Raw genomic sequence first — 71,313 nt, 5'->3', positions numbered from 1 at the left:
CAAAACTCAAACTCGTCATCGTCTCCAAACATTTCTATTGTCATCCCTTCTAAATAGTCAATTTCCTCCTCATCCTTCAATGGTGTGGTTGGAGGATTAACATAATCTTTATCCTTGTCCAAGATATAGTGGTGACATCTGGATGCAAGCTCTAACTATTTGGAACCTACTTCCTCTCTTGATAACAGGGAGAGTCTGCCTGGGGTCTCCACCCAGTAGAATAGTTTTGCCACCCCAAGGCTGTTCTGACTGCATCAGGTCTCTGAGTGTTCTTTCCGCACACTCAACATTAAAGCGGTTAACGTTGAAGATTTCGTCCCAGATGATTAAGTTGCTCTCTCTGTTTGATTAGTTTAGCCAGAGAGGACTCGGCTTTGATATCACAGACAGAGTCTTCAAAGATGGGGATTGGGCTCTTAAATCTTGAATGTGCTGTCCTACCACCCTTAAGGTTTTGAGCAGCCAAGCCTGTGCTGCCGACACATATAGTAGGGGGTGCTAACCACAAAAAATGGCCAAATCGTTACGCGGCGGATAAAAGCATGAAATTTGATACAGATGTCCCTTGGGTCATCCTAAAACATCCTAGAAGGGGTGCCCAAAAAAATCTTAAACAGGAAGTGAGTTATGGACAAAATTCAAAATGGCCACCTAAACTGTTGACCGTTGACTCAAAAGACACCAAAAGAATCTCCAAAAAGCATAACATTTGGCACATATGTCCCTTGGGTCATCCTAAGACATCCTAGAAGGGGTGCCCAAAGGAATCTGAAACAGGAAGTGAGTTATTGACGAAATTGAAAATGGCCGCCTAGTGTTGTCGATTGACTCAAAAGACAACTTAAGAATCTCATAAAAGCATACAATTTGGCACACATGTCCCTTTGGTCATCCTAAGACATCCTAGAAGGGGTGCCCAAAGAAATCTTAAACAGGAAGTGAGTTATTGACAAAATTGAAAATGACCGCCTACAGTGTTGTCGATTGATTCAACAGACAACTAAAGAATCTCATAAAAGCATACAATTTGGCATACATGTCCCTTGGGTCATCCTAAGACATCCTAGAAGGGGTGCCTGAAATGATCTGAAACAGGATGTGAGTTATTGACTAAATTGAAAATGGCCGTGTTGACAGATGATGCAAAAGACACTCATAAAAAATAATCTCATAAAAGCATGAAATTTGGTACAAATGTCGCTTGGGTGATCTGAATGCATCTTAGGGCGGTTTCAGACTGGATCCGTTTGAATCGAAGCGTTCCCGAGTACGCTTGGCTTCTCCCAGCTGGTCAGCATTCACACTGCATGGCCAAAATCCTTTCGTACTCGACCATTTAATTTAGCAGTAATGGTAAATATGTGCCTCATGGGGGCGCTGTTGACTATGGGGCTTTGGAAGAGAGAATGTCATTCTCAGAAGAAAAGTCACTCTAGAGTGAATAATAAAGTTTGACTGTGTTCCTGACGATGTCTTGAGTTATAATAACAACAGATCAACAATACACAACCAAAGCAGTGTGTGCACTGGTCTTTGAAACCTCGAAATGTAACGTCGTCTGTTAATATGATATTGGCGTCACGGACGCATCCTTGGTATGACGTCACGGACTAACCCTTGGTGTATTTATCCTTATAAATACGTTCGCCACACATGTGTTTTTTGTTTATTATTTTTCACGGCTCGTGCTACTCAAACACTAGCGGGATTATTATTTCTTGTCAACATTCAAGTAGAACAATGAGAAGGTATAACCCAGCTAAAATAATGCGTCATTATAACAAATATAAAAATGATATATGATTAGCAGTCCAGTCTGTCCACTTCCTTCTCTTGGTACGGATGGATTCACACTGCCGCGTTCCGTTCCCGACTCCGCAGCAATCGGACCCGAGAGAGAGTACGGTACGGTGATGCGTTACGGGGAACGGTTCGCTACGTTCACACTACCACAACATCTGCCATGTGGTCTGGAGTGCGCACCCGGGACCCGAGTGTGAAACGGCTCTTAAGGGGTGCCAAAAAAAAGTTTTAATAGTCTCTCAATGGAAAACACTCCTCCCCCACGGGCTGCACTGCTACAACATTCAAATCGAGCAGTTTGCCAATCTGGCATTTGGTCCAGAAGCCTGAAAGCTATGCAATCTCTACCATCTCCTGACAAATATGGATGGATTAAAGTCGCTGATTCGTGGACACCTTTATGGACACTCTTGCCAGAGGCTGCCAAAGTTTGTAGAGAACTCAAGTGTGGCTGCAAAGCTGAGCCCTTCTGTTCGAGAAAGTGTAGATGTCGGGATGCTGGGTTACCTTGCAGAGCATTATGCCAATGTGCTGGTAATTGCGAAATGGCACACATGAATACATGTAGTTACTAAACATAATCACAAAAAAACAGTAATGATCAAGAAGAAAATACATGAGAAGATAGAGTGTAAAACCAGCAAGAAGATGTAGAGTGCAAAATAAGAATATGCAGAGTAAGATAAGATGCAGAGTAAAATAAATAAGAATATGCAGAGAGTTAGATAAATAAAGAAGATTCAAAGAGTAAAATAAAAAAAATAATGCAGAAAGTAAAATAAATAAGATGATGTAGAAATGAAAACAGAAGGTAGACTACAAAATACGGCAGGTTATGCACTGCATAACCTGTCGTATTGAGTCTGCATAATATGCAGACTGCCGTGGTCAACTGTTTAAACAGCCATTTAGAATTTCTTCAACATGGTCCCTTCCTAAAAAGTTTAATAAACAAGCAAACAAACAAATAAATAACCCCTTCTAGGATATATTAAGAAGCACTCAATGTACGTACCAAATGGTACACTTTTATGACGTCCCTTTATGTTTTCTTTTGTGTCAACTGCTTTAGGCGGTCACTTCCTGTTTAAAACCTCTTTGGGCACCCCTTGTAGGATGCGTTCAGATCACCCAAGGGACATTTGTACCACATTTCATGCTTTTATGAGATTCTTTAGGTATCTTGCATCATCTTTCACACTGTAGGCGGCCATTTTCAATTTAGTCAATAACTCAGTTCCTGTTTCAGATTATTTTGAGCACCCCTTCTAGGATGTGTTAGGATGACCCAAGGGACATATGTGCCAAATTGTATGCTTTTTGGAGATTCTATAGGCTTTTTGAGCCAATCGCCAACACTGTAGGCGGCCATTTTCAATTTTGTCAATAACTCACTTCCTGTTGAAGACTTTTTTGGGCACCCCTTCTAGGATGTCTTAGGATGACCCAAGGGACATGTGTGCCAAATGTTATGCTTTTTGGAGATTCTTTAGTTGTCTTTTGCGTCAATCGACAACACTAGGCGGCCATTTTAAATTTGGTCAATAACTCACTTCCTGTTTCAGATTTTTTTGGGCACCCCTTCTAGGATGTCTTAGGATGACCCAAGGGACATGTGTGCCACATTTTATGCTTTTTGGAGATTCTTTTGGTGTCTTTTGAGTCAACGGTCAACAGTTTAGGTGGCCATTTTGGATTTTGTCCATAACTCACTTCCTGTTTAAAATTTTTTTGGGCACCCCTTCTAGGATATTTTAGGATGACCCAAGGGACATCTGTATCAAATTTCATGCTTTTATCCGCCGCGTAACGATTTTTCACTTAGCACCCCCTACTAATAGCACAATGCCATTCTTTGCTCTAATCGTAGCTGCAATTACCTTAAAAGTAAAGGTTTTTCCATATCCTGCAGGTGAATTCAGAATGAACTGTCTCGTAATGGGGTCCTCCTTTGGTGCATGGATTGCCCGATAGACAGCTTCACAGAGTTCCATCTGTTCCACATTTAGCTGAGGACTAAGCAACTGTACAATTTGTTCCTGCTCTGTTTTGTTGAATTGTTCAGATCTGAAAACTTGTGCCAGCTTTTCTTGCCCAGTTAGCGGTCTTGGCTGTGGCATGTCCTTGTAGTTGGCTAGACTATACTTCCCATTTGTGACAGCTCATCATCAATGGCAAGTACAGTAGCACCTGATTGTGTATAAATGCTTTGTCTACTGCATCTGTAGAGCACTGCTGTGCAGTGGCTTCCTCATGGATAAAGTCATCACTGAGCTGCTCCAAGAATGTTTCAAACAGATTGTTGGGCTCTGATGGCTGACAGTAGTGGAGGATAATGGAGGATAATGGCAATAATTAGGCGACCTTGCTGGCCTAATAATAGCTCTGCACACACGTCATGCGAAGTCCGGCCTCTCTGGCCTCTCCTCTCCTCTCGGCTCCTCTCCTCTCCTCCCACCCCGCTTTGCTTTGCGGCCATAACCTCTAGTCCCAACCTCCCAACCTCCCAACCTCGGTCATGTGATAAAGAGGTCCAACTTCCTGTATCTGGTTGCTATGTCAATCTGCCAGATCAGGCTGAGGGTCTGATAGGCGAATTAGAGAATCAATCAAACCGAGAGTCTGATCACTGATCGAGGTGGGGTAAGATGCCTAAATAATAGCCATAGCTCTGATCAACAGTCTGTGGCAGGTCTTGGAGGCATGTGGAGTGATCTTGTGCTTGCGAATCCCGGACGAACTTCTGAGCTTTTGTCAATTATATAGTAATAATAATAATAATAATATAGCTGCAAGCAGCGATAAGCGGGGCCAGGGAATAGAGAGAGAGAGAGAGAGAGAGAGAGAGAGAGAGAGAGAGAGAGAGAGAGAGAGAGAGAGAGAGAGAGAGAGAGAGAGAGAGAGAGAGAGAGAATAGATTGAAGAGAGAGAGAGAGACGGAATAGATTGAAGAGAGAGAGAGATAAACGGAATAGATTGAAGAGAAAGAGAGAGAGAAACGGAATAGATTGAAGAGAAAGAGAGAGAGAGAAACGGAATAGATTGAAGAGAAAGAGAGAGAGAGAGAGAGAGAGAGAAACGGAATAGATTGAAGAGAAAGAGAGAGAGAGAGAGAGAGAGAGAGAGAATCGGAATAGATTGAAGAGAGAGAGAGAGAGAGAGAGAGAGAGAGAGAGAAACGGAATAGATTGAAGAGAAAGAGAGAGAGAGAGAAACTGAATAGATTGAAGAGAAAGAGACAGAGAGACTTGGAAAAGGAATAGATTGAAGAGAGAGAGAGAGACATGGAAACGGAATAGATTGAAGAGAGAGAGAGCGAGAGAGACATGGAAACGGAATAGATTGAAGAGAGAGAGAGAGACATGGAAACATAATAGACTGAAGAGAGAGAGAGATGGACGCAGAACGGATTGAATGGACATCTCAACCTATTGCCATTAACAGGAATCGAACCCTCAACCTTTGGATTAACAGGCTGCAACACTACCTATAGTGCTATAGCTTTGTACAGATTGAGGTTGTCTGTTGAAGATAAAAGTGCACCAGTGAAAGCAGCCGACCTACAAGCTCAGAAACACGTTGCTATCTGAAAAGTTGTGAGATTGTAGATCGGAGAGAGAGAGAGAGAGAGACATGGAAACGGAATAGATAAGGATAATTCCTTTAACAGGTCCGTTCATGAAAGTCCTTGCGGTCTTGTTTCCAATGAGGGCCTGTGAGCAATTAGGGGTTAAGAGTCTTGCTCAGGGAAAAATTTCATTTGGTGGCCTGGCCTGGAATCGTACCTGGGGCAACTAGGGCCTCTGGCTCCCTAGGCTGGCTCACTAACCACTCAGCTATGGCCACCCCTCAAAAGAGAGAGAGAGAGAGAGAGAGACATGGAAACGGAATAGATTGAAGAGGGAGACATGGAAACGGAATAGATTGAAGAGAGAGAGAGAGAGAGAGAGAGAGAGAGAGAGACATGGAGACAGAATAGATTGAAGAGAGAGAGAGACATGGAAACATAATAGATTGAAGAGAGAGATGGAAGCAGAATGGATTGATTGGACATCTCAACCTATTGCCATTAACAGGAATCGAACCCTCAACCTTCGGATTGACAGGCTGCAACACTACCTATAGTGCTATAGCTTTGACCAGGCTGAGGTTGTCTGTTGAAGATAAAACTGAACCAGTGAAAGCAGCCGATCTACAAGCTCAGAAACACCTTGCTATCTGAAAAGTTTTGAGATTGTAGATCGGCTATTTTCAGAATGAAGTATGTCATACATTGCAAAAACAGACCTTCTCAGATAAGCATTTCATGTTATCTTTATCAAATGCATATGTATTCATTAATACAGTCTTGTAGTTTGCAATGCACTTTAAATGAAGTCTCCACCAAGTGAGGCTTGAACCGGCAACCTTGATGTTGTGAAACATTCACTTAAGCGGGAAGCCATTGGACCAACAGACCTGATACAGTGAAAACGGAGGTCAGACAGATTATACCATTTCACGCAAATAACTGAAAAATCCTGGGTTTAAGTGTTTTTCAAACTGCTCAAAATTGCGAACAATCTAAGGGCGGAGAGAGAGACATGGAAACGGAATAGATTGAAGAGAGAGAGACATGGAAACAATAGATTGAAGAGAGAGAAGGATGGAAGCAGAATGGATTGATTGGACGTGTCAACCTATTGCCATTAACAGGAATCGAACCCTCAACCTTCGGATTGACGGGCTGCAACATTACCTATAGTGCTATAGCTTTGACCAGGCTGAGGTTGTCAGTTGAAGATAAAAGTGAACGAGTGAAAGCAGCCGATCTACAAACTCAGAAACACGTTGCTATCTGAAAAGTTTTGAGATTGTAGATCGGCTATTTTCAGAATGAAGTATGTCATACATTGCAAAAACATACCCTCTCAAATAAGTATTTCAGGTTATGTTTAACAATTGCACATGTATTCATTGACACAATCATGTTGTGTGCAACTTTAACGAAGTCCGCATCAAGTGAGGCTTGAACTGGCAACCTTCAGGTTGTGAGGCACACGTTTAAGGGAGAAGCCATTGGACCAACAGACAAGAACCTGTGAAAAAGGAGATCACACAGATGATACAGTTTCACGCAAATAGCTGAAAAATCCTGGGTTTAAGTGTTTTTCAAACTGCTCAAAATTGCGGACAATCTAAGGGGGGAGCTTACTGGTCAACGTGATACATGTGTTCCTCATGAGTCAAGGCACATGTGTAAGCAGGTTTAATGGCTGTCGGCCAAACGAGGCATGACTTTTGCCTGTTTAAAGTTTGCACTTTCAAAAAATCGCTATAGCGCCCCCCTTTGACCAATTGGAGTAAGATTGGTTTCAGTAATATTTGGAATGACCCTCAACATTAACGCAAAGTTTCAAAGAAATGTGAGTCTGCATGTATGTGTTAGGGGCAGATGAATAATTGTCATAAAACTGCAATATTCATTGGCTCATTAAAGCTTCATTTTTTCACTTATGGAAAATCTTTTGCATCAGTTTGTCGGCATAGGTCCAAAGTTCATGTGTAAAACGTTTCGTGCAGATTACTCAAAAATCCCAGGAGGAGATAGGTTTGAACTGTTTTTCATATAATTCAAAATGGTGGGAGATCTAAAGGTCAGAGGTCAAAAGTCAGAGGGTTAAAGTTGTTCATCATGAGTAGACGCATGTGTGTATTGAAGTTTTATGGCTGTAGGTCAAACAGGGCATGAGTTGTACCTGTTCAAAGTTGGCATTTTCAATTGAGTGCTATAGCGCCACCTTTTGACGAAAGATTGTGAGATTTATTTCTTGATAGTTTTTCATGACCATCTACCATATGGCCGAGTTTCGTAAAAAGCGACAGCACGGTTCAGCCAGAACTGCGAAAAGTGGCAGAAACAGAATACGTACAATAATAAGACAGGTCCAGAGCTGAGCTCTGGCCCCGTAATAATAATATATAGTAAGATAAGATAGTAAGATATATAGTAGTAAGATAGTATGATTATATAGTAGTAAGATAGTAAGATAAGATAGTAAGACAAGATAAGATAGTAAGATATCACTTATATGCTGATATCTCATTTGGCTGACCAGTTGAATCACTTTTAAACCCATTTTTCAGTGAATATTTTTTTCATAGTTACTGCACTTATATAACAATACGGCAGTATTGTTTGTCATCATGGGACCCCGCTGGGCCTGGCTTTGGAGAGAGAGGTATGGCCTGGGAGTTCCCGTCTACAGCTGGGCGGCGACCAGTGTTGTATTGTTCTTATTGTTATCATCATGTAGATCTGTGATTCTCCTTATGGACTATAAGTGGATCTTAAGAGAAGCTTGGAGTGACTTGGTTTTCTACACAGTTACACCTCCCTCCCTCCCTAGGAGGTGAAATGTAGTCCGACAATATTTAAACTTGAAAATTTTATATATTTGAATATTATTTCACATGGATTACAAAACACACAATTCAATTTTCAATTCAAAGGAGCTTTATTGGCATGAGCAAACGTTTACATTGCCAAAGCAAGTGTCCAAATATAATAAAGAGTTGAAAATGGGGAAAGTATATACAGTTGGAGGGGGTACATTGTGTAAACATTAAACAGAGCTATGTCACATTGCGTCGGTATATACGACGTACATGTTATATGTACAGGGTATAAAGCTTTTTGAGACAAATCAGCAATCGTTTGCAGTCACTGTGGGACAAATAGCAGTATTTTTTCTCAAAACTATTTAAATAATATACCAAAAAAGCCTCAGATTTAAAACGTGTTTAAAGGTAGCAGCTCTGTTTATATGTGCAAAGCTTAGGAAGAACATTACTGGTTTCTGAGGCCAAACTAATCAACAGAACAATTTACTTGTTGAATTCTGAGAATGTTGATCTTGAGTAAAAAGAAAAAAAAATCAAATCATGAATAAATTATTGTCATGAGAGACAAACTCAAAGTCTGTTCTACATGAGGTCACACAACTCAGCAGAGTCTCCATCAAGATAAAAAGTAAATCCAGCATAGAGGTTTTTCTGGGCGAATGTGGTCTGGATGCTGTGGAGGAGAGTCATGGTGTCAGAGACATTGTAGAAAGACAGAATACCTGCACTGTGATCCAGGTACACTCCTACTCTGGATGACACAGGTCCTGCGTAAACCTTAGTTAGGGTTACGTTTTTGAAAACACATACTTATGCTTACACCTTAAAGACCAGGCTTGATATTCAGGTTGACATTTACTGTCATAAATTACATCGTCATCTTTATATGAGAATACTATACCAACACTGTATCCACTCCACTCTACCTCCCAGTAACAGCGTCCAGTCAGACTCTCTCTACTCAGAACCTCAATGGTTCTCTCTGGATTAAAAGGATATGATTCTGGTTCAGTCAATGTTGCTTTTCGGTTCCCTTCAGACAGAGACAGGTGTTGATGTGCTGTGTTTGGATCCAGTGTGATTGGACATGAATATTGTAAGAACTCAGCTCTGGGTTTAAGCCAACCAGGATTCGTGCTGAGGTGTCCCTGAACCCCTAACTGATCCCTGTGTGTCCCCTGGGGCTGGACACTGCTCTTAATAGGATGTGTCAGAGTAATTACAAAGAAAAGGATCATTACAAATGCCCTCTTAATTTTTTTAATTTTAAAAACGTCCTCTAATGTGTTTGTTTGTAAGAACTCAGCACTGGTCTGGGGTTCTAGTGATGTTGACAGTAAAGTATCCACTCTGTTCACTGTCTCTGAGATATTTGTCCCTTCCTCTTTAAAAATGTCCTCTAGTTTGTCCCTGACCTTTGTCACATCTTCAAAGGATCTCTGAGGATGCACATTCCTGCTGACTGGGTGTGTAGATTCACTGATCCTTGAGAGGGAGGTGTAACTGTTAAGAAAATGGATGGGATCTTCTGTGCGTGAGATCACGCACTTCTTCTGTCTCAAAAGCTAAGCATAGTTAATTTGTCTCCGTGCATGATGCCTGAATGCAGAGAATGCTATAAATCACTGTAATGACAAAGATGTGGACTGAATATGAATATATTTCAGAAATACCTCAACTCTGTTATATCAATTGGCAAAGCTGAAAGCAGCAGTCAGTGGTGGAAGAAGTAGGCTACTCGCATGTTTCACTTAAGTAAAAGTATCAATACTGCAATGTATAGCCTACTCTGTTACAAGTAGAAGTCTCGTATTCAAAATGTAGCCTACTTAAAGTAGGCCTACAAGAGTATAGGCATCAAAATATACTTTAAGTACCAAAAGTAAAAAGTAGGCTACTCATTGTGCAGAATGTCCCATTTCACGATGGAGTTAAAAAAAATCTTTTGAAAGTAGCCGATACAAGCTCACAATGTGAGCTTGTAGATTTGCTATTTTCAAATGGCCGAAGTATGGCTGAAGTGGTTTTGTAGCCTAATAATAATAAAAATCTCCAAGTTATCATAATTGTAGCCTAGTGGAGTAAAAGTATAATATTTGCCTCTGAGATGTAGGCTAGTGGTGTAGAAGTAAAAGTACTGAAAATTGGAAATACTCCAGTAAAGTAAGAAATACCTCAAGATTGTACTTAAGTACAGTACTTGAATAAATGTACTTAGTTACTTTACGCCACTGCCATTCATTAATGTAAGTTTGAGCATCCAGGCGCTTAAAGGTAGGGTAAGTGATTTGCAATTATTCAAATAATTGCAAAATGGGTCTATGTTCTGATAGTGCTCGTTACTATAGAGTGTCCTGTCCATATAAGGAGTCTCCATGTCTCTCCAGCTCTTTATAAAACAGAAAATGCATTTTCGTTTCAGTTTCAGTTTCATTTCCAATTTTATCCAATCAGGATAGAGAACTCAATCAGGATATAGATTAAACAAGTGAAATTGGAAGTGATGACACTAAGAAATGAGCAGGCAAAATTTTAACTGGAACACTATAAAAATGAAGCTGGGTACTTTCTCCTGATTGGCTGAGATTTTGACACCTACCAGAAAATGTATTTTCTGTTTATTAAAGAGCTGGAGAGACGGGGAGACTCCTGTTACTGAACAAACACTCTATAGCAATGATTACTATCAGAATATAGTGCTTTAACCTTTTAAAAAAATACTTTTTGTTTTAACCCAAAAATATCACTTACCCTACCTTTAATTCACTATTTCAGGAATACATTTATTTTTTGGAAAACAACAAAATGTTGGAGCTTGCACGAAAACAAATTGAGACCACTGAGCTACCACTAACCTATGATGTGACAAATCTGATTCTGATTGTGACATCATTTAGCATTGGTGTGTTGGTGGTGGTAGGAAGGAAGCAAGCAGCTGGTATGGTGGGTGCAATTAAGTGAATCCATGCCTCTGCTACTGATGTCCCACATGATGTGGTCATTAATTTTTTATCTAATTGGATGAAATTGTTGTCACACCTGAAAAACACATGTTCTGTTTACAGAACTGGAGAAGCTGTTATTGAACAAACAACCTTAAAAAAGAAATAAAGAAAATAAAGAAAATAAAATATCTTGTTTTCACAAAACAAAAGATATCACCTACTCTAGAACGTCGTTATTTTAGGCGCAAGGCCACTTGGTCTGTGGCGTTCCTAAAAATTAGAAAGGACTAGACCATACCCGTCAGGGGATATGAGCACCCACGTGCACGTCATGGTCCGCTTGTTTCACGGATGTGGCAACACCGGCGCGTGTTGCCCGCACATGATTTGGCAACCCGGGAGCCAGCAAACCCAAAAACGCTAATAAACAGCTGACATTTGGGGAAAGCGAAAAACAGGCTTCGGTGTTCGGTGCACATGGTAATGGTCAATGGCTGTGTGCAAATGCAGATCAATTGCTCCAGCCACTGAGAAGAACCGGGCAGAAGAGATTTTGGGCACAGACAGACAGAGCTTTGTAGAATTTAGGATGATGATGGAGCTTATACTGTGATGGAGCTGTGATTACTTTTAATGAATGTTAAGTTGTTTTATCTTGTGTTATGGTTTTATTGTATTGGAGCTTCCGAGCGTAAGTTTTTGACATGTATGTACCTAAACAATGCATCTAAGTGAATCTGTACAAAAATAATTTCACCCACTTCTTTACACCTGTAAACACCTGTGATTTGAAAGATGAATCTGATACACCCTATATGCAGTGGTTCTCAACCTGTGGGTCGGGACCCACTGCCCACATGATTGATGTTATTTGTTGTTGTTGTTGTCGTTTTGTTTTTTGTTTTTTAGTTTTTTTTTGGGGGGGGGGGTGCCCACTCATCCAGATGACAGTAAAGTGACAATTTAAGGTTGAGAACCACTGCTCTATAGCAATGATTACTAGTGATCATCATGACTATTTAACACTTATAGCCTATATTAACAGACTAGGCTAACTTTTACTCCAAGAGTGTACAAATTTAACCAAGTGGACCAGTAAGGGTTCCATTTGCACACTCTTGGAGTCACAAATAAAAAATTAACAATATAGCTGCAAGCAGCAATAAGCGGTTTCGAGGGATAAGGCAGAGACAGGAAGAGGCAGGCAGACAGGCAGACAGTGAGAGAGAGACAGACAGGCAGAAAGGCAGACAGTGAGAGAGAGAGAGACAGGCAGACAGACAGACAGGCAGACAGTGAGAGAGAGACATACAGGCAGACAGACAGACAGGCAGACAGTGAGAGAGAGACAGACAGACAGACAGACAGACAGACAGACAGACAGACAGACAGACAGACAGACAGACAGACAGACAGACAGACAGACAGACAGACAGACAGACAGACAGACAATGAGAGAGAGACAGACAGACAGACAGACAGGCAGACAGACAGACAGACAGACAGACAGACAGTGAGAGAGAGACAGACAGACAGACAGACAGACAGACAGACAGACAGACAGACAGACAGACAGACAGACAGACAGACAGACAGACAGACAGACAGGCAGACAGACAGACAGACAGTGAGAGAGAGGCAGACAGGTAGACAGACAGACAGACAGACAGACAGACAGGCAGGCAGACAGTGACAGAGTGAGAGAGAGGCAGACAGACAGACAGACAGACAGACAGTGAGAGGCAGACAGGCAGACAGACAGACAGACAGACAGACAGACAGACAGACAGACAGACAGACAGACAGACAGACAGACAGACAGACAGACAGACAGACAAACAGTGACAGAGTGAGAGAGAAATTTATAGCCTTTTTTTTAATATTGCTGTCCTCACAAGCATATAGAAATACCAACGTCTGTGTGTGTGTGTGTGTGTGTGTGTGTGTGTGTGTGTGTGTGTGTGTGTGTGTGTGTGTGTGTGTGTGTGTGTGTGTGTGTGTGTGTGTGTGCGCGCGTGCGCGTGCGTGTGTGCTCGCGCGTGTGTGCGTGTGTGCATTAGTGTGTGTATACACATGTACCGTAGGTGTGACTCAGTACAATTTTCAAAGTTATCAGTGCTACTTTAAGCCCACAATCCTTCTGTCAACAATCTTGTATTCATATCAAGTCGGTACGCCGGCGGAATTACAATACCTTGTGCACTTTGATCTGAAAACGAGGAAACTGTTAATATGCAGAGGTGGAAGAAGTACTCAAATGTTTTAAGTAAAAGTTTCGATTTCACAATGTAGAAATATTCTGCACAAGTGAAAGTCCTGTATTAAAAATGTAATTGAGAAAAAGGACAAAAGTATCGTCATCAAAATATACTTAAAGTACCGAAGTAAAAAGTAATTATGCAGAAAAAAAGATAAAAATATATATACCTCAACATTGTACTTAAGTACAGTACTTGAGTATGTGTACTTCTACTGCTTTCCACCTCTGGAAAGCAGTATACCGCCACCGAATTAATATATTTATTATTTATTATATTATATGCATTCTATGCTATATTGGTCATTATTTGACCTTTTTGACGACATCGGTATCGGCAGTTACGCAGCAGTGTTGATTTCGTCGACTGAAACTATTTTTTTTTTAAATCGTCGACTACCTTTTTTCACTAAAACTAAATTAAAACTAAATTAAAACTAAGCTACAATGACTAAAACTAAGACTAAATATATTGACAATTTTGTCAACAAATAAAAACTAGACTAAAATGTTAGGGAGGGACTAGTGGAGAAGAGATCCAGTAGAACTAAAAGACAAGTATGTTTGGTTGCGCTCAGGTGTTGCGCTCTGAAAATAGCAGATCTACAAGCGCTGCAACGCGTTGTGAGCTTGTAAATCGGCTATTTTCAGTATGCAACCAAGTGTAAAATCAGCCACTACGACGCCATCATGGCACCGCCAAAATACATTTTAGTTTACTAAATCAACTTTATATATTTATCCCACGTGCGGCGCTCTAACGAAACTTTGGGATCATCCAAGGAGTCTCTAAGAAGGAGAGGCCGGGTGTCGATCCATGTCAAAAATGCTTCCGTTCGTCCGCTCCAATGTTAACTCCTTGACTAAAAGCTTAATATCTCCTATTTCTTTTTAACGTGGTGGAAGTGAGCCGTTTTCGATCGGCGATCACTCTGCAATGGAGGATCGCGTTAGAAATATTATTGTTCCAGGCGTTAGTCGGGACCCTCCGCCGTCTCGCACGCGGCTTTGTTTACATGCACGTCCGCGTCGGGGCTTTTACAGCACGAAACATATCAGCGTAAGTGGATGGAAGATATGCTGGTACTGGATGTAGGCCTACCCTATTTTAATAAACCTCTGGCACACGATGTGTTAACTAATTTCACCATATATGACCACTGTGCAATTCTAGTGATTGAATTAATATCACTCAACCTCAAATAGGATTTAGTTGTACCGGGCAACGGCAAGCTTTTTGTGACGTCACGATTTCACATATCAAAGTGTCGAAGTAATAACACATTTATTCAAGACACAAACAATCAGCGTAGCCGTGAAGACACTTAGCAAGTAAAACAGATTACAGCCCAAACAGGCCTGTGACTGAAGGTCAAGGCGGGGTGGCTGTAACAAAGACTTTCACTCCCTTCACGTAATATGGGTATTTGATAGATTGACATGGTGAATACTGGTGCTCCCTATGTGGAGTTCTCCGACCTATCCAAAGTATTGTAAACTCCATATATGGAGATAGCTTATCGTGACATCAGTGAGATGTCACGAGCATCCAGCCAAGCACTATATAAATGGTGAACACACTATGAATGAACCGTGACCGAGAAGCAGAATTATTCAAGTAAGTAATTAATTTAGTAAGTAATTCACTCTCCGACTATCTCTAAGGACTTCTAAAGACTATTCGCCCTCAAGCTTTGACTACAGATCTGGTCATGGCTCGCCCTCTAACCAGGTTGTTCAGGCCACCAGACAAAAGATGGGTCTTTTGTCTAATAATCGTCACTGTGGGAATGTTGGCTATCCTAATCCACCGGTCTTTGAATTGTAAGAATGAGGACCCGCCTCCGGCAGCCCTGTTGGCCCGGCCGTGTCCGAGAGGAGCGATTGCACCGGAACACATGCGCTACGACAAACCCAGGTCCCTGACCGCACCGAATGGACGCACCGACGTTGTCGCTCTGACGCCTTGGTTGGCTCCCATAGTATGGAATTCCACATTTGAACCCGCGCTGTTGGATGCCATCTACAAACCCTGCGACCTCACCATAGGGCTGACAGTTTTTGCCGTTGGTGAATATATGCAATTCCTCAAGGATTTCCTGGAAACCGCAGAGATCCACTTCTTCGTGGGATTTAAAGTCCATTATTACGTCTTCACGGATAGGCCAGAGCAAGTCCCCTCCGTTAAGATGGCTGCAGGACGGGAGTTGTTGGTCAGGCCGGTGCCAAACTCAAAACGCTGGCAGGACATCGGAGCCGGCAGGTTCAAAATCATTGCCAATTTTATCGAAATGGAGCTGAGCGATGGCGCCGACTACATCTTCTGTTTCGACGTCGATTCGAAGTTCCATGACCGCTGGGGAACTGAAGCTCTAGGTAAGCTGGTCGCCGTGTTGCACTTTATGCAACAAGACTTCGCCTTTAATGAGCGCAGCCCGTTCCCCTACGAACGCAGGCCGGAGTCTTCTGCGTTCATGTCCGCCGACGAGGGCGACTTCTACTATCCCGCGGGCGCGTTCGGAGGGGAGCCGGAGGCCGTCCGTCACATGCTGTCAACGTGCAGCGACAACTTTGAGCTGGACGCCCAGCGGGGCATCGAGGCAGCGTGGCAGGAAGAGAGTCATCTGAACCGATTCCTATGGCTGAACAAACCCACCAAGATTCTGTCTCCAGAGTATCAATGGCACGGTCTCTGGCCCATAAGGCCAGAGATCAAAATAATCAGATTCTCTACAGTCGATAAGGACTACCGTAAGGTACGGCCAGGATGGACTGGCGGCGCGTATTGGTAGGAAGAGTCATCAGCAGGGCCGGCGCGTCCATACAGGCGACCTAGAGGCTAGAGCGGCAGTTTGGAGAGGCGGAAAAAAGTGTTGGCAAAAGACAACAACATAGTTACCAGAGAATTCGACCCAGGACAATTCAACCCGGTCAGGTCGACCCGCTTTCGACCCGCTTGGACCGGACAATTCGACCCGGACCGCGAGAGAGAGAGAGAGAGAGAGAGAGAGAGAGAGAGAGAGAGAGAGAGAGAGAGAGAGAGAGAGCGCAGTGTTCTACCGTCAGATGCTGTGTACGTCGTACACCTTGAGATTTTTTTTCGTCGCCACCGTACACCTTCAAAAACTGTTCAAAACAGCGTATCTGAGACGCTGATACGCTCTGATACGCTAACTGACGGCGCTGACTGACTGGCGTTGACGGCCGTGTCCGAGAGGAGCGATTGCACCGGAACACATGCGCTACGACAAACCCAGGTCCCTGACCGCACCGAATGGACGCACCGACGTTGTCGCTCTGACGCCTTGGTTGGCTCCCATAGTATGGAATTCCACATTTGAACCCGCGCTGTTGGATGCCATCTACAAACCCTACGACCTCACCATAGGGCTGACAGTTTTTGCCGTTGGTGAATATATGCAATTCCTCAAGGATTTCCTGGAAACCGCAGAGATCCACTTCTTCGTGGGATTTAAAGTCCATTATTACGTCTTCACGGATAGGCCAGAGCAAGTCCCCTCCGTTAAGATGGCTGCAGGACGGGAGTTGTTGGTCAGGCCGGCGCCAAACTCAAAACGCTGGCAGGACATCGGAGCCGGCAGGTTCAAAATCATTGCCAATTTTATCGAAACGGAGCTGAGCGATGGCGCCGACTACATCTTCTGTTTCGACGTCGATTCGAAGTTCCATGACCGCTGGGGAACTGAAGCTCTAGGTAAGCTGGTCGCCGTGTTGCACTTTATGCAACAAGACTTCGCCTTTAATGAGCGCAGCCCGTTCCCCTACGAACGCAGGCCGGAGTCTTCTGCGTTCATGTCCGCCGACGAGGGCGACTTCTACTATCCCGCGGGCGCGTTCGGAGGGGAGCCGGAGGCCGTCCGTCACATGCTGTCAACGTGCAGCGACAACTTTGAGCTGGACGCCCAGCGGGGCATCGAGGCAGCGTGGCAGGAAGAGAGTCATCTGAACCGATTCCTATGGCTGAACAAACCCACCAAGATTCTGTCTCCAGAGTATCAATTCAATTCAATTCACTTGCAAGACACAAGGCCAGAGATCAAAATAATCAGATTCTCTACAGTCAATAAGGACAGGCACGGACTGGCACAGAAAATCGGCCCTGGCATTTGTGATCTCCACCGGCCCACAGCGGGGGTCGGCCGCGCACGGAGCGCCCGGGCGCCGAAAAATTGCGGTTAATTGGCAAAAAATTGCTTGAAAGTTTTGTTTTTGGTGACTTTATTTCGGTTTTAATGTTGGCCGCGGCCCCAGACTGCCCAGCCCTTCTGGCATCTGCCAGAAGTGCCAGACCGTCCAATCCGGGCCTGAATAAGGACTACCGTAAGGTACGGCCAGGATGGACTGGCGGCGCACACAGCCATTGAGATAAAGTATAGTTTAGGACCATGACGGAGGCGCGCCGAATCAGCAGACCTTGAGGCCAAGGAGTCGCGCCCGAGCGCCTCCAGGCGCGAGTGCCCGCGACGACCGGCCGATGGTCTGCTATTCGACTAAGCGCCGTCCGAGTTATGTACCGATAGGCACAGAATCGTAAATAATATTGGTGGGGACTGCGTAACACAAACGCAGCACACTCCCAAAGCTGGCGCCGCCGGCAGCTCCGCGGAGCTGTAAGGCATACATTATTATTTCATTTAGAAAAGAAGGTTTACAAAAAAACTTCTTTAAAAAAAAGTATGCAACTGGGGGAGCATGCTTACAATATTTACTCTTAAATATACTCAGGACCTCACCGTCACCTTGTACCTTCAGGACCTCACCACCGTCACCTTGTACTCTACTACCCTCTAGGGGTTACACAGATAATTCGACCCGGTAAATTTGGGTCGAGCTGACTCAAATTCGCGGCTGGGCGAATTGTCCTGGGTCGAAATCTCTGGTGACCAGTGAAACTATGGGATGCCTATGCAATGAAGGAGTTGGACATCACCCAGCTGCTGGCAGCTGTTGCTGAGGTGAACACGATGCCACACGGGGTCGGACTGGCAAGAGCGGACAGCGAGGTCTAGCCTGGTCTCCTTTCTCTTTTTTATTCCCCCATTTTTTTTGTAAATAACTATTTTTGAAAACTTGTTTTTCTATGACTGAAATAGTGCACATTCGATCAGACTCAGCCTTTTTGTAATATACATTTTATTTCACATTTTTTTGTACTATTTTTGACTTTTTTTTTCAATCATTGAAATTGTTTTACACTGCCCTGTTTTGTCAAATAAAATAACAGTTACGTTAATTCATTTCACCTCTTGTGTTGTGTTTAATGATGGCGACTACTGTAGATCTGCTACTTTCAAATGATTTTAGAGGAGAGGAGGACAAAACAGACAACATTACAATAAGGCATACATTATTATTTCATTTAGAAAAGAAGGTTTACAAAAAACTTTCTTAAAAAAAGTATGCAACTGGGGGAGCATGCTTACAATATTTACTCTTAAATATACTCAGGACCTCACCGTCACCTTGTACCTTCAGGACCTCACCACCGTCACCTTGTACTCTACTCATAGAGGTATAGACTCTACTACTCTCTAGGGGTTACACAGATAATTCGACCCGGTCGATTTGGGTCGAGCTGACTCAAATTCGCGGCTGGGCGAATTGTCCTGGGTTGAATTCTCTGGTGACCGTTTGTTGAACAGTTAATGCAAGTAAAATCAGTCAGTACCAAATAAACCACCATCAGTGCTGCAGTTTTGAGGAAAGAAGGTGAAAAATGCGTGCTATCTTTTGCTATATGCAGCTGTTGATATTTTTTTCCGGTCGCACGGACAGACACAGACACACAGACATCCTGAAGTCCACAGCGCACGTCCTTGATCAAGATTTCATTCAAATAGGACAAGCGGCCAAAACTTTCTTCCTTTTTTTGCTGCTGACACTTGTGTGTTAAGTGTTTATAACACTTAACACACAAAGATTGCTATTTTTTTAAGTGGTTGACTTGTATTCTTTGTTTTGAAAAAAAAATCCAGCATTACACAATTACACAACTACTGTAAGTCACTTATCAGTTCAATCAATTCAATAAGGGACGCTTATTTCCAAATAAGGAACGATTCCGTATTTCAAGGGACGATTCGCAACCCTTGTGACGTTGGACAATTCTGGGTTCTAGTCTAGTGATTTCCCCATAGAAAGGGTTCTTCACATCTACTGATTTCCCTGTAGAGACCAAGTTAGCTTTAGTAACAGTTAATTCTCTGAAAATGATGTGGTGCAGCAGACGCGTCTGATGTGCGTATACGCCATACAGTAAGCCCACACGCGTGTGTTCATGCTTTTATAATAGGATTTATAAGCTGAAGGTTTAGGCTTTGAAACACCTTAATATGATTTTTCACTCTCAATCTAAAATCGAAAAAGAGGTTGGTATTGCATTCTTACGTGAGTTTTCCATGTTGATATGAATTAATAATATACTACATAAAATGAAGAATACCTTGTGATGTCAGTGACACTTTATTACAAATAAAAATAAAAATAAGAAACAGTGCAGTAACAATACGTTTTCGTATAGCAGCAATTTTGTATGTAGCCTACAAGATAAATATAAATATATTGTCTGTCGGGCGGGAACCTCATTATGGCCAAAACTGTTACTTTTCAGCATAAACATTCTAAAATAGCAAAAACAGCAGATGAACAAAAAAAACAAGACTCGTGCAACATAATTTGGCAAGACACACCTTGTGTGTCTTGCCGATTTTTGCTGCGCGAGTCTTGTTTTTTTTTCAAAGAAAAGTACCAAGTACCAAAGTAGAAATGATTTAATAACCCCAGGGGTCCTTGGGGGGGTTCCAGGGGGTCCCCAGCAGAATGTATATACATTATGTAGATAAATTACTGATAGCATTCTTTCTATGTTGGTGGGGAAATGTAAGGTTTGTGCGTGATGAATCTAAAACTTGCCTTACATTTATAGGAAGGGGGGAAACAATAATTGGCAATTATGAATTATGAATTCCACTTAATAAACTTACAATATCACTGGTATTCAACGTTCACTTAGGCTACAGGGTTGGGAAAAGCCATCTAAAACTTAAAATGCAATACAAAATCCATAATTCAAGTTGCACAAAGACATGTCTTTTCAACAGTCTCTACCCACTGGGCACACAATACAACAACGCCCAAACGCCGTGCATACGCCGTCCATACGACGTCCGAGTCAGACGTGTGTCGACGTCGTTTCAACGTTTTTTTTGCAAAACAGCTGCTGACTGAGGTCTGACTCGGACGTCGTATGGACGGCGTATGCACGGCGTATGGGCGTTGTATTGTGTGTGCCCAGTGGGTAAAGACATATCTGTTGAAAAGACACGTCTTTTACAACTAATGTGTTTTTTATACTTATTATGTTATATTATATTATATTATATTATATTATTATAAATGATATGACCTCATACAAATTTAAATGTATTAATTAACGGGAGCAGCTAGGGGTTGGGTGTCTTGCTCAGGGACACCTTTAAATTACAATAACCCTGTGTGTCTGCTTTAATTAGCTGATAAAGCTAATACTAATGAATTAGTAAAACCTTAGCTGGGAAGAGTTCTTTCAGATATAACCCCCCACCTTTAACTATCAGCAAACAGGGGAGGGACGCAGTCCCCCCGATGATCCTCTGTGTACGTTGATGGCATGGGACTTATAGCATTTATAGCACTGACGATATAGCACTGACGAAGGTCCCAGGAGGACCGAAAACGTTTTGCTTTTTTAATTCACTGAGCACCGAGCACATGATGGGCATCAGAAAATAAAGAAAAAATGTTTCTTTAAGTCTCGTCTAAGGAGTTTTCCCTATAATTACATGCAGTGAGCGAGTCTCCTTGTCAGCCTATCTATATATTTCTTGAGACCACCGCACCTGCAGTTATACTTTATCAAAAGGACAAAGTAAGGCGCAACAGTTCTCCTGTTCTTTTGGCATGGGACTTGAACATGCAAACTGTCTGTAGTAAAGGCGACTGGTCAAGCGCGCTATACCACTGCGCCAACATACCTTTGGCCCTCAGTAGGTGTCTTCTAGTGGTTTAGACTTGCTTTTTTGTATTTTGGCCTTGAAAATTTGAAAGTGCTACAACATTGAAATATGGGATGACTGGGATTTGAACATGGAACCTCTGTGCTGAGAGTCTGATCACTATCCCATTACACAATCTCTCACTGTCTCTCATGCAGATTGCGGTCACACTCTATTTCAGCAATATAATTAAATTGATTATATCTTATTGTATTTATTTCATTTTATTTGAATGCAGGGTCATTAAAATGAGTCCACATACAAACACATGTGTTGAATTAACTGTGGAAAAACTTGAAGAACAAGGCACTGGATCAAGTAAGCTTGGCTGTTAGCCTGGTCCTACTATTTCCATGGTAACTAAAGTAGGATTGCGAACATTTTCTTTCGTGAAATCGAGTCATGGATAAACTTATCCAGGGTGCTCTGGCTAAACTAATCTGGCAAGATAATTCAGCTTTCATGAAACTGATTCATCGCTAATCCTGGCTAAATTAAGCCAGGATAGGTGTTAAATCCAGGTTTAACCCCTAATTCTGCTTTCGTGAAATAGGCCCCAGGTGTAAGTAGTATAATCAAACTTAGCTAAGTCTATCCATTTACAGCAGAAATACAATGGACATTTCAACCAAGATTTCACATTCTTTATTTCATTTTCGAATAATGCGAGAACAATAGCTTCTATTATAGCATGTTAACTTTCAGGGAAGAGAAAGCCTTTTTTGTTTTATTTAAGCCTGCAGTTTCTATTAGCTTGGATTCCCCATCGATGATGTCACTGGTAGGCAGGTTTCTGAACTGTCCACAGCTCTCCTGAGACACAGACAGAGTAGACACAAATTATGACCATAAGCTCTTTTAACTCCCATTTTTTATCTGATGTATTATCCCGTTTGATCCAGGAGAACCTTTTACTATTTAAACTCTTTTGACTTTTACGTCTCTGGTGAGCACCTGGTTGCTTCGTTCTCTCTACTCATATCAGAGGTTGTCCCATAACCCGGACCTTAAGTCTCAAGTCATTCATGTACGATGTACCTTTGGTGGACAATGTTTGTAAATCAAAAATGTAGATAGTAAAGTGAGACATTTCAATTCATATGCAGTTGTTTGTTGCTATTTATAAGAGTATTCTGTGGAGAAGGGGAGGGGGGGCACTTCAGACTCCGGAACAGGCCTCCAAATGGCAAAGGTGAAAGGTTCACTGAAGGTGAATTCCCGTTTCTGAGTACATGATACATTTCCACTGAGCATTTACTGATCAAGTAAAATGCTATAACGGCATGTGCAGAATTTATTCCATTGTTGAGGCTTGTTCTGGTGGCCTCATTTAACAGTATGCACCATTAACCAAGTAAATAATTCTCAAGACTATTAAACATGTCCCCCATTATCTTAATTTAAAATAACTGTTTGAGTCAGCGGTGAGATCATGCAATGTTGGTCGTTTCGTGACAACTCAGTGCCAGTACCAATAGACTTCTTGATCAGTTTTGTTGCTATTTGGAACTTGGAACTTGATAAATATTGTAGATCTGGATCAGAGCAATCAAGTAGCATCTCATTCTTATTTTGTTTACATGTGAATGATAACACTGCTGGGACAAAAGCACACCTGTTAGATTAGAAGATTAAAAACACACCTTTGTTTCTGTCATAGTGAGATACTTTCTAAGTTAGAGCGTTCTACATTAGGAACAAGCGTCGCAGCTTAAACTCTGTTTATATTGAACCTCAGAAGGTAAGACAACATCTGATTCACCTATGGAAGAAATAAAAATGGCCATTTGGAAGTAATTCTTAACAAGCCACCAGCAAAGTAGTGCGCAAGCAGTTTATGGAGTCACATCAAGCTTTTCTCTGTCTGCAAGGTATACAAGCTCTATCTACCGGTATGTGTTGTGATTGAGGTGCCAGTATACAAAGTAAACTATTCTCCTTTAACGTGCACAGGCACACCATCTCAGCCATGTCATAAAGCGCATGACATAGTCCATAACCTGAGTATGAAAGGGCAAGCCCTACTCAATGCGCCAGAGTTTGAATTGCTGACTGGGTTCGCAGACCTCAAAGGCAGTACGGCTCTGAAAATTGGCCAAACTCAGACACCATGGGGATGGAACACCTCCTTAAGAAATGTCAGATCACAAACCAACTGGTCAGGGAGTGCCTGGCTGAATGCCTTGGTGTCTACATCTTAATTGTGAGTACTTGTCTGATATCATTGATTTAACTTTACTAAAGGAGCGGTGATAATGTGGCTGGTAGATGTCTTTGATCATACTATGACGAGTCAGCAGTTTCATCACACATGTGTGTGCGTGCGTGTGTGTGTGTATCGTGATACGCATACGTTATCTTATCAGATTGTCAAAGTACAATGAAGGAATCAGTGGAAGAGATGTATAGTGTTCTGCGATTATCATTTGATTTCAGAGTGAACTTCAATGTTATGCATCCTAAGCTAATTTCTATGTAGTCAATTCATAGTTTAGCATTGTTCTTCATGCAGTGAAATATTTGGTGTTCTGTGATTCTTTCTGAATTGAACTTATACAAATATAGTATACAGCGCCTCACTGTCTTGTTTTGGTGCAATTAGTGGACATTCACAATGGCTAACCAAGGACTTTGATCCCAAACAGCAAGAAATGTGGAGACACACAATGTGAAGTGAAGAGGTTCCAAAAGAGATAATGATCATAATTGAGATTGTCACATTTCTGTCTTTTCTTTTTGCAGTTGTTTTGTCTTCATTGACTTCAATGGATTCATTGCTTCCAGGGGCCATTACATTACATTACATTTCAGAATAACCTTTAAGATGATAGATACAGTATCTTATTTTCTACTGATGCATCTATTGTCATTGTTCTTTACAATTGTAGCTGTTTGGATGTGGTGCCGTTGCTCAGGTGACAACAAGTCAGGAGAAGAATGGGCAGTACCTGTCAATCAATCTAGGCTTCGCTCTGGGAGTAACATTTGGGATCTTTGTGTCACGGGGGGTGTCAGGTAAGAAGTGATGTGTTGTAAACAGATCTATTACGTCAGTACTGTGATGTCAGGCATCTCCATATTTGGGAAAAGTTTCAGCCCACACTACCTTTCCCTTGACTTTCAGTTTAAAATTAATGTTTTAAAAAAAGTTAGATATTAAGGTATAAAACATTTCGTGCCTGTGACCTTCCCCGGATCATAACACATAGCTATGGAAAGTTTCAGCCCAATCCAACTTGGGGTGTGGGCGTGATTAAACGACCGACAAATTGACAGACAGAAATTAGATTTTTGAAAAGTTAAATATTAAAGTATTGTCCATTTCATAAAGGTGCCCATGACCTTCCTCAGATAGATTATAACACACAACTATGAAAAGTTTCAGCCCATTTCGACCCGGGGTGTTGGCTGGACGTTGGCTGGACGTGATAAAAAGAAAGATAGACAGATTTCAACCAGATTATAGAAGATACTAAAATCTGTCCAGGCTGCTCCTCCCTGAGCTGTACTCAAAACCGCCTCATTAGAGTACAGGACATTTAATTAGGAATTTAGCAGCATACAATATAATGGTATGAGAATGTACAGAATATGATCGAAGAATAATTTAGCAACCATGATATACAGTACACACTATGTACAATGTTACTGTATTATTCAAAATGTTGTGCATGTGCTACTTTTTTCCATTTTCCTGTCTAGGATAGTTGATTCAGTTTGTTCTTTGTTAGTTGATTTGTTAGTTGTTTCTTTATTCTCAAAATAACAATCTTGTGAGATTGTACACCTAAAAAGGTTGGTCTCTCTGCATGATTGTATATGGGAAACTAATTTACAGAAACTGTTATTGTGGGCTGTTAATTACTTAGTGAAACCAGGTGTCACCATCGTTTTGGGACAAAAGTCTTCTTTTTATCCTCTCCAAGGCGCTCATCTGAACCCTGCCGTATCTCTGAGCCTCTGCTTTTTGGGCAGACATCCATGGATAAAGCTGCCCTTCTACGTCTTTTCCCAAATCCTTGGAGCTTTCCTGGCTGCAGCCACCATTGGCCTGCAATACTATGGTGAGCTATCATGAATGAATAGTTTACTATCTAATAGTATCTATACACAGGAATACACCTCGAGGAATGAGACACCAAGTATATTGTAGAAATGCCTCTCTACCTGTAAAATAATTGGAACCTTGAACCAAGATCAAGTAAAACCATATCAGAACCCCCTCCAACAACAGCAGCAGGAGCATAAATGTAGAATTCAAAGTCTGGTCTGTATTGTGGACCATAGAGTTATTGTGTCTGTATACTGTATGTGTGCATGTGTCTGCATTGCATATCGTCTCTGTCGGGTGGAAACCTTATACTTTATGTCCAAAACAGTTACTTTTTAGGATTTAAGTTCAGAAACAGCAAAAGTAGCAGATCGACAAGCTCAAAACGCACCGCTTGGCGCCCGCTTTGCAGATCTGCTGCTTTTTATACTTTTGTGTGGCGCTGTCGTATGATCAAGTACAGCATTAATTTGGGGGGGGGGGGGAAGTTACAATATGGAGATAAAAGGTTTCTGCTCGACAACAACGATATATGCATGCACATGTGGTTATGTCTGTGGTGGGGTATGTGTATTTGCTTTAACAGATGCCATCCAGTCATACAGTGGCGGTGAGCTGACTGTGAGCGGTCCCACGTCAACAGCTGGCATTTTCTCCACCTATCCTGCTGACTACCTCAGTGCATGGGGAGGCATCATGGACCAGGTCCGAGCGCCATAATGTTATTTTCCCCTCGTCCATTCCCCTTTTTTTTCTTTAGTGGAAAAAGTCAATACTGGAACACTGGGAGGGAGGTAAACCAAGAGAAACACAGGACGTACAACTTTCAATTCCAGGCCAGCAGGGGGCACATGTGGGCTCAGAAGACTTAGCATCCCAGCCTCCATGCCATCTACAGGCAGTGTCTCCTTTCTGCATGGATGGTTTATCTCTTTTATATGTAAATAAATACCAGAGGTAGGTTGCTCTTAGGGGTAAATTTTTGCACTCGGGTTAAATTAACACAGGATTTTATTGAGTATGTTCTGTGGGTTGGCAGTACGGATGGCTCAGTTTGGGGAATTATTCAGGAGAAATAACACAATATAGATTCTATTCTACTTTCAGATATTGATTCAGAATTGTCTATATTCCTAAAACAAAAACAGATTTTATACAGTCCTATACACTATATTGGGTAAGTGACAAAATGCGGTTGGCGAATGTGAAAATTATAGTCTCCTCAGTGGTAGGTAGGAACTTCACCCATGTGCCACCCAGGACTGATTATTATATTGCTAATTAGTATGAGATGTGAACTGTTGTATGATGTAATTTCATGCAGGTCATAGGTACCGCTGTTCTGCTGGTGTGTGTCCTGGCTCTGGGGGACCACAACAACTCCCCGTGTCCTCCTGGTCTAGAACCGGTACTGGTGGGAGCAGTGGTTTTGGCCATCGGTGTCTCTATGGGATCCAACAGTGGCTACGCCATCAACCCTGCCAGGGACCTCGGGCCTCGTGTGTTCACATATATCGCTGGCTGGGGAGTTGACGTGTTTAGGTTAGTGATTATTCTCTGCAATAGTAACCCCTTTTTGCTTTGGCCATGGTGTTGACTTGGATTATAGAATAAACATGGTGGATTATGGTTATTACGAACTAGAAAGGTATTTTCAAATTTCAACGTCACAAGACTTGAATTTTGATTGTCTCTTTAGCCAATGATTGTATCATGTATAATAGACTATTCTCTTGCTTTACATTCAAGAGATTGACCCTTTCAGTTAAATGTCACCGTTACAAAGTGCCCAAAGTATTTAGACATTAACACGATAAATCATTCGCATTGTATCTTTTATGTTCTCTAATGATAGTAATTAATTACTCTAAAGAATGCAATTTAATTTCTGACCTCATCCAACACTATTTCCAGGGCTGGAGATGGGTGGTGGTGGGTGCCCATTGTGGCCACCTGTATCGGAGCCCTGCTGGGAACACTGGTCTATGAGCTACTGATTGAAGTCCACCATCCACTGAGTTGCTCTGAGCTCCAACCCCAAGTTCAGGAGGCTACTGAGCGCAAGGAGGTGGAGCTTGAAGGTGTACACAAATTTTGAGAAACCCAGGGAGACGCAAAAGGGCACAATGCAAAAACAGTATTTAGAATCTTCTGTATTACTGTATTCCCTAGGGAAATTGTGTTGATTGATCGTGAGCACTGGGGCAGTAGAATAACATTGTTTTTGATTGCTGTGGACTCGCCACCCCCTCACATTTTATATAAACACATTGAGACTGACAAAATAGAACCGGTTTCCTTCCAATGCCCCATTACTTTCACACCTGTAAACAGGAATAATCAAAATATTTCTTCCATAGTTAATATAAATCAAATCTAATCACAGAATTTCACAGCTATTTTCCCTCTATGCAAACTGGAAAAGGTTGACTCAAGCACGAGTCTGTCTTCTTTCACACATTTATTTTGAAACGGCACAAAAGTGTATGGCATTTCAGCAAGCAGACCACAACCATGGAGAAAGAAAATGACATGATCTTCCACTATTTTGCTATATAAATATGATATTGTGACATATAAAAAGATACAAACGGGGAAAAAAAAGAAATTCCATCCACAGATCTCCTTCACGTGTGGTTATGAAGGTTGTTTGGAATCATACAAAAGAAAAGTGAGTACGGCGAGCGTGATTGTGTTTCTGTAGATAAAAAAAGAACAAATTTATAGAGATAATCGTTCGTATTATTACACATTATTAAAGACGACATAACCCCTCCCCCTCACACACATACACTCTCCTATCTGCTTTTTAATTACAATGTATAGCTACCTCTGGGGGGGGTGGGATTTAGTTTTTTTTAGCTTCAAATCATTTTGAGAAAAAAAAGGGGGGAAACGGTACAAGTACAAATACTATACGTATTCACATTTTCATAGCAAGTAACTAAAACAGTTTTTTTTCTCCATATTTTTTTAGTGTAATTATATGTATTTACATTCTGACACTCAGCACATTACTACCAGAAGGGAAGCCTTGCCTCTCTCGTTCTAGCTTAAACGTTTAACATCGCACGCCATTTACGCAAACACAGGTTACAGTAATGGGAGTAACCTTGTCGTTTCCAGCTGAAATGCCTTCACGTCACGTGTCATCTCTCGTTGTTGCTTCTACGACCATGTCTGTGGGGGTTATGGGTGACTTATAACTAGTTGTGCGCTGGTGTCGTGATGGGACACTCGCACGCAACTACGCATAACTCAGGCTTGAGGAAGCCGACGCAAAACCGACTTGCATGAATACAGACAGCAGTAATGTGGGTTTGTATAAATAAATATTACAATATCATTGTCATTTAGAAATCAAAACGTCTGAAAATTCTTTCAAGACTCCCTTCTTTCTCTCTATACCTACATGTCAGCTTTCTCTTGGGGGTGGAGGCGGAGTAGTACATAGATGCTGGCTTTAAAACGGTAGCGATCAGCCTTCATACAGAGACACAGGACCAGGTTGATGATACTGAGCCAGCCATGGGAGTGCTTCTTCATACAATGGGGGCGGTAGAGGGAGCCATGACAGTTCAGGACGAGGACTCGGGACTGAGCGGTGAGGTACAAATATAGCGGCACGGCGGGCATTAAGAGTACAGTAGGAAATGCATTGAAGGAAGTAACATGTTACGTGGGAGCGACAGGCGGGCAGCTACGGTTGATGGGAAGTGAGAATAGTCATGTTGATGATGGGGGAGGGTCTATGACAATATGGTCAACATTAATCGGTTTGCTCCGGGGGCGTGGGTGTTGTTCGCCTTACCGCCAGTGTGTCCGGTGAGGCGTGCAGTGATCGAACATGCAAACACAAGAGAAGTGCTATAGAGTAAGACCAAGCTTATGGTGGCGTTAAAAAACAAAAAAAAAACTAACTAAACTGCAGAAAAGAGCAGCTCTGTCGACATTCATCATTCTGAGTGACTTCAGCCTCTTCAGGGATGGTGAAGTGTAGAAGAACCCTGCCTGTCCCATCGGTCCCCCATAACCCCCCACTGCTTCCCCTTCACTCTACTGTGGTTTGTCCGTCTTGTGGGCTGTGATGAAGGCCATGCCGTGGGTCCTGAAGTGGGTGTTAAGGTCCGAGGCCTTGTCGAAGCGCCGGCCACACACCTTGCAGTTCAGGTTGCCCTCCCCGTCCTCGCCCCCCTGCCTGGTGGCAGGGGAGGCAGGCGAGCTACCGGGGGAGGTAGGGACCCCTCCGCCGCCGCGGTCAGCACCGTCGCCCTGGGTGTCGCGCACGCGGTGCGCGATGAAACGGTGGCGGCCGAGCGAGCCGGCCGACGCGAAGCACACGCCGCACTGCAGGCACTGGAAGGAGGCGGTGTCGGCGCGGTGCTGCGGGATGTGCCGCTGGAACTCTGCGCCGTCCTCGGTGGCGAAACCGCATGGCACGCAGCGGAACGCGTTGTCCTCCTCGTCCGGCTCCGTGGGAGCCGGTGGCGCCAGGGCACCTCGGGTTCTCTTGGCAGGACCACCACCACCACCACCCCCCTCCTCCACGCCGTCCTCCCCGCCGTGCTCCTCTTCCTCTCCACCCGCCCGGCTTCCGGGCGGGCCAGCCTCCCCGTCGTGCTCTGACGAGCTGCCAGGACCGTCGCCTCCCGGGGCCGAACGCTTTCTAGTCTGGGGAGCACCCTGAGGGAGGTCAAGAGACAGGGAAAATAAGAGGCACACAAAGTCAAAAGGTTTGAAATTAGAAACTGGTATTTTAACCCATTAAGACCTGAGACGATTCTTTAAAAAAAAATCTAAATCCTAACAGTTTTTGAAAAAAAAAATCTAAAACATTTTTTTGCAAAAATAGCAGATCTACAAGTTCATAGCGCGGCACTCGGTGCCGCGCTATGAACTTGTATATCTGCTATTTTTGAATAGCCAAAGAAATCGAAAGTGACACAGATGCGTTCCAGGTATTAATGGGTTAAGTGTGATGAAAACCAGAATGAGCCTAGTTTTTGCTCTGGTTCATAATTCTGGTACTGAGGGCACAAAGTACTAGTGCTTTTCAATCTAGAGGTCAACAGACAGATTATCTCAGCCTGGGACATTAGCAGGGTTCCCACTCCTTTTCAAGAGATGCATTTTCCAGTACTTTATGCAACCCGCACCTACAACATGCCGATATCAAGTAATTATCATGTGTTTATAGTTGATAATACTACATTGTAACATACTGTAGGCCTATACTACAATGAGGTAAAATTACCGATCAATAATCGATACAAATATTTGGAATAGTAATTGCTATATTATAATATATTACAATATATATGGTTGTATATTATATTTATGTGCCATTAATAATTGATTAATCAACCAATTAAATCAATTAGGAAAACAATTGTTAGTTGCAGTCCTACTAGGTTTTGGAAGACCCAGAAGAAAAAAGTTGAAAGGATGCGATTATCATTGACTGGTAAAAGGAAGGCCCTTTCTGCTGCTCCTGCTTTCATTGACACAAGTGGCAAGCTGAAGATTCAATGAGAAAAAAGCTACTAAGATAATCAATGACTAAATATCGATTGAAACTAGTTACTATCAAGACGTGATTACAAGTGTAATGAGAAGTGGACTCACATTTGAGTTACCTTTGTGAACGAACTAGAGTAGTCAGTGTATTGTCACGCGTTACAGGGGGGTGGGTATGTTGAAGGCATCCAACTATTTGTGGTGTTATACAAACAAATTAATTTGACTCTGCCAGATGGAAGAAGCTTGCGTCACATTTGTTTTCACAGGCTACTTCCATCTGGGACCTCGGTAGCACAATCGATGAAGGGGCGGTCCCTTTTTTTTTTCAAGCTACTTGGCAGGTGATTGGATGATCCCGCCCCTAGCAGCCGCTGATTGGTTCGAACACGCAGCGGTGCGGGCAGCTCCAAAGAAATAGCCAGTCTAGATCTTTTTCGACCCAGACCACAAACACACAGCCACTGGCTAGACGTTTTTTTTACCCTGACCGACTCCTACCTAATGAAAACCTAGTTGTTATACACATACAGTACATGGCAACACATTTCCAGGACATTTAGATTATTTTGTCATTTTCCATGAGTTTTCCAGTATATATGGGAACCCAGAGTAGTTCAATGCAATCTAAACAACATAGAACAGCGTAAGTCTAGGTGCCCAGGACCATAGTTCAAAACGACTTTAGCGTCTCCTCTGCAGGCCTGAGGACTGCTACAGTTTGTTTATTTATTCTATGAGGTAGATATTTTCATTTCACACGGTGTCCAAGGTCTGGCATTCATTCTAGACAGCTACAATAAAAGCCAGCTGGTGCAAGTTACCAGTTGAGAACCACTGGTTTATATCATAAGATACTTTAACTGACCTGTCCGTCAGTGGTTCTATGATGGAGTCGAATGTGTTTGTCCAATAGGAATCGACTGCTGAAGGTCCGCTTGCCCTCTGTGCAATATCTGTAAAATTACAAAAAGATTTGTTACGCTTGATTGTTAATCACAGGTGCCAGTACCAGTAGTCATCTGAGGTTAAGCCATGCAGTAAACTACACATAGATCTATGGCTTCCCAGGTATTTCATGAGGTTTAATGGTAATTAACCTCACTGTTTCAGCCGGTCTCTGCCTACACCTACTACACAATTGTCACTTTGTCAGGGAAGTTTGAATACATTTGTAAAACAACTTTTTCGCCACAGACTATTTTCAGCTAGACTTTTCAAATAAATCCATGCTTTCAACAGCATTACAATCATTGTGTTTTTACCTATTTCACACACATTTCAAGCCTCAAGTTAACATGCAAAACACTGGTATGATCCTTAAAGTCATGTTTTTTTATGTATAGTATAGTATATCATTTCTTCTGATGTAATAGATTTTTGAGTTGTGAAGGAACTCATGTTCATAGCTGTTCATATTAGGTAGGTGTTCATATTAGAATTGGCATAACATTGAGATATCAAAGCTGTGGTGTATCACCTTTAACATGCAAAACAAATTATTGTCTTAAGAGTTTGTTAGCCAAAACATGATGCAAGTGAGCTAACTTTAGCTCTGTTGAACTGGGAAGACTTTCTGTGGCAATGGTCGACACCTGTACAATAACACAGCCAGCAAAGCAAGGGTTGTTGTTGAATATTTGACCAAAGTCTATGGATACAGGAAGAGTGCGCACAGAGAGTGCCGTGCTACGAGCTTGTAGATCTACATTCTTTTTGAAAAAACGTGAACATGTGTGCAACTCTTTGAATATATATATTTTTTAAAGTGAACATTTTGAACTGAAATTGAACCACTGATATAGAAACATATGTTTTTTTTCCCAAGAAACTGTTTGGATTTAGAAGACATTTGTAGAATCCCCAGAAGCAAAGATTTAAAAAAAAAAAAAAAAAAGCAGATCTACGAGCTTGTATAATCTGCTATTTTTGAATAGCCAAAGTATAAAAAAATAAAATCTAAAATGTGTCATGTTTTATTCGTTTGCTTCTTATAAATAATTTTTTGTTTTAATGTTTTCTCCTGTTCTTGTTTGTTTGCTTTTTTATTTGTTCTTATGCGGCACTTTGGTTCGACCTTGGTCGTTGTAAATGTGCCATTTCACCATGGTCGTTGAGAGACATGCAAAACAAGATAGCAGTCAGATTTTAACCCTGGTCCTTCTCCCACTAGGAGTCTTTCTGACAATAAGCTATGGAAAACATAATTCAGTGAATGCCATTTTGACTCACTGGCAATGGAAGACTCTCTTGTTGCCTTCGTGAATGACACGCTCGTGGCGCCTCAGGCTGGACGAAGTGCTGAAGGTACCTCCACAAATACGACAAGGGAACTGGATGGTAAAAGCACAAACACACAATGGAGAAGAGAAAAATACATTTTAATGTTATACATCAAAGGCTTGGGCCATAATTAGGATGAGGGATGAACACCAGCCAAATATAACTTGTGGCTTGTGGCTGGTGTGTTGGCCTATTCTACATACCACTTTGACAAGCACATTTTCTTTTTTTGTATCATTGTAAAAAAAATAAACATATGAACATTTCAAATTAGCTGTGTGTGTGTCTGTGAAGAGTGAGGGAGCATGTGACACCTTGCCGTGCTCCATCTTGACGTGGCTGAGATAGTCATCGTTGTCAGTGAAGGTGGTCTGACACTGGGGGCAGGTCCACTCGGAGGCCTTGGTGGGCTGAGTGCTGCCCTCCGCTGAGGCCGGGGCCACATTTCCTGGAGCCTCGTAGTCCTCGTCCGCGTCGTCGTCTTCCTCCTCTTCCTCATCGTCCTCTTCCTCATCCTCCTCCTGGTCCCGCCCCCAGTCCTCGCCGTCAGAGTTGTCCGTCTTTCCGGTGGGTTTGGACTTGGCCGGGGCGGACGGAGTGGACGGGTTGGCAGGGGTGGGCGCAGAGGCATCCTGCTGAGCCTCTGGTTTGAGCGACAGGCCCCTGTGTGCAGTCTGAGCATACGGGGAGAAATGTGATTTTAGGAACTAGAAGTATAAAAACACAGCAGAACGATGCTCAATTAATTGTAGTACGAGTAGTATTTGCATGGCCTCACACTAAAGGTCAAGGACAATGGAAAATTGCACAAAAGCAACACATGGGTGAATGACATGCCGTGTCAATTTGTGTGTTGCCTGTACATTACAATAACCATTACGTTTATGTAAATGCTACAGTTAATTACTTAAACTCAATGTCCTTTGTTGAAAAAACATACATTTATGTTTTAAAAAAATACAGTATATAGATAGGATCAGACGGACTGTAATTTGACTAGATAACATTGTGTCACACAATATGTATTCTCCAACACAGCACTCCAAATACACCTAGTGATAAATAATGACTAATATGGATCATCATGGTACCACTACGAAAACAACTACTAGAGACCATAAATAATATTAGTCACTAAAACAATGACATATTACCTTATTATTATTAGCGGTTAATACTCTGTAAGTAACTACCTAGTGAAATCTGGCCTGCCCACAAGCGCAACACAGTAATTACATTTTAATTTAATGTAATGCCTATCTACAACACTTTGCGGAATGTTTGTATGTAGGCAGAGGCCTGAATTATACTTTGTCATACAACGGTATTGCTCACCAAAACAAGCTCAGATACGTAAGTTGTGAGCTTTTAGATTTGTCTTTTTTTGTCAAGCAACACCATCAAGTATAAATTAAGCATCGCTCTCTCCTATGTCATTACCACAGCAACCAATGCAGATAGGTCAACGATGAATACACAAATCCAATCTGATCACTTGCAAATAATAGTGTGGACAGTCTTAAAGATCAGATGTGAGAAACAAATTGTATTTGCCTGCAGTCTGAATAAAGCCTCATTATCCCAGCGGTTTCCTCAGGCTATGACTGCAGACTGCTGCAATCGTAGTTCTTTATAATAAACACAATTATTTAACTTTTTTCAAACAAAACGTGAATATGATCACTAGTTAAATAACATACTTTTGAAACAGTTTAACAGTTCACTTTTCCATGCTACAGTTATAGAACCAGCTCAGAAATAAAATGCCTAATATTGTACTAAAAGTAACCTATATTTGCATTATTTTGTCAAGTCATGGTTTACTGACAGTGTGAGTGTTTCTTAGAATGACAGTACCATTTCTGAAAAATCTACGTGGCAACAAGTAACTTACTTTACTACTTATTATTTTTTACAACAAAAACATCTACAGGTACTCCCCAAAGGTAAACATTTTTAATGATTCCCAGGACCTATGCAAACTGATGACTGACTTTTTCCAGTCAGAAAACAAACCTTAATGTGCTCCATCATGGAACCTTTCTGAGCGTAGAGCTTGGTGCAATCAGGACACTTGAAGACGTGCACTTTCTGCTTGGCCAAGTGAGTGTCAAAGTGCATGTACAGCAATGGTTTCTGGGTAAAAACTGTATCACACATAACGCACTTGTAGATCATTCTGCAAAAAGAATGAAAGAGTAAATTACCATTCGATCATTTCATGGCCACGATTCTGGCTAAATTGACAATTGAGAAGTTTCACTGTGTCTTAAATTTTGGTAGCCACAATTAATTTATTTGGTAGGTGACGTGCATCTACACAGTAGGCTACTATATGAATTCAGGGAAAGCATGTATATTTGGCCACCAGATATTTACAGACCTGCCAACATTAGGAAAATGTTTTGAGCACCACACTTGATATTATTATTGATAAGTATTACTTAATCAAATATAAAACTGATTTCATCAGTAGCATGCAGCCTCTGCGAGGAAGTAGCCGATAGAGTGGAAGCTATCCGTCCCGCTATGGGACGGTAGCTTGGCAGTGGCCATTAGCCAATGAATTCGAGTACAAGCTGCTATACATCCCGCTAATGGAACGGCCTCTATGTACGGCATACAACAGCTACACACAGGACATAGCACCGTACAGAGCATAGAGAGCGAGTGACAGAGAGATACAGACGCAGTGAACGTTGCGTCGTCAGCTTGTAATTTTGCATACTTTAGAGGGACACATCGTACCTGCGTACTTTGGTGTGAAAATGCGGGCCTGCTATGCAAAATGCGTACACGTTGCCAGGTCTGTATTTATGTGTACATAAAGTGTAATCTCATCATGTGTAATAACATACTTGGCCTGTCCACCAGTGAGGGTGGGGTGTTGAGTGCTGATGTGGCCCTGGGCACTGGGGGCAGATTTGAAGGCCATGGGGCAGCTGGGGCACTTATGGAAGACCTCACAGTGGGCTGTCTGGATGTGGGATTTGATAGAATTCAGCCCTCCGAATACAACCTGGCAGCTCGAGCATCTGGACAGAGTGCATTATGAAACGTTTTAGTCAAAATACAAAAACCTCTTGGAATTTAACTTCACCAAGCTATACATACATTCAATGAAATAATACTTTATTGAACAGAGGAGAAATGATCACATACACTTTATACCACACAATTATTTTAGCTGCAACACACTATATAATATCACAGCTACAGGATGTTGCTGGCACAACTTGAAGAGTTGCCAACACCTGTAGCCAGGGTAAAATACAATAGTAGTGATTAGGAACAACTTTAACCAAAAACGTTATGTTGCTTATCAACATTATCGTCATTATACAACAGAGAACTTCAATGTGTTCCCAGTAAGACCACCTTTTGCCATGAATTCACATTATGGCTTTAAAGAAAATTCAACAAAATATTACATCAAATGTATAGCTCAGTGACAATCATTTGTAGCCACGCAAACCTGTAACCGATGCGCCGGGCAAAGTGCAAACAGGCTTCCTCCAAGTGCGTCTGGAAGCTGGCTTGCCGGGCAATGCCCCCACACTCGGGACAGACATAGGGCGCCCGGTGCTTGTGGATCCTCTGGTGGGCCGACACGGCGCATGAGTTGGGCAGCATCATGGGTGGGGAGCACTGAGTACATGTCTGTAATTAAAACAGCAAAAAGGTCAAACCACACAACATTTACAGAATTCGACAAGTGTGATACATTTGAAGCACACTATATTATTGTGTATTAACTCATTGAGTGCCAATGACGTCTTTTGACGTCACCTATATATATATTTTTTTTTTCAAAATTAATTATTATTATTATTATTATTTTTATCTCAAAGGAACTAGATTTTCAAAAAGTTAATGCTCCATCCACTTCAATGTTAAAATGTAAACGGAGGAAAAAAAAAATCACATTTTTCCATTTTTCCTGCCCGTGGCATAGGGATCAACAAGCTTGAAATAAGCCTGGCAGTGAATGAGTTAAAACAAGAGTTTACTGTGCTCTTGTCATGATAAACATCTACAGAATATGCATTATAACTAGACTACTACTACTGATCTATCTCAACATGAATTCAGGGCATCTAATATTTGTCAAATAAATAAAAATCAGGGAGACATACAGTGCTCTCATCACCAAGACTCACTGAGTTGGGGGCAGCTCTGATCTGCTGGAAGTGGGTAACCAGCTCAGCCTTGCCAGAGAACTGGGCTTGGCATTCCGGACATTTAAAGTTGCTGTATTGTAGAACCTCAACCTTCTTGCAGGGCAGGGGCATCAGTGCCTGGGGGCCCTGGGGCACGCGGCGGACCGTTCTGGGCTGGGTTGCTGCTGCTGGAGACGGGGTCTCCTTCATGGGACTGGAGCTGGAGGAGATGGTGGGAACTCCAGATGTAGTGGAGGGGGAGGAGACTGGAGGAGAGGAGGTTGAAGAGAGCACGCCCACTTTAGAGTAGGGGATGGATGTGAGAAAAGGAAAATATATGGGAGATGGTCAATGGAGATGAATAATACAATGAATGATGGATGATTTTTTTTTTTCCTTGTTACAACAGATGTTATGAATGATATGAATGATTCATAATATAACTGTGTTTTCTGTGAAATGTCAGCAGCAAAAGGTCACCATTACCAAATGATGGAATATGGTCTTTCTTCCACACAACATATGAAAACATGCAATGCAGCCAAATTTTGTTTTCTGTCGGATGGTTTTATGCAAACGCATGATAAACAAACTCTCTATATTGCATCCTTACCACCGATGGCCGTTGCGTCCTGTTGTCCGATCATCTGCTCCACGGTGACCGGCCTCATAACCAGGTGAGAGCATTGCATGACCAGGCCACGCTCCTTATGCTCTCTGGCGTGCAAGAGCAGACTACACTTGTTGAAGAAGGCCAGCCTCTTGGCGCAGTGGTTGCAGGTCACCTCAATGCGGAGCGACCGCCTGTCGTAGTGCCGTGCCAGGCTGCGCTCCAGGGCGAATGCGTCGCCGCACTCCAGGCAGCGATAGCCGGCGGCAGGCAGTGGAAGCCCCCACTCTGGGGGCGGGGGAGCGGAGAGGTCAGGCTTATAGCTGGGCAGCAGATTCTTGCTGTTGAGGATTTTGTTGAAGGCCTCCACCAGGCTGGACTGGCTGCGGGAGATCACAGCCCCTGTGCTGTTGACGATGGAGGCAGGCTTGTTGGATTGGAGGGCACCAGATATGATGGTGCCACTGCTGCCTCCGTTAGCTGTCTTCGTGGTGGCAGTGCGCACGCTTATCCCACTGGCTGCTACAGAGAACTTGGGAGAGGAGGCCACGGGGGGAGTTGCAGGCAGGGCAGCAGATTTGGTAATGCTGACAGCAGTGGCGGAGACTTTAGCCTTGTCAGAGGCAGCCATTTTGTTCTGGACCTTTGTAGCAGCGGCTAGCATTACGCTACTAGCTGCTAATGTAGACACGGGCAGAGCATTGAGAGCCTTTACCTTCTGCTGCTGAGATGTTGCAGTACCTGGAGAAGCCTCCATTTTGCGGGCCTTGTTAGCCAAGACTTTGCGTCCCCCAGTTTGTGTTTTAGGTGTGTTTTTCCCTGCTGCACCACCTTTAGGCGCTACCCTAGTGACAGTTCTGGTGATTCCACCTGTGGAGGTTTTGATGGTCTTTATCCGTACTTTCAGTGGCCGGGATGGAGTCCCAGCAGGGGGTGTTGGGGCGGCACTTCCAGTCCCGCCTCCTCCTCCTTCAGTGGATGGTGGTTTTAGCTTACCATCGTCGATCTCCATCTTTTCCTCCGCTGTTCTCGTGCCTTCTCCCTTCCCCGTGTCTGCTTTGCCATCGACAAGCCGATCTATGCCGTTCCCCACTTCCATCTCCTCTTCCTCCTCCTTGGGCTCCCGTAGGTCTGACGGAGGTGGAGTGGAGGCTACCGCGGGACTAGAGCACCTCTTGGCTGTGACTGGAGCAGCTGATTTGGGCATCTCTGGCTCAGGACTCTCTGGTGAGTCTCTCTCCTCAATGACATGCTCTGGGTGCCTTTCTTCCTGCTGTGGGCTCTCTGTGGAGCCAGACTGTGGGGTGGATGACGTTAGACTGGCACCTGAAGGTGTGTCCCCTGGCTTGGGTTGAGCCGCCACAGAGGACAAGGGCTGGGCGGAAACAGTGTCTGAGCTGGGAGGCTTGAAGCGACGGGTCAGCTGTGGTGGTGTGCGGGTGGGAGAGTCGGGACTCTCCTGAATCACCAGAGGACCCCCCAAATCTGGGTCAGAATCATCCTCTTCAGACTCACGGGGTTGAAATCCAGCAGGGGCAGCTTTAGGGGCTCCGTTAAAGGGCTGGGAGGAGTGCAGTGGGTGTGACGAGAGAGCAGAGGGTGGCGTAGAGAGCAGAGGCTTGGAAGGTGGGAAGAAAGGCGAGGCCAGTCCCCCAGAGCCACCCGGGGCAAGAGGAGAGGACGCGGCCGATGAGGAGGAAGAGGAAGGCAACAAGGCTTTCACCCCATCGGCCCTCTCTTGGCCTGCGTCCTGCTGTTGCTGGTGTTGCTGCTGTAAAAGCTGCATCTTCCTAGCCCGGCCTACAGGGTCTCCTGACCCCTGTGCCATGAGAGGCTTGAGTCTGTTGAAAATGTTGGCTCCCTGCTTATGAGACTTAGCAGCTCCAGCCCCACCGGCTCCACCCTCTGGAGAAGCTTTGGGGGTATTCACTGACCATGGCGCTCCATTTGATTGCGCCTGGCTCATTGGTGAGGGTGTGGAGACGCCAGACGCTCCGAAACCATTGTGGTTGAGTGCTTCAGATTCTGCTATGCCAGGAGCACAGGCACCAAGCCGCGGACCCACGTCCACCCCAGCTATTACATCTATGGGGTCCTGATCTGCATCCCCATCCTCTCCCTCCACAGTCTCAATGCGTACTTTGTTCTTCACGATGACACTGACAATAGGGGCGTCAGCCTGGGGATCTGGGGGGCTAGGTGGTCTCATGGATGGCCCTACACCCACCCCACTGTCTGACTTCCCCAGAGCACCACCGGTGGGTCCGTGGGGCCCCTCTGCCTCGTCAGGGGCCGACTGGATGGCCTCTTTGGCATCGATGTCAGGGATGTCAAATGCTGCCAACAGGTCGTCAAAATCTGGGGTCTTCATGTCCCCCATGCCGGGAGCAAATCCTGCAAAAACAAACACAATAAAATAGGGTAAATTATACTAGTACAATTGCTATCCCATTGTTATTCATCACTGACACCTATCAATCTAGCTCACAAACAATAACATTGCAAAATATGACGATGTAAAAAATATGCATACAATGTGTTACGACCTGTTTAGGTGTAAATAATGTATTGCTACATAACATGCAGCTCATCCAGCGACGTCTGACACATACACATACAGCAGGTTAGCATGTTATGTGGCTACCTAGCGAAGCTAACAGTTGAGCCATTATTACGGCAACAACGTTAGCTAACCCAGCTAGTAGCGCTAGCGACGGGTTAGCGTTCCTCTCGCCCAGCACGAAACCTCTTTCTCTGGGAACAGAGAGAGGTTCAACGTTAATATCCTTCCCGTTCTCATTACATGTTAATCCCCAAATGCATTTCATTGCATTCCAAATGACGGCCGTCTGGCTAACAATGCGAGCCCGATGATAGCGTATCCTTGGCTAGCTGCGATATGTGCTATTCTGTGCTGGTGGTGCTCCTTCACGGCTCTGTGTGGCTAGCTGGCCGCTGAGCTCCAGCCAAGCCATAGAGGGGTCATTTAGCTAACTAGGCTAGGCGTTCGCCATTAAAATGCAACCTAGAACGGCCCCATAGGGCATGATGTGGCGACAATATCAATGAAATATGATCGCAGGCTCGACGATGTCACAACAGAGTGTCGGCGGGACGGGGATCTTTGATTTATATTAGGTGTATTTTTGATTGTTTACCTGGATACGCGATATCCGACTATCCTAGCTCGTTTTTCAGCTGAACGCTGTGCTTCCCGTCACGTGACCCACACGCCATCCTATCGCGTCCTCAGTAGCAGAGGCAAATCAATAGCCATCATATTTTGTACTTAATGACACGTATGTTTGTTTTACAAAATCCTATCTATATTGAATTTATATTAGGTATCAACATTCTTATTTTATTTATAAATGAATAACCATGGCAACATTTTTTTTGCTATTTGTGCTCTACATAAACACCATGGGAAGGTTGTAGGTTGATAATCAGAAACTTAAAATCTGGAAAACAATTCTGTATAAAATCTGATGAATGAATGAATTAAGCACACAGCAATTTCCATATACCATTTTTTATTGCAAAAGAAAACAAAAAGACATGACAGGATTATGGCTAACTGGTTGTTTCAGAAACCTGTCATCACCATACAAACCAATTTTAAAGTATATGTCAGTCAGTCCACCAGTAATTTATCCAAAAAGGTAGGATAAAGAAAGCAAAAGGCATTTTGAGAATAAGCCCAAGTTATATCTTACAGTAATACTAATGAAACGCATTCAATTGTAATAGGTGGTCAACATTTTCACTGTGAATAATAGTCATTCTTTCATGTTGGTGCTTTTAAATGTCTGCCAAATATATTTGATGTTTAATGTCAGTCTGTCAGTATGGTCATGCAGGGACATCAAACGGTAGGTCAATCAATCTTTTCTTATATTATCATAATCCTGCATTAAAGCCTAATTTATGCTCTGTCGCACACAATGGGCCGAGAGCGGCCGAGAATAGCACAACGCGTCACATCCGCGACGTGTTGTGAGCTTGTAGGCCTGCTATTCTCGCTGCGCCGTCGCACGACGAAGTATGAATCGGGCTTTAGTCTGCCAACTGTTCATGTCAAGTCCATGTCTCAGTCCTGTATGTTTCGGTCCTTGCTCCCTCATTTCTTTTTCTCCTCATCCTTTTTGCCATCTGGCTTGTTTCCTGTCTGGGAGGCCAGGGAGCCCATGGCGTTGCGAATGGCCTCGTTGTTGGGGTCCACGCCTGGCAGGTTCTCCAAGACACTCTGAAGGAACTCTGGATCCTGCATCACATCATAGTCATCCTCCTCCTGGCAATGTATAACACCAGACAAGAATAGGACATTAGACAAGGCATAATGTACAGTGTGCATCACCCTGAAGGGGTTTATTTAGCAGTGATGACCAATTCACTGTGCATTATCCCGGTTTGTCCTGGCTACTTGCAGTATGAACGTCGTCAGTTATTTGACATGAAATTCGTTTTACAATGTTATTATCTTCAGCAACAAAAAAAAAAGATCACGTGGATCTCATGATCCACATTTGGATGGCTCCAATGCAGATCTCAGACTCATGTGGCCAGCCTTGAATCACTCATCTATGACTTATGACTCCAAATTTGGAGGTTTCAGCCCAATCAGAGCCCTCTTGACTACCATTACCATTTAAGTTAAATAAATATTTCAAAAAGTATAAGATATATAGCCACACCGTAAAATACAAAAGATTCTGTCAATAGCATCATAACAGTGTAAACAGACGCAGAAATTTGGTTTGCAATTATAAATAACAGACTGCAGTAATCCTTAATTGGCCAAACCCCTTTTCAACTAGAAAAGTGCACTCCTCAGAGCGCAGGTCTCCGCCATGCCAGGTTGCCTACCCAGGGCCTGCAAACTTTGGAAAGCAGTCATAGTCAATGGAATGGAATCTGAGACATCTGACTGATACGTCTTGATCACATGACCCCAGAGATAATGTGTAACAATTTGTGTGAATTTTGGACAAAATCTGTAGGAGTAGTAGCAAAAAGTGTGTTTTGAAGTAAACACAAAATGGCACAAAATGTAGTCTGGCACAAATGGCCACAAATGTGGAGTTGGGTCATGATAAAAACAAATTATTGTATGGTTCAAGAGTTATAGGCCAAAATGATAAGTGGGCTATGTTATAGCACCACCATGAGGCCAATTTGAAACATTTGGGTTGGATGTTCTTCCTTGACCTACTAGGGGTGTGTGTGCAAAGATTAACGCTGATCGGTCAGAGATTTGACTGCTATTTCCCTCATCTGGTCCTCTCTTTATTCCATCATGAATGAGCAAATGGAAATTATATAATATGCTGATAGCGCAGAACAATTGTGAAATACATTTTATGGTAATGATATTTATAAGTTCACACACCGACTGTCTCTGGATGCACTCGTTGAAGGACACGTGATAACTGCCATGTGAGATCGCTTAAGTTAACCGCTTTGATTTGTCATCTGCCATGTGGATTGTGGGAATTATCTCAATGAAACAGGAGTGATAGGGAAGGCAGCAGAATCTCACCTCCTTCCTGAATTAAAATTAGGATGCACAGCATAAGGCTAGTCGACTAGTCTATTAAACGGTGCTTTTAACGCTTTTATTCTGTGAAAATACCTTGGCTTTGTAGGCATGAGAATGCCTCTCAGCCAATCAAATTACAAGCCCAGACCCAACAGTTGTATAGTGAAAAATAAAAACCCAGGGCAAAGTGCTGTTGCAGTGCAGACCACGAGGACCCATATTGTACCTTGGTAGATTCTGCAGTGTCCATAGGGGCTCCTGTGTCCATGTCTCCATACTCTGATGGCAGATTACAAGTGGGAAGAAAGATATATCAATGTATACAATGGGACATGGTATTGGTCTGTAAATGACAGAGCACAGGGTGTATGATTGTCGTTTACCTCCTCCTGCAAGAGACATCTGCATGGCATAGGCTATCTGCTCCTCCTCTGTCATGCTGCTAAAGTCAGGCAGCACTGCAGCGCCGGTGTCTGGTTGAGACACGGACATCTTCAACAAGGCCTCGTCTGATTCTGGTAGAAACAAGGACAATGACACAAAAATGGTTGGAATCACAGACTAAAACCATAATATCGTTACCATACCACAGGGCTTTACCATAATATCTAAAAAGTATCTATCCATCCATCTATCTGAAATATATCTCATCTCAAATGTACCTCTGCCAAACGGAGTTGGACAGGGGGTACATTTTCAGCCCATTCCATTTGTCCGTTTACGCTGTTATCATTGGATTTGCATGAAACTAGGCTTTTTGTGATTCAGTGAACAGTGATTTTAAGATTTTTTAATAAATATACGCTTATATCATAGATAATTTTAAATACACGTCAGGGTTACAAAAGGTTGGAAGTCTGTCGCTAGTGTCTGGCTATTGACTAAAAAGCAAAAGTTTTCCTCAGAATTGTTTCAGTGAGGTGATAAATGTCATGCTAAATTATTAATCCCCAACAGTGATTTATTTTAGAAAATGAATTTCTTTGAAACCAAGAGAAGACTACTAAGGTCAGAAACAACCACAGAATTCAATAGGTCACCACTTTAAGTGGGAACACCAGGAGCACAACGAGCCGCATAAGTAATTAATTATCTTTACTGTTCTTTCTTCAAAGCGCATCTAGTGTAGGCCCAGACACCAAAATAATCAAATACAGAAGAGAAGGCTCTCTCTTGCACCAAATGCCAGTCTTCTGAGCGTGGGAATAGCTGATCACAAATCTGAACAGGCATGTCACACAATCTTACCGTCTGCAGCGGGTGTGGGCACGCCTGCCTCAGCGGCAGAGGCAGCGGCTGCTCTGCGGGCCTCTTCCTCCTGTCTCTGTCTTTGCTCCTCCATGGACACACGCAGGGCCTGAAGGACACACACAAAGGGCCAACTGAAGGCAGAGGACAACGTATCTAGAGGTGTTCCGATACCAAAACCAGTATCAGAAAAGCTGCCGATACTGCCTAAAATATGCTAGTATCGCTATCGGCGGTACCACGTCATTTACCGCAATGATATTTAATTTACGGTAATATTTTGAATGTTTCAGTTGATGTTGTACGACTGTTTTATACCCTTACTGTGCTATTTACATCATTAGTTTACCAACTTATAGCTGCACATTCATGGAATTTTGATTTATTCCTAGACCCGTGGTTCTCAAACCATTTAATTTCAAGGACCACCATAACTCTGAGAGTTACCCTCACAGGTCCATTTGGTTCCATTTGTCCACTCTCGAGTTACAGACCCTGTAAGGGTCCCTGGACCCCACTTTGAGAACAACTTGTCCTAGATTATTTTTTAATTTACACAATTTACATCGACCAATATGCAAGTTATGGTCGGAATCGGTATTGTGAAGGAAAAACTAATATCGCCTGCAGAATTCTTCTCTTTAGTCGTTATATGGACCAATACGCAGCGTGTGCTATAATTGCATTCTTTATTTAAACATATATAGAATGGGAAGAATGCAAGCATCTTTCCATTGTTTGCCGTAGCACTTTCTAGAACTTACTTGATGATAATTGTTTGTATCTTTTAAATCAGCAGAAAAACAATAAACCAATGATATATCTGCAGGTCTGGGCCCCAAGTACTTCAATGCACATCACCAGGATTTGTGTGTGAATTCCAATTAGATTCTATAAATATTTTGGTACATCCATCTTACCAGGGCCAGCTCTGGATCGGCACTGGGGTCCACACCAAACTCAAAGTCACTGGCACCCAGGCCCATCATTGAGCCTCCCTCACCGGCCAGGATGGGTGACGAGAGCAGGGCATCGGCAAGGCTGGGCCCGGGTGGGACAGTGACCAGGTGGGAGCCTGTTCCCTCCTTGCCATTTAGAGTATTAATGAAGGCAGTAAGCTTCTCTGTGTTCAGTTCCTAAATAAGAATTGGGAAAAAGAAGATGGAGAGGATTATGTGACGGTTGGCTAAGATTTAAATACGGAAACAGCCAGAGTTCTCAGTCAAATAAATGTTATCTGGTGTGGTAAAAATGTAAGAGAAATAAAATAATTCTCACCTCTTCTCCAAAGTTGATAATATCCACATTGACCTTCTCCTTTTTCAAGCGCTTTGCCAATTTAACAAGCTGTGCAGGTGGAAGATTGAGACAGAAATAGAGACAAAGAGGTAGAGTGTTAAAAATAGAGAGAGTTGTCATTGCCATGACAACCTTGGCATTGGACATTTCTTAATTTGTTCCTAAATGTGTAACATCTCAATATGAATAGCCAATGCTAATATAATTACGGTTTGCTATCTGGCAGACATGACGCACACTCACATCCTTCTCGTTATCCTCCACAGGGCTTCCCACAAAGGCGATGATTCTCATCTTATGGTTTTTTCCTTGTCTGTGCTTGAGGGCGAGCTGCGCAAAGCAAAATAATAACCATCTATAAAAGCCATCATGAAAACATAGATCTACCAGTCTTCTAAAGCCTAATTTATACTGTGTCTTACAACTGTCGCTTGCAGAAAATCTGTTATTTTTGGCAAGCGACATCATTTTAATATGCAATATAAAAAACTTTAATTAATTCATCACGTCACTTACATGAGCCACCCTGATGCCTGTGCAAAAGGAGATCGTCCCACGGGGCGTGACAGCATGTAGTTTGGAGAGAATGCGACCAGTATCTGGAGTCAGTGTGGTCAGGACCTCACAGTTACTGCAAGAATAGAGAAGAATCCAACAAAGTTGCATTAGCACAGATATTGTATGCATATATGTGATCCTTTTATCCAGTCAACTTGCAGTCCATTAAAACTGATTCTCAGCTATCAACAGATAATTTGAATTGATTTTGAATCAATACAAATTGTGAGGCACAACAGAAAAGCTCACTTTGCCATAGTGATGAGGCCCACATTGTTCTCTGGGTTGCTGCGAGTTTTGGAGTGGCAGACAATGTTGACAGCGTCTTGCTGAGCCTGTAGTCTTGTCGGCAGAAAGTCTCCATTCCTCATGTACTCACTGTTGTCCACACTGAAGGCCAAAGAAAAATGGGTGAATTAGTTAGGATTCCTTTACTAATCATCAAGCAGTTAACGTCATTTGGGACAGTTTGAACAAGTCCGTTCACAATAGTTAAATTCAGTGGTGGAAGAAATATTTGCATATTTTACTTAAGTAAAATAAGAATATAATTATATATATTTACACACACACACACACACACACACACACACACACACACACACATACACACATAATACAAAATACTCTGTTACAAGTAAAAGGCCTGTGTTCAATTGTTAATTGGGTAAAAAGTACAAAAGTATTGGCATCAAAATATACTTAAAAGTTTAAAAGGAAATACTAAGATGTTTGAAAATAGCAGATCTACAAGCTCACGACGAGTCGCGATGTGACACTTGAGCTTGTAGAGTGGCTAATGTATGTTTTATAAATATAATAATTTATATCTGCAAAGTAGCTAGTAATAACTAAAGTTTTCAAATAATTGTGTAGTGGAGTAAAAGTACAATATTTGCCCGAGATGTAGTGGAGTAGAAGTAAAAGTACTGAAAATGTAAAATACTCCAGTAAAGTAAAAAATACCTCGAAATTGCACTTAAGTAATCAATCAATCAAAAAGTACCGTACTTGAGTAAATGTACTTAGTTACTTTACACCACTGGTTAAATTGGGTCACCTTATGTCTAGTATTGCAGTGAATTGGAAGCCATCTGTTCTGACAACGATGGACTAATAGTTGACATTGGACAAACGACACAATCAAAAGTAATACAAATGTTTTATAGCCTAAAAACTACTTGGAGGCAAATATTTAGACGGGTTAACGAAACGCCCAATGTCCTTCCTCAATCTCCAAAGAGAAGGGAAACATCTTTTCTTTTTATACACAATGTAAGGAGATTCATCTTTGTTTGAGGTCAGTGTAATAATGGGAATGTTTTGGGCATTACCTCACACAGTAAGGAATAAGAGGGAACAGATATATTTTTCTGTTCCCCCTTATTCCTTACAGTGTGAGGTAATGCCCACAATTAACATTATTACACAGATCTCAAAACAAAGATAAATCCCCTTACAGTAGCATTAATATAGCATGAACACCGGACCGCTAATGCTAACGGCAAACGTTAGCAAGAGATGACATATATTATGTCAACCGATGTGTCGGGCGGTCTCCTTAACATAAAAATCAAAAAGGAACTGTTAACTGACAAAGGTTTAAATCGTCATTAAACACACTCTGTATGTATGCGACGTTTGATCATTTCAGAACAACAATAGCTGACATGTCGTTCCTAGCTACCATGACTCAGCTAGTCCATGGAGCCCAGCTGAAGCTGGCTAATCTGTTATGGTCCGTTTTATCAAGCGATCCTAAAGGCCATTTCCTCTCAAAGTATCCCAGACAGCGAGGATATTCTGTGTACCGAACATTGCCAGAGCTCACTTATCAACAGATGCACAAATAAAAAGACTTTTGTATTATCCTTACCAGACCATGGTACTTTCAAGCCCCATTTTGAAAACTTCTTGTTGCTCTCTGTCGTAATCTTATAAGCTCACTGTCTATTGGGCAAGAGGAAAGATCAGGGTTTAACAACACGAGACGTGATTGGTCGGAATTTAACCCTAGAAATCTCATAAAGAACATGTATACCTTTTTTTTTTTTTATTACGATAAATTATGTATGTATTTGATAATGTATTTATTATATTAAATACAATTGTATAATTGTATTGATAATCAATAGCAAAACAAATTGTATGATAAATTGTGTCCTCATACAATGCATGCAGGCAACAAAAAATTACCAGCAATTTTTTTTGGTCCATTTTCTTTAATAAAATCCAGGTTCAGCAGTATGAACAACACCTTCCAGTTCCCAAAGATCAAGAAAAAGAAAAACTGGTAACTTATACCCAATAAAAAGGCACTGCTGTGATTCCTATATACACATTTATATCTGTTATATCAAAGAAAGACAACAAAAACATAAGATATAATATAAAGAAAGTACAGTTAGATTTCATAGAACACACAATATCAATAAAGTTATAAGTTTTAAGTATTAGTGACAGGTCCATCTTTCCAGAGCAATGCAATATCCCAATCAAAGTTCTTTCAAACAAATTTCTCCATACAACATACATTTCTTGTAGACCACAGACGACACAATATGGAATATTGAAATATACGACAATAAATATCACTATTTACATACTTGGTTCATACGCTGAGTGTGTTGTATTTGCTTCCGACTTGTGCATTTACAAAATATAGTTTGTTTTCTGCTTGATAGTGGGACAATGCATTGTTTGGCAAGTCTCATATAAAACCAACAGTATAAAATAACCGCTACATACCATTTACAGGATGTATTTAACAATTGGGCAACTAAGGCTCATTTTGAATGTTGCCAGATGAAACTTAAGGCTTTGTTTGAGCATAGTTGTAAAAATCACTAAATCTAATTTATTGCACAGTCCATTAATTAAGACATTGTTCGGGAGGTGCAAACTAAGAATTGTATTGCATAGGTAAACATCTCATCAGTGTTTAAAAGGACTGGTCTGACTTGTTTATACTACCTGCCAAGAAAATGGAGTGCATAGGCCTATCTTTTGTGCTTTACAAAATTACAATAGTAGCAGTAATAGATAAGTTACATAAATACAATATTAAAGCTTCAACTGAAACTTATTTTAAATGTTATATTAACCAATCTGTATGGTAGAGTATGTTAATACAATATAACTAGCACATCTGCAGTGGTTGGGAAATTTAGACCCTGGTGTTAAGTAGGACACCAACTGGTTGACAAGTAGCACTGCATCAAGCTCATGTACATAATATCCCTCTGATTAGTGGTAAATTTTTGGTCTGGGGAGACCCAGGTTCAAATCCTGGGGTAGGACATTAAAGTTATGGAATGCAACTTTAAAGCTACAATCCGAAAGTTTAATGTCCGTTCTCTCCCGATGGACAGAGATAATATTGAAACTTATGTCCAAACTACAATAGAGATGCCATCGCATCTAGTGTCCAATCCAATATGCCATCTGCTTCAAATAACTTTGACATGGTCAACCAGATGGTGTTCTAACCAACACCAGCGTTACATTTTCTCAGTGGAAGAGTTGAAAGACCATCTCCAACCTCTGCCATACAGAATGGTTCAAATAAAGTTTTATTCATTAAAATAAGTCTGGATTGTAGCTTTAATTTTAAACACAGCATGTCTGGGATATGCCTAACTAATGAATGACATTTTTATCCTAAAAGTTCACACTTTTTGATTGTTTACCCTACAGCTCGCTGCATTGTCTTCCAACCCTTAAGGACAAGGCATACCATTACCCATTACCTGTTTTTGCTAATAAAGGACAAGGCAATATGTTCAAAATAGTTTTGGATAACAGTAGACTACTATCACCTCCCTTGTGGTCAGCTCTCCAGAGGATGGTTCTTTGGTCACACTTGACTCTAATCAGATCTTACAGAATATAGAAATGAATCACACTTCCATGCACAACCATAGCCTGACTGAGTTGAGAACTAACACTTTTGCTTCACAGTCTCTTTAAAATTAGGAAAAGTACAAAAGTTTTCATTTGGTGCTATACAATGTCTCAAAAATACTTAATTAAGCCTGTAAAATATCAAATGCAAGCTATACATTTTCGGTCTTTCCAGCATTATCGTAATTCACAGTAAGCCCAGAGAGAGGGAAGGCTAACACGATTCCCTCATAGAAATACAAAAGTATAGAATGGATGTTTCCATTCATAGCAACCCTGTGCGTATCAGACACAGATGTGGGAGTAATCAATCCATGGTGGCCTCTGTGTCACATTTGTTCAATGATCTATATGCCATGAACTGAATGGTATCCATAGCAATAAGCGTCTTCGAGTTCCCAAGAAAAGTAGGTAGCTGTGAACATGTAAGTAGGGCACTTATCTATACTATTTTATATCTATGGACTGCCAGTAGTGAAATAGCAATTTCTCATACAATTCTGTTCAGAAAAGTTTTCCTGATAATGTGGAATTGTGTCAAAAACATAGCAGTATCTGATGATAGTACAAGTTGCATAGGAAGAGTAAGAATGGAAACTGTTCACACGAAGTAGGCTAGATCCAAAGTCACCTCATGTCTACCCAGGACCACTTGCTACAATGAAGCAGGCTTGCTTGGTCTGGTTTTTCCAATAAAAGAGAAGTCTGCAAACTACATTTACCATTGTGTTCCTTGGGCACTAGGAACTGGTACTCTGAGATGAATAGCCTAGTGTTACATACCCACAGCATAAATGTTAGTCTACTACTAATCAAAGAGTTGTCTAATTGAGTAAGAAAGCAAAAACATCCCCATACTTGTAATTGATCCCGGTTTGGGAATTTCAAATGAGAAATCAATTTGGAAAAGTGATCCCCAAAACAGCATAATGGAAATGCTAACTATTGTTCCCTTACAGTATACAGCAGTGGTTCTCAAACTTTTCAGGCTGCGACCCCCAAAATAATCCTATTTGAACTGGGAACCTCCAACCCTGACAAAGACTTAGAATTGTAGGATTAGAGGCATTACATTTAGTTTGACTCGGTTCCACAGATACATATTGTGAAAATGGCAGATCTACAAGCTCGTAACACCTCGGCTATTTTCAAACTGTTTGCCTGTTTCTTCCATTATTTGACAATTTGGCCAATGTTTGACCCGTTTTTAAAGTATAGTTTGTTGATTACTTTTGATGCAGTAATGGTCTTTTTCTTCTTTTTTCTTGAGGTATTAAAAAGGTCTTAAAAGTCCTTAAATTGTGACTTCACCGTCATCTGGGGACCCCCAAAAAAAATCATGTGGGGAGCCCCCTGGGGGCCCCGACCCACAGGTTGAGAACCACTGGTATACAGTATATTATGTCTCTTATTGTCTTATAATGCGCTCCGGCATTGTCTTGGCCATACCAAGAATGGTATCAACAATCCATCAACTTCTGTGACTTTATTTACCATTTGTCCTCTCCGAGTCCACTTCTCTAAATGATCCCTAGACCTGAAAATAAAATCCACAAAGCTGGTCAGATATGCATTCTGCAATGAATTAAAAAAATATATAATTAAAAAGGTAGCGCAAGTGATATTCTTTGGTTAAAACAAACCACAAAATTGTTATAAAGTTAAAGCACTATATTGTGATAGTAATCATTGCTATAGAGTCAGTAACATACATCTTCGGGCAGGTGACAACATTTCAGCCCATCAGGAGAGAGTACCCATTTATCAGCTACATTTTGATAGTGTTCCAGTTCCAATTTTGTCTGCTCATTTCTTTGTGTCATCACTTCCAATTTCAGTTGCTTACCGGTAATCTGTATCCTGTCTGAGTTCTCTATCCTGATTGAATACAATTTACCTGACCTGAAATGCATTTTCTGTTAAATAAAGAGCTGGAGAGACATGGAGACTCCTGTTACTGAACAAACACTCTATAGCAATGAGTACTATCTGAGCTATTTACCTGTAAGAAAATCACTTACCCTACCTTTAACATTATCATGGAAATGAAAAAGTTGAAGAAAACTTACATGACATTTGTTTACGTGAGGAATTATGTCATTGAGTGAGATTGCATCGGCACCAAGGCTTTCTTCAAGGTTCCCATCATCAGCACTGAAAAGCATGACACGATAACAGTGTGAGTGACTTGAACTCACATACTGTGCAACACTGAATACCTGTTCATTTTTTGAAAATGGCAATACATTTTTTCTTTAAATATTTTCTTTAAGTATATGGCTTGTAAAAGCTTTACAATTTTGTAGGTAAAGGACTTAAACCCTATATACTTTGTTGGACATTAATAGCCCACAATAGAGATGCATGGGTTCATGTGGCTAACTCATAACCGAAGTACAATCAACTTTGTACCAATCTCCCCTTCCCACTCAAAATGATGGAAATTAAACACTCCCTCTTACCTGGTGGCGGTGCTGTGTTCTGGGTCAGTGATGGATGACTTGTGCACATCGACTCTCATTGGCCCGAGGGCCTCCAGGGAAAGAGGAGGAGTCTGATTTGCTGGGGAATACCCAGAGGTGTTGCTGGTGACATCACCGTGGTCCAATGTCTTAGGAAGGAGGTCAGGGCGACCTGAATGCATGCCTGCGTGGAGAGGACAGGTAGAAACCCGGTGAAAAATGGAAATATCACACACACTGGAACATATTTGTTATACCATTGATGGCAGTCTGGTTTTATTTATGTTAGTGTAGTGTACTCTTCAGTTCTTACCACTGTCTCCTTCTGTATCCGTCTCTGCTTCAGTGCTGATGGAGCGCAGTACATACTGCTGACTGCTGCTGCTGGTACTTGCTTGGGTTGATAGGAGGGGTCCAGAGCTTACTGCGTTGGTCTTTTTTGGACCTACAAGGACCCCTGCACGACACTTCTTAGATGGGGAGGTCTTCACTGGAGAGGCGAAAAAACAGTGACTGAGAAATGCCCAAGCAGAGGATATGTATTGGTGCTCGTGTGCACATTTTTGTACATACTTACATGGGATTTTCTTGAAGACTGTATTGCACATGAACTTCTGAAAGCGCTCTGCATAGAAGCTTGGTCTGTGCACCGATACAGAATCCTAGAAGGAAAGGGATGGCAGGTTTACATTAATTTTGTGTCTTACGAATCCATCAGACTACGACAGACTACATTTGAAAACGGAGTGAAAATTCACACTGCCATACCCCATCATGGACGAACGCTTTCCAAGAATGTTCAATCTTCTTCGCCAATCTAAATAGAAAACATGGAGCCTGGGTCACTTAACGGCATGAGTCAAAATATCCTGTTCTACTTAATGGCAAACGCAGCCCAATACATATGAAAATAGTTCTTACCTATAGGACTGCAAGATGTCAATGATACCAATGTACAACAGCAGCCGCTCGCCCTTAGAGTTTCTTGCTGGTATACCTCCCATTCTGCACGAATAATAATACCATTTATAACACAACATGATTATGCGCAAATATAGGTTTTAGGAAAACAAAGAAAGAAAGAAAGCCCCCAAAGACCATAAAGGAGTGGGGACACAATTATTACAATTCACACCACAACATAATTAAGTGAAGTGCAAAATAATAAAATAAAAAAGGCAATGCACTGAAACGGTGGTGCACTAGAACATTCCCAATAGCCAGCGCAGATGTGTTGTGTGTTCTTTCTACTTCTACTTGATTGTATCTGCATGTGTCAACATCATCATTTATTGCAAGATTTAACCTGTGCAATTTTCATAGCAGGCAAAACAACATATTACATGCAACAAAAAAAACGTATGAAGTTATCTATAAACAAACACAGCCAAATGTTTTAATATTTAGCAAATTTTTTGTTCTTTCAGTCATGTCCCTGGTATTGATAAGAACGAAGAAGCAGTTACTGCAATATTGCAGTTTCTAAGATGATTAAAATATCAAGACCACTCACTGGTCCTCTGAATCCAGGGATGCCTTGCCCCTGGCCTCGCCCTGGATGGCTTCTATGGCTGTAGTGTACAAGGCTTTCTGGCCTTGTGGTCTCCTGTGGTCGGCAGCCCCTGCCACGGCCTCCTCACTGGCTTGCTCTGCCTGGTCCACATTGTGGATCCCCACCAGCAGGCTGTAGTCCATTATCTTAAAGCTCTGCAGCACCTGGATGGAAATAGAAGCACACAAGCAGCATGATCTCATTTTTCAGGCCAATGACAGATTAGCTGAGAGTTGAAGCAGGGACCCCCACTACATTTTCTTTTCACAAGGGGAGTGAATGCCTTACAATTCATTTTCAATGAGAGGCGAGCGAGTACGCAGGCATAGTGTCCCCCCTGTTAAAAGACCTTTCTTTAGTGATAAAGACCATAAAATAGCATTTGACCAACACAACAACTGTGATGGCCATGTTTGACATGCTGAGTTCCTTCCACAGTGAGCTTGTACTTATTGGTCAGCTAAGATCAGCCATGTTATCAGCCTCAAGGCGGTTACACACCGGCGAATGTGCGAATATACGCAAAATTCGGACTCGTTCCGAATAATTAAAAGACGCTTTTTCGCTTCGCTTTTCCGCTTTTTCGCGCCATGTATGCTTGCATTGACTTTATAAGGTTTTTTAAAAAAGCGTATTATTTGCACGAAAAAATCGCCCCGGTGTGTAAGGACCTTAAGAGTTGATCACAGGTACCTAACCAATTCTACCCATATGTAATTTCGCCAACATTCAAGTTTTAATCAACAATAGTTTAACCAAACATGAAAATTGTGGCTTTTTTACTTTTAGCTTCGTAGCAGTTTTCTAAGGAATACAATAGCAACTGGTTTCAAGTCTTGTCTATGCAGGCTGACTCATTATCTGCATTCTCTCACCAAACAGTCTCTTTGTATGGTCTTGCTGAGGGCATTGTATTTGTCAGCTTCCATTAAAAGGCCGTCGGGCGTGTCCTGAATGAAGTCCAGGTCCTTGAACGTGGGAACTTTCTTGTCTCTCTCCTTGGCTGAAGCTCTTCGCTTATAGGTGGAGCCCTTCAGGTCAAATTTGAGGTGCATTCGTACAGCGCGGGGGAGGAGATTGTTCATGACTGCGATTCGAATGTTCTTACCCCCTGCCTGGACACAGTAGAGCCCATAGAACTTCGGTAATAAGTTCCGTTTGTTCTGGTTCAGATTCTAGTGCAGGGAAAAAGGACAGATGGGGGGTGCATCATTCAAAGCATAAGTAAGAGATCACCATAACAAAAGAAGACTGTATTTAAGAACAAGGTGGACGACATGACACAATATAAATTCCAAATAACATCCGTTCACACATTTTGCTTTCTGGCCCATATATCCTCCCGCAAAGTTCAACTTCAGAGGGGAGACGGATGGTGGGCAGGGCCGTCCGTAAATTCTACGTGTCCGCTGCACTAAGCCTCAGAGCTTAGCTGTACATTTTGTCTGCATAGCACGGACGGCTCCACCCCCCGTCGGTCTCCCCCTCCGTACTTTGCGTTAGCATAAATGATCTTTTAGAATCTAAAGAGTATCTAAAGTTTAGATAACTCTTTCTGACCAACTGCTTCCGCTAATCTCTTACCATGAAGTAACCAGGAAGCAATTTCTGCAAAAACTCCGCCTCCTTGTGCTGCACTGTCTTAAGGACGAACTCGTCGTCACTGGTGACGTAGAACACTGATCCACTGGCCCCTGGATTTGACAGCTCTATCAGAGGCTCATTGCAAAGTGAATACTGTAACAAAAAGTTAAGAGGAGTTGTTAACAAAGGGGACCGCCCACTTTCTTAATAGCACAATTTCCATAAGTAATTTTCCCATTTATTTACTCCACAGATAACACATTTGAGAAAATCCTTATATGAAGTTAACATACATTATCATTTGATCCAGTGAACCTTTGCAAAGGATTCCTTTACGAAAACATCCAACTTCACGATAGTTTAGTGTTTGTGTGCATTTCCTATTTACAGTGTTTCATGCTATTCAAATATGCGTGTATATTTATAAAATGCAACATGTCAGAAAAGGCAATCATGGTTGCGCAGCTGTAAAATTAAGAGTTCAGTGTTGTTTTTTTATAGAGATCAAATGGTATCACTAATAAAACATATTTTTCTTAAAACAAAATGTTTAACTTCAAAACGCTCTATTCAGTTTTGGATACTCACTGTTGAGCTCTGAAGGCTTGAATAACAACATAATGGAATGTGGGTCTGCAGATATTTTTCACACTTCCCTTTTTTCACTCAAGTCTAACTGCCTTTTTTCACTCAAGTCTAACTGCTGCTAAGTACAATAACAGACCGCTGTTTTTGTAATCTCTCTATTTCAATTGGTATTGCATAGTTACTGTAGGACACAGTAAATCACCCACTTCCTTCACTGTTTCACTGATCTACTTTCTTCTTTTGTGATATGTTTATTCTGTTGTGAATAACAGGCAGAAGGTTGTGTTACCAGGTAGTCATCTGGCCGGATGCCAAACATGTCCCTGAAGTAGCGAAAGGCAATTGGAGCATACGTCTTGAACCTGAAGTCACTGTAGTGGTGGGCTGGTGTCAGGTTACTGCCTTCACTGAAAGGATATGTTTAGAGTTTAGACACAGCAATGAGCCACCATGTGGGGATAGTTAAACAAAATACATCTAAATGATAAATACAGTACTGTAAATATAGCTGGACACATATTAAACCGGCCATGGATATCTTTTTATGTTAAAGATGCACCCTTTATGCAGTGGGACATACAAAGTGCAAGGTTGGAGGAAGTGCCATGCCAACGCTTATCAAAAAAATTAAAGCAAGTGATGAAGAAATTAAGAGTGCAAGGAGAACAAGGATGTGCCACAAAGTAACTACGATAACAAGTTAGCATGGATGTCAGGCTTTAACCTAAATAGTCGACAAGAACGGAATTCAGACAGAGATATTAAGTAAATATGGAACACACACCTGGGGAAAAATATACTCTCCACTACTTCAAAGTCTTGCATCAGTACATCTCTCTCAGGCTTCTGGCTCAAGCTTCCCACTGTGTGAGTTATGCCAAGCTGGATGGCACCTTTCAGGGCAGATGAGGTTGTCTTCAGGACAGGGGGGACAAAAAGCAGGTGAGGAAAAAAACAAACAAAAAACACCGTCATGACCACAGAGAAAGGAGAGTGGGTCAGTTAAATTCCCCCGCTTCAAATTAAGTAGCCCGCAATTCCTTGCTGTGCTCTCCGCCAAGGAATGTCAGAATGAATCAGATGACTTTAACCATGACGACACTGTCTAATCAGCAAAACAACCTATAACGACACACAGCCCAACAAGACGTATTACAGGCCTGGCCTGTAATGTGTAAATATGTTATCTGAGGCAGTATCGTACTAACAAACAAATAGCAAGGGAACAGTTAGATCTAGATCTATCAGCAGAATTTGTACAAATTCCAGGAATCAGGGAAAATGTATTCTAACCCTTTCTGTGAATTTTACATTTTTGCATTGTATAGGTCAGTGGTGTCAAACAACTTTTAGGTCATAGGCCGGGCCTGGGTAAAATACAACGTAATCCATTAAAACCGGGAAAGCATCTGTGTCATTTTAGATTTTTTGCGTTTGCTATTCACAAATAGCAGACAAGCTCACAGCACGTCACTTCGTGCCGCGCTGCTATTTTTGAACATTCTTTAAAAATCTTGAAAGTGTGAGAACTACTGATTTAGAAGGCATTTGGAGAATCGGCCTCAGGTCTTAATGGGTTTTAATGCGGGACGGATTGGTTGTGAGCGCACAATCATGCATGTGTACTAACAATAACATTAATGCACACACAACTGACTGAGACACGAATGTTTTGTTCTCGTGCGTCTCAGTCTCTGCTCTACTACAATAATTTTACGTTCACTCGTTAACTTTAAGAAGATTGCACAGCAATCATTACTCTCTCTCTCTCACACTCTCACACACACACACACACACACACACACACACACACACACACACACACACACGCGCGCGCGCGTGTCCAGTCTCCGTCTTTTTCCATGAGAAATGGGCCGTGTTATATGTGCCGTTTTAAATCCGTTGATATTGCCACTCATCTTTTTGTTCAGTGTTTTGTGAAATAAATGCGTAGGCTATCGTGACGCATTATACATGTAAATGTATAGTGTACCAATGCTGCCATCTCATGTGTGTGTGTTTGTGTGCTGCAGCCAGAGAGGAATCAGCATAAAATGTGTGTTTAGTGTTTAACTTTAAAACATGGTTTTGTGTATCCATATCTAGTGAACAAGAGCGATAAAGTGATATTATGTTATGACACGAGTTCTGTGTAACTTGTGAAATTATAATTTTGACAACTACCGAGTGGATTGAGCGGTGTGTGGGACAGACTGGAGCTTGTGGAGTCCGCACATCAGGGGTTAAACTACCGATCACTGTCTACTATTGTTCGCTTACGTTCAATTTGCTGGTGCAGCAGACTACAGCAGCTGTAAGGAAAGAGTGGCATGAGGACGGCTCAGCTGTACGGATACAGAATAAAATAATGGTTGAGGATTATTTGTTTTCTTCTCAAAATCATCACCAGCGTAGAGTTTACCAACCCTGGCAAGGCTGGCGTAGATTATGCCCTTCTTTATCATACAATGTTACGTGGTTTACTTGTCTCTTTTTCCATTTAAATCTATATAATCTGTCTTCAGTGTTTCATGCACAAACTTGAAAACATTGCTTCGTGGCAATATATCCACACGTAGTATGGGCCCATAGCTCCCAATAGCACTTCAGGAAGCAAAGGGACTCGTGGGTGCAATGCAATGGTGTCTCATTTAAGCCTAGTTTATGCTTTGACCTAACACTGATTGACAAAAATGATGCATTTGTGAAAAGGCATAAATTAGGTCTTACTGATCACTCATCAACACTCACCTTCTTGTAGGTGGTTTCCCCTGTGGGATCAATTCCACGATGACCAATTGTCTTTTTCATTGTCTGAGCTGAACTTGGGCCTGGCCCCTGTTGGCAGAAATGAAAGAATCGTGGGGAGAGACACGAACTTGTAAAAAGTGATGTTGTAAAGAGGAAGATTTGAGGTTGACAAGTCTTTATGTTTCATCTGCAAATTACAGCTTCTCTTTCCTTACCTCCACAGATGCAATCTTTCTTGCTGCTGTTGAGTCTGCAGAAAGAGTTGTAAAAATGTAAATGAGTGGAAATGTGCAAGCAATAACAGGAAGTTCACACGGCATGGCAGTGTCCTCACCAGACAAATCGCAAAACTCACTCAAAGCACAAACAAACATAAAATGAAATAAATGCTAATTTCAATTTATACTCTACAAATCCAGCCTGAAAAGCAAAGGTTTCCATAATATCCAAATGTGAGTGGAGAGTGCAGTTGAGACAATCATACAAGCATGCAGACACAGCACAATCAGTACCTCTGTGAGAAGAGAGTCTCCTCCATAACAGACTCTGTAGGTCTTTATGGTGGCATTGGTGGGATTAGAAAAGTAGCATATTATGCTTATTATATTGGACTGAGTTCATACAAGGACACGACTTTCCTAATTACTGTGATCATCTACCTACACAGGACGGTCTTCAAGGTCCAAGTAGATAAATTAAGACTTAGCTCTTCCTCTTAAAAGGCAATGGGCTCCTGATCAAAGCGAGAAAATAACATGTGTGTACAAGATTGAGCTTTCCTTTTATGCTAGTGTAACTAACGAAATGATATGAGTAGATCTACTCACTACCAATGGAGCTCGGCGGCCCCTGGGGCTCTGTTCCAGCTGTGGCCATTCTGAAACCGCCCCGACTGGTTTTTCCACTGGTGTTGGTGTCCCGTCCAGGCGCCGCCCGGCGGACTCCTCCAGGACACTGTTGCCTTTTACGATCTCACCAACAACGTCAATGGCCGGCCTGTATGCACAAAAAAAATGGCTGATTAAACCAGTGTTGTGGACAGTCCGACGAGATGATTTAATCTGCAGATGCAGCACAGTTCTGCTGACCACTGCAGCCACGCTGGCTTGGATGCTCTGCCAGTTGTTGGGAGCTAGCTAACGGTAGCTGCTCGACTCGATTCAAGGCTAATGTAAATATTACAAGTCAGGGTTTTTTAGACACTTCTAGATCAAACTACAGCTTTACATCGGGAAAGTTGTCACTTATTAAGCCCGTAACATTGCTCATTACAGCAGCTGTAGCTGTAGTACAGCTACAATCGTGCCCAGTTCCATTATCCCTTAGTTAGCCAAGTTAGCTGCATAGCTAACAACAACAAAACAATCAAGCAGTCAAATCGACTCACTAGCAGGCCATCTTCTCATAGTATTATCGATTGGTTCATGGAGGTTTGTTTCCCGTCCGCGGTATGGTGGTATTCCAGCAGTTGAAACTCGGGAAATTCGTTATTTCTTTTCTTCTTTTTGTTGTTGTTGCTTCTCTCTTTCAATTCACACACACAACCTGCTGAAACCATAGAGCTAGACCTGAACAGACGGGAAGGCGACCGGAAGTAGCTGACGCCGTATAACACGGTTTCCCAAACAGTGGGTCGGGACCCATCCTTTGGGTCGTGGACCAATCTTTATGGGTCGAGTACATTATCCCCTTTTCTTAGTTATCCTCAGTGGTGGAAAAAGTACTCAGATTCCATACTTAAGTAAAAGTACCAATACTGCAATATAGAAATACTCTGTTACAAGTAAAAGTCCAGAATTCAAAATTTACTTGAGTAAAAGTACAAAAGTATTGGCATCAAAATGTACTTAAAGTACCAAAAGTAAAAGTACAAAAATATTGGAAAATAGCAGATCTACAAGCTCACAACGCGTCGCATCGCGACGCGTTGTGAGCTTGTAGATCTGCTATTTTCAAATAGCCTAGGTACAAAATAGAGCTGAAGTGGTTAATGTATGTTTTATAATGTAATAATGTATATCTGGAAAGTAACTAGTAACTAAAGTTTTCAAATAACTGTAGTGGAGTAAAAGTACAATATTTACCTCTGAGATGTAGTGGAGTAGAAGTAAAAGTATTGAAAATTGGAAATACTCAAGTAAAGTACAAATACCTCAACATTGTACTTAAGTACAGTACTTAAGTAAATGTTCTTAGTTAATTTCCACCACTGGTTATCCTACATAAAAATATATATTATTTCAAAAGATTTTCCCTCCCCTAAATACATCTTTCACGAGAATTAGTTGTGAAAATAGCCAATCTACAAGCCCTCTTGTAGGTCGGAGCTTGCACTGCATATGTGAGCTTGTAGATCTGCTATTTTCACTAGTCTAGTAGTTTGGCTCCCGGGGAGGTATTTCGGGGCTTGGCTGACTCCGCCATTTCTTCGCCGGGTCAAACAACTCGTACATATTGTTACATTTTTGTGGGTTTATTTTGTCATAGAGAAACATATGGTGAAGTATCGTGGTGCAGGTAATTGCAACAACCACCGATCTTGTGAAAAATGAAAACGGGACCGCCAAATATTCTAAACTTTCTAATTAGAAATCAATATGATATCATAATATCATATTCTTGAATATATATTCCTTGAATTAGGCACAAATTATAACAGGTTGATATTGAAATGAAAGACACACTCAAGTACAGATATTCTTTTCTTATATCTGATCTAAGGAAGTATTATACATTCCGTTCTGAGGCTAAAAACGTAGTGGCTCTAAAAATCAAGGCAAAACTAGAAAAAGTGCTCCTCCAGTTCAGGTCTCCGCCAGGTCAGGTAGGTTATTGTGGGCCAGCAATGTTCGGAATTCACCAATCAGGATGGAATATGAAAAATCTGACAGAACAGTCTTGATCACTTGACTATAGAGATAATGTGTACCGATTTGCGTGATGGTTGGACTAAATTTGTAGGAGTTATATAAAAAAAGTGTAGCAAAATTTGGCCTCCTGGTGGTGCTATAATAGGGCAATGCTAAAAGGGTGGCATTTGTTCCTCAACGTAGTGCGAATGTGCGTGCAAAGTTTCATCGTAATTGGACGCTGTGTTCATGATTTGCGGCATTTTTTGTTCAAAACGGGTCACTCCTGCAAACTTTAGATGTCAATGTTAGCCAATCAGGATGGAATATGAAAAATCACACATATCCATCTTGATCACATGACTATCGAGATGATGTGTACCGATTTGCGTGAAATTTTGATAAAATCTGAAGGCTTAATATCAAAAAATGTGTTTTACATAAGTCGGCCTTAAGGTGGCGCTATAAAAGGCAAATGTGAAAAATGCAGGGCAGATGTTTTTCCTTGGCCTCTAGAGGGTGTGCATGCAAAGTTTCACACGGATTGGTGCAGTTATAGCGGATCGGCCTGTTATAGCGCCACCATGAGGCTGATTTAAACATTTTGAAGTGGCATTTCTTCCTCGGCCTGGTGGGAATGTACATGTGAAATGTCACGGAAATCGCTGCGTTCATGTTTTGAGGCATTTTGTTGAAAACGGACCAATCCTGCAAACTTTGAAAGCCAACCTTAGCCAATCAGGATGGAATATGGAAAATCGGACAGATCTGTGTTGATCACATGACTATAGAGATACTGTGTACTGATTTGCATGATGTTAGGATAAAATCTGTAGGAGTAATATAAAAAAATGTGTTTTGCACAAATCGGCATCCTGGTGGCGATATAAAAGGCCCATGTGAAAAATTGGGGGGAGAGGTTCTGCTCTGCCATCCAGGGAGTGTGTGTGCACAGTTTCGCTGCAATCAAGCCAACGGTGCCAGAGATTAGCTGTACACAAAATGACACACGGACACACACACGGACGGACGGACAGGGGGTAAAACATACTCTCTCGCCATGCCTTCGGCCTGGCGGAGACAAAAAGTCACCTATAGCAGCTGGTGCCTCTGACTGACTGATGCAGTGTAGCACTTTGGCAGTGGTTTTCCTGTGATCATCATGTTATTGTACAGTTATTTTTGCCCTTGCCATTCTCTACCTGTTTGCAATGTCTGTAGGCTGTGTGCCATATTTTATGGTTGTGTGCTTAAGATATCATTATCATGCTGTGAGTGCGCTTTAAAGTATAGAGATAGGAAGCTTCTGGTAGAGCTGCACTGCCTTTTCTTTTGATCCCCTTTCCCCCTATGATTTAGCCAGGAAGATTAGATACTATTTGTTTCGATTTGGTGTAGATGGCGGTTTGTTTTTTTGGCCTTGGCCACCTTGAAGTTTTATTCTTCCCTTTTTCTTTCCCTGTTTAGTATTTGTAACCATATTATTAAATACAACTTTTTTGTTCTACATGTTTGTCTTTGTATTAATCCCCTGTCTTTCCCATAGACAGCAATAGCGGTCATAACATATTTGGGGGCTCACCCGGGATACTCTGGGGATCTGCAACAGGTGTGTATTCGCATTTGAAATGGTTAATTGACTGTTTGATGGATGAGTTTTAAGTATTTCATGGTATACTTAAAAAGGGATATTTCACTTTCAAATAAAATAAACATATTTCTTTTTGGTTGAAAAAAGTAATCACAGCCCCCTCACGCATTAGAAGGACATTTAAAGGGATACTTCACTTTCACATAAAATAAACATTAAAAATATATATTAAAAAAAATGAAAGAAGTTATGGCAAAATAAAGGCCCCCTCACACATTAGTAGGACACTCTAATGCGTGAGGGGGCCATGAATTTTCCATTACTTTTTTCATTTATTTTTAATATATTTTTTAAATGTTTCCCCGGCCCTAAAGTGAAGTATCCCTTTAATACGTGATTTTTCCATTCCTTTTTTCATTTTTTAAAATATATTTTGTTAATGTTTGTTTTATCTGAAAGTGAAATATCCCTTTAAAGGTGTTGTAAATTATATTTCTTTGTTAAAATAGGTGTTACATAACATTACATTGTAGGTGGAGTGACAGCACCTGAATGTCGTTGGCCATCAGCCTTCAGCCCCAGCCTGCATAATACTGTAAACCTGGTTGAAGTTTCACTCCTCTTTTTGCCCTTGCCATTCTCTACTTGTTTGCCATGTCTGCAATGTTCCCTACATTAATTGTTGTGTGCTTATTCTGCTTAAGATAACTTTATCAAGCTGTGTGCTGTTTTGTTTTGGCCATGGCCACCTTGAAGTTTTATTTTCCATTTTTCTTTCCCTGTTTAGTATTTGTAACCCCAAGTATTGCTATCATTTTCAATCTTGTCTACGCCTCTTTGATCTGTTAATTCCTGTTCCAATGTTTCCCTATGTTCCTATGTCACACACACACAGAATCTGGTCTCTGTCTCTCTCTCTCTCTCCTCTCTCTCTCTCTCTCTCTCTCTCTCTCTCTCTCTCTCTCTCTCTCCCTCTCTCTCTCTCTCTCTCTCTCTCTCTTTCTCTCTCTCTCTCTCTCTCTCTCTCTCTCTCTATATATATATATATATATATATATATATATATATATATATATATATATATATATATATATATATATATATATATATATATATATATATATACATATACATATATATATATATATATATATATATATATATATATATATATATATATATATATATATATATATATATATATATTTATATATATATATAAAAAAATAATATATATATATATATATATATATATATATATATATATATATATATACATATACATATATATATATATATATATATATATATATATATATATATATATATATATATATATATATATATATATATATATATATATATATATTTATATATATATATAAAAAAATAATATATATATATATATATATATATATATATATATATATATATATATATATATATATATATATATATATATATTCTAATAGTGAAAAACAATTGTCCTGTTCTTCCAGAAACAAGGTTAATGAATAATATTACTCCAATGCTAGTTGTTTCTAGTCACCAAATATTATTGATCGTGTGAACATTCATTGTTTTACCCTGGAAACATTTGCACTGGTGACATGATAATTATAACCAAATATTGCGAGCGCTGCTCATACAGACACTATGAACTGTCAAATATCCAGAATGGAGAGTTTGCCATGTCACATGTGACTTATATGTGAGCTGGGCACCCCCATGTGACACCTGTGCCCTGATTGGCCTCCATCCTATCACTAAACCAAATAAAAGGCTATCAATCTACAAGTCCCTTGTTCAGATTCCTGGTTTCCTTGCTCAGGTAAGTGTAATTCACAAATGTTATGAATAAGTGTAAACAGTACTTTACTTTCCTGAGAGTCTTGAGAAACTTGACACATATTTCCAAGAACGCATTTGAAAAGCTGTTTTGATTATTAATAATGCTTAATATGCTTAATAAGTAATCCAATACAACAGCTTAGCGGTTCAATTTGGCATTTCATGTCTTAAGGTACAGTATCGCAAATCACTAAAGTTACTTTAGATTAAATTTAGATTATTATTACAAAACATTCATTAACCAATTAAGTCCTATTTTATACTTTGTCTATTTGAAAATAGCCAATCTACAAGCTCCCAACGTGTCGCGATGTGACATGTTGTGAGCTTATAGATCGTCCATTTTCAAAAGATGTATTACTTATACATTTGGTACTTAAATTGATTGATTGATTGATAGATTGATTGATTTATTGATCATTAAATACAACATCTCACATGTTACACATCTGACCCAACATAAACAAAAGGATAATGTAAAAAAGCTTGCAGTAAGCTTGTTTGTTTCCATTGTGGTCCATAGTATGAGGTGTGTATGTCATGTAGTGTGGTGCTGGTGAATGCATGACATTTATAGAGTGTATGATGTGCTTGGATGTCCCTGGGATTGTGGTATTGATACTTAAGTAAATAATAGGAGTACTTCTTCCACCACTGGTAAGCACCATATTTCGCTCCTTGTGCCTTTATTCTAATTTAAACAGCTGAATTTTGAGAGTCATCTCTGCCTGTTAATCCCTGAAACAAAAACTGAAGCGCTCTATTTCAAAAATAATAAATATATATGAATCCTTAATTGAATTGAAAACTGTCTCAAAGTGATCATTCAATATCTCAAAAGATCCACCAAGTTCTATTAACTGGTAGCATGATTTGCTTCAATTTTGTGTGAAGAAAAGGCGCCAGTATATTTCAGTATAAAATGTCATGATGTGTGTGTGTATCCGGACCGTGCGCATTATGCATCTATGTTCTCCACGTTTTTCTATTGTTCTCTTTTTTCTAGGAATGATGATGAAAGGACCAGTACACTGTTTTGCTGCTTTGCTGCTCACTGGTAAGATTTTTTTAGCCTCATGACAAAATACCCACTTTGTCATAGTTCCTTTAATGTGCAGTGCATCATGGTACAAAGATGTTCACTGCAGTCACACACATACTACATTGTTGTAAAGGTATCGGGCAACAGATGAGGTTTCTTTTTTCATATAATTATATGGAAATTACTTACAAGGAGAAGTTTTGAAAAGGTGACTACAGGTACAATACTAGAATGGAAGGAAGCTGTAAATGTACACTGTATTGACCTACTTCAAGTTTAATATTGGCCTATAAATGTACATTATAAATGTCTAGCATTTAGCAAAAAGAGTACTGTGTATTTTTAATGCTCTGAAAGCCTTTCTACTGTAAAAGGTTAAATTATTGATAATGTAACTATCCTTGTATTTGTTTCCATTCCTGACATTACAAAACTGCTCAACTGAATGTTGGTGGTTTAGCTGTCCGATCATGTCAGCATTTGGAAAATGGAATCTGCACCATCTCTGGTGATCCTCATTACAACACCTTTGACAATGGCACATATGACTTCCAAGGCACCTGCACCTACACTGCAGCTCAAGCTTGCCATCTGGAGGACACACATCTCAACCGCTTCTCTGTGGTGGTGGAGAATGAGAAGTGGACGTACGCCACATCTGCAAACCCCAAAGTCTCAGTGGCAAAACTTGTGTCTGTTGAAGCTTATGAATACGTCTTGATCCGTCTAGAACCAATTTGGAATGATCATGGTATGTCACACTTTGCCTCTGACTAATTAAAATGATTATGTTCTCATTTGATTTCAGTTGTTGAAAATCTTTAATTGATCTGTTTTTTTCTGATAGAGCTAACTGTCAGTTTACTTTTTAAAGCAATTCAGACACAGCTCAGTTCAACTCAACAGTTCAAACAATGCATGCAATGTGTATGAGTTTGTTGCAGTAAAAGTACCATTCCAAAAAGTATTACATGGTATTCTGATGGCTACATTTTCTAGGAGTATCAAATTGCTTTATCATCTTGTCCAGGTAAATGGTGTCCCATCTCCCATCCCATTGAACCTCAACAAAGGTGCCATCAAAGTTTACCAGGAAGGCACATACTACGTCATCCTGACTGACTTCGGCCTAAGAGTGACATATGACATGCTCCACCGCGTCACTGTCACTGTACCTGGCAACTACAGGGGCAAGACCTGCGGTCTGTGTGGCAACTTCAACGGCAACAAAGCAGATGAGTTCCAGCTGCCTGATGGGACAGTAATACCAAACAACGCCAAAGACATTCTGAACTTTGGCGCAGCCTGGAAAGTGTCCGTGCCTGGAGTGGTTTGTGAAGATGGCTGCAGTGGAGACATCTGCCCCAAGTGTGACAGCAATCAAAAGGCTGTCTTTGAACAAGACTGTAAAATGATCACAGATGCTTCTGGTCCCTTTGCTGCCTGCCACAGTATAATAGATGCCATGCCTTACTACAGAGATTGTGTTTATGACGTCTGCCATGCTAATGGAGCGCGCAATGTTCTCTGTCAAAGCATCTCGGCCTACATGACAGACTGTCAGACTTTTGGGGTGTAAGTGAACAAGTGGAGGAACAAACATTTCTGCCGTAAGTAACATATATACAATTTATTTTCAGAGTGGCTTAACATATAAGCAGTGAGAGAACAGTGACAGATGAAAAAAATAAAATTACAATTAAATTACATTTTCTATTTAAACGCTATGGTTGTCCCCATTTGTAATATGGTGATAAGACTGTCATCAAAATACTTGAAATGTAAATGTGATATTTTTTGCAGCTTTATCCTGTCCAGCCAACAGCCATTATCAAGCGTGTGCAGAAACCTGTGACAAACCGTGCCCTGGTCTTAAAGACATCATCACCTGCACAGACACCTGTGCTGAGGGCTGTGCCTGTAATGACGGAAACTACTTCAATGGGACGGGCTGTGTTAGCCTCAACCGTTGTAGCTGTTACTTCCAGGGACGTACCTATATGGTGAGTAAAGCCTGAAATATAAATCTGGCTTAAATCTGAGTGTTAATTTACCTTTATGAGTCCATTTGGTTCCATTTGCACGCTCAAATTACACATACATGAATAGTGAGGATTTGACTGTGGTGTGTACTGTACAGTATTCATAACGTTTCTAAAAGAACATGTACACACCTGCATATTATGCTAATGATCCAATAATCATGTCCATACCATTTCACCCACTTATAAACACCTGACAATAAAGATGTCAATAAAGATTTAATTTTGATTCATTGTGCTTTTTGCTCCCTTTGCAGACCGGTGAGTCTATGGTGACAGATGACTGTCAGCTGAAATGCACATGCACTGCTGGTGGCCAAGTGCAGTGTGAAGAAATGAGATGCGGGGCCGCAGAGAGCTGCGAAGTTAAGAATCATGTACGAGGCTGCTATCCTAAGCAGTGCGTGATGAATGGAGGCCTCTTCACCCCTTTCAACGGGGAAGCCGGTTCCATCACAGTCATGGGGGCCTATGAGATCATCGCGCCCTGTGAATACTCGACAGGGCAGGACTGGTTCAGAGTGGTGGTCAGTCTGCAGGAATGCACAGAGATGGGCCAGAAGTCCGTTTTGGCTGTTTACGTGTTCCTCAATGACATGATTGTCACAGTCACTGACAAACATGACACCTGGGTGGGTGTTGAACATAAGCACAGTTTTATGACTGATATCAAAAGTATCATAAATACAGTACTTTATTTTCCTAGCACATACAGAAATGTACAGTGATGGTGATGTATGTTGCTGACATTGGTGCAGAATATACTGTACATAGACAGTATAAGAATAAGAGTGTATTAACAATGGAGCACACACGTGTGTGTGTGTGTGTGTGTGTGTGTGTGTGTGTGTGTGTGTGTGTGTGTGTGTGTGTGTGTGTGTGTGTGTGTGTGTGTGTGTGTGTGTGTGTGTGTGTGTGTGTGTGTGTGTGTGTGTGTGTGTCTGTGTGTGTGTGTGTGTGTGTGTACATAATATACACATACAGCATGAAGTTAGACCGTGCAGTCAAGGAGCAATCATGCAACAGGATATGGCCACAGATTTCAGCAGAACATTAGAGTAGCAGACTATCATCCCAGCAATACCAGATTTCTTCGAGTATCTTGAATCATGAGTGCATGCAATGTGTTTTAAAATGCTTCTCTAATGCAGTACAAGGTAAACTGCAAGACAATGGATCTCATTAAGCTGCACAATAACATCACATTAAATATTTTCTTCATTGCTGTACTCAGGTCAATGGTAGAAAGGTGATCCTCCCAAGCCTGAGAAACAACTTATCTGTGAAGGCGATTGGGAAGTCCATCGTTATTGAGAAGAGTTCAAGCTTCCGGCTGTCGTACAGTCGCTCTCAGCAGGTCACAGTGACTGTGAATGACAGCATGGTAGGGAAGGTCTGTGGGGCCTGTGGAAACATCCAATCCGGAGACTTCGTGGAATTTGCTGTTGAGACGATGCAAGAGCGTATGGCAGCCTTCGTTGCACAAGATTTCCCTACCTGCTAAGTAGGTTCCTCCAAACAGCTTTTGCAAATGATCCTAATTTAGTTTTATCCACAATAATTGAACTTTTCTCTGTATGACATTTGACACGTGTATGACACTATCTGAAATGTCTTCAAACAGTAAACAACCATTCATGTAGCACAGTAGCACTCTAAGAAAATTAAAATAGGTCTGGAGGATTCAAGGCAGAACTAGTGTCTACCAATGACATCATCGATGGGGAATCCAAGCTAATAGAAACAGCAGGCTTTCTATTCCTTGACAGCGTGCCATGTTCTCGTGTAAATAGAAAAAAAAACTGCCTAACGATGATGTCACTGGTAGGCAGGTTTCTGAACTGTCCACAGCCCTCCTATGAGACACAGACCGAGTAGAAATAAATGACACCATTTTATCAGGAGCATTGGCTAGGACCTATTATATGAAGATAGTTTGAAAATGGGTGAAGTCGTCCTTTAAAGTTTGTTGCAGCTACTTGAAAAAGCTTTACATCTCGTCCCTGAGTCACGTGCTACACAGGCCTACTTGAAAGGCCTACCACGATTGGTGGAGTGTGTATGGTGCATGGAGATGATTTTATGCTTCTCTTTTTAAGATGGATAGTTTTTCAAGAGGCTTAAAAATGTAAAATAAACTTTTACTAATACAAATATATGTCTTTTAAAGTGATGCTTTGATTTCTGTCTTTTTCAGCGGATTGTGAACATGTCAGATCATCAATCGAGCAAGTCATCAAGAGCAGCAGTATAATCAGCTTTAATACATTTTGCCTAACTATGAATTAGTTCTTTCCATGAACTATAATATTTGACATTTGTGTCATATTTGATAATTTTTTAACAATATCAAAAATAATAAAGCAAAATGGCAAAGGTGGATCATATTG

At 41.5% G+C, this 71,313-nt stretch overlaps 5 protein-coding genes and 1 pseudogene across 9 annotated transcripts; 3 read left to right on the top strand and 3 right to left on the bottom strand.

The window, feature by feature from the left end:
* Positions 1-14,829: 14,829 nt before the first annotated feature.
* LOC308095526 (globoside alpha-1,3-N-acetylgalactosaminyltransferase 1-like) lies at positions 14,830-16,181 on the top strand (annotated as a pseudogene). The gene is made up of 2 exons: positions 14,830-14,882; positions 15,241-16,181. The product of its transcript is annotated as a globoside alpha-1,3-N-acetylgalactosaminyltransferase 1-like (transcript).
* Positions 16,182-16,626: 445 nt separating this feature from the next.
* LOC308095525 (histo-blood group ABO system transferase 2-like) lies at positions 16,627-17,589 on the top strand (the record flags this gene model as incomplete). The annotated part of the gene is made up of 1 exon (XM_080442582.1): positions 16,627-17,589. One exon carries the CDS (start codon positions 16,627-16,629, stop codon positions 17,587-17,589), a length of 963 nt encoding a protein of 320 aa, XP_080298708.1.
* Positions 17,590-23,559: 5,970 nt separating this feature from the next.
* Positions 23,560-27,592, top strand: aqp10b (aquaporin 10b; the record flags this gene model as incomplete). The annotated part of the gene is made up of 6 exons (XM_080442581.1): positions 23,560-23,646; positions 24,332-24,458; positions 25,370-25,507; positions 26,081-26,199; positions 26,819-27,036; positions 27,409-27,592. The coding sequence occupies 6 exons, from the start codon at positions 23,560-23,562 to the stop codon at positions 27,590-27,592; spliced, it is 873 nt and encodes a 290-aa protein (XP_080298707.1).
* Positions 27,593-27,940: 348 nt separating this feature from the next.
* Positions 27,941-41,262, bottom strand: znf687b (zinc finger protein 687b). Of its 2 annotated transcripts, none has more exons than XM_080442911.1 (10): positions 41,223-41,262; positions 38,068-40,458; positions 37,455-37,753; positions 36,770-36,954; positions 36,153-36,329; positions 35,311-35,473; positions 33,609-33,968; positions 33,244-33,344; positions 31,880-31,967; positions 27,941-30,177 (listed from the first exon to the last, which is right to left on the bottom strand). In XM_080442911.1, the coding sequence occupies exons 2-10, from the start codon at positions 40,442-40,444 to the stop codon at positions 29,551-29,553; spliced, it is 4,377 nt and encodes a 1,458-aa protein (XP_080299037.1). In that variant the 5' UTR covers positions 40,445-40,458; positions 41,223-41,262; the 3' UTR covers positions 27,941-29,550. The 2 variants fall into 2 exon arrangements, with proteins under 2 accessions (XP_080299037.1, XP_080299038.1); XM_080442912.1 differs by having other exon boundaries at positions 37,455-37,720.
* Positions 41,263-41,580: 318 nt separating this feature from the next.
* Positions 41,581-48,667, bottom strand: LOC308095251 (26S proteasome non-ATPase regulatory subunit 4). 2 transcript variants are annotated; one of them, XM_080442235.1, is made up of 10 exons: positions 48,585-48,667; positions 46,958-47,098; positions 46,667-46,781; positions 46,388-46,480; positions 46,130-46,198; positions 45,772-45,987; positions 44,852-44,960; positions 43,987-44,118; positions 43,830-43,882; positions 41,581-42,355 (listed from the first exon to the last, which is right to left on the bottom strand). In XM_080442235.1, exons 1-10 carry the CDS (start codon positions 48,608-48,610, stop codon positions 42,185-42,187), a joined length of 1,125 nt encoding a protein of 374 aa, XP_080298361.1. In that variant the 5' UTR covers positions 48,611-48,667; the 3' UTR covers positions 41,581-42,184. The 2 variants fall into 2 exon arrangements, with proteins under 2 accessions (XP_080298361.1, XP_080298362.1); XM_080442236.1 differs by having other exon boundaries at positions 46,394-46,480.
* A 3,193-nt stretch (positions 48,668-51,860) lies between these two features.
* Positions 51,861-61,123, bottom strand: pip5k1ab (phosphatidylinositol-4-phosphate 5-kinase, type I, alpha, b). Of its 2 annotated transcripts, XM_080441297.1 has the most exons (16): positions 60,936-61,123; positions 60,376-60,544; positions 59,764-59,798; positions 59,549-59,635; positions 57,582-57,712; positions 57,087-57,204; positions 56,210-56,362; positions 55,501-55,800; positions 54,587-54,789; positions 53,995-54,078; positions 53,842-53,890; positions 53,651-53,735; positions 53,387-53,563; positions 53,074-53,257; positions 52,681-52,765; positions 51,861-52,148 (listed from the first exon to the last, which is right to left on the bottom strand). In XM_080441297.1, the coding sequence occupies exons 2-16, from the start codon at positions 60,422-60,424 to the stop codon at positions 52,143-52,145; spliced, it is 1,746 nt and encodes a 581-aa protein (XP_080297423.1). In that variant the 5' UTR covers positions 60,425-60,544; positions 60,936-61,123; the 3' UTR covers positions 51,861-52,142. The 2 variants fall into 2 exon arrangements, with proteins under 2 accessions (XP_080297423.1, XP_080297424.1); XM_080441298.1 differs by lacking the exons at positions 59,764-59,798; positions 60,376-60,544; positions 60,936-61,123 and adding an exon at positions 59,078-59,109.
* Between the last annotated feature and the right edge of the window lie 10,190 nt (positions 61,124-71,313).

Source organism: Gymnoscopelus braueri (genome assembly GCF_963280865.1).
Source record: "Gymnoscopelus braueri genome assembly, chromosome: 11".
Classification (NCBI taxonomy): Eukaryota; Metazoa; Chordata; class Actinopteri; order Myctophiformes; family Myctophidae; genus Gymnoscopelus; species Gymnoscopelus braueri.
Note: the sequence above shows the minus strand (reverse complement) of the source record. Positions and strands in the feature narration are given on the sequence as shown.

Excerpts from the sequence above, each read along its gene's own strand:
- znf687b (XM_080442911.1), bottom strand. The coding sequence starts at position 40,444 with ATGGGGGACATGAAGACCCCAGATTTTGACGACCTGTTGGCAGCATTT. Across the intron at positions 36,955-37,454 it reads TCAGAGCTGCCCCCAACTCA|ACATGTACTCAGTGCTCCCC; the intron begins GTGAGTCTTGGT and ends TTTTAATTACAG. Across the intron at positions 33,969-35,310 it reads CCATGATGGAGCACATTAAG|ACTGCACACAGGGGCCTGTC; the intron begins GTTTGTTTTCTG and ends CCGTATGCTCAG.
- pip5k1ab (XM_080441297.1), bottom strand. The coding sequence starts at position 60,424 with ATGGCCACAGCTGGAACAGAGCCCCAGGGGCCGCCGAGCTCCATTGGT. Across the intron at positions 53,564-53,650 it reads AGTCTTCAAGAAAATCCCAT|TGAAGACCTCCCCATCTAAG; the intron begins GTAAGTATGTAC and ends TCGCCTCTCCAG. Across the intron at positions 53,258-53,386 it reads GGATACAGAAGGAGACAGTG|GCATGCATTCAGGTCGCCCT; the intron begins GTAAGAACTGAA and ends CTCTCCACGCAG.
- LOC308095251 (XM_080442235.1), bottom strand. The coding sequence starts at position 48,610 with ATGGGGCTTGAAAGTACCATGGTCTG. Across the intron at positions 45,988-46,129 it reads TTATCAACTTTGGAGAAGAG|GAACTGAACACAGAGAAGCT; the intron begins GTGAGAATTATT and ends ATTCTTATTTAG. Across the intron at positions 43,883-43,986 it reads GATGTCTCTTGCAGGAGGAG|AGTATGGAGACATGGACACA; the intron begins GTAAACGACAAT and ends ATCTGCCATCAG.